At 44.5% G+C, this 53651-nt stretch overlaps 1 protein-coding gene and 1 long non-coding RNA gene across 2 annotated transcripts; one reads left to right on the top strand and one right to left on the bottom strand.

Moving 5' to 3' along the window:
• Positions 1-29075: 29075 nt before the first annotated feature.
• olfml1 (olfactomedin-like 1) lies at positions 29076-42955 on the bottom strand. Its single transcript, XM_073049883.1, has 3 exons — positions 42649-42955; positions 36877-37159; positions 29076-30850 (listed from the first exon to the last, which is right to left on the bottom strand). Exons 1-3 carry the CDS (start codon positions 42805-42807, stop codon positions 30045-30047), a joined length of 1248 nt encoding a protein of 415 aa, XP_072905984.1. The 5' UTR covers positions 42808-42955; the 3' UTR covers positions 29076-30044.
• A 7376-nt stretch (positions 42956-50331) lies between these two features.
• On the top strand, positions 50332-53447 carry LOC140728781 (uncharacterized). The gene is made up of 3 exons (XR_012099186.1): positions 50332-50383; positions 53037-53255; positions 53354-53447. It is a non-coding gene; the product is annotated as an uncharacterized lncRNA (long non-coding RNA).
• The last annotated feature ends 204 nt before the right edge of the window (positions 53448-53651 follow it).

Here is a 53651-nt window from a genome sequence, read left to right as displayed (position 1 = left end):
ATTCCAACCCGTACATCTGCAAATCCCCTCCATGCCAGATTGAGGCCCAATATGAAGATCTGATCTTCTGTTCAAACACTTTCATTTTTCTATCCTCCATGTGTTTATCCGAGAGTTTCTTAAATGTCTCTAATGTATCTGCCTCCACCACCAGCCCTGGCAGCGTGTTCCTTGCCTGATCGCTCTCTGTGGAAAGAATCTGCCTTTGCAATCCCTCCTATGCATTTCTGCAACAATCTTAAAATTATGCCCCCTGGTATTAGCCATTTCCACCCTGGGAAAAAGGCTCTGGCTGGCCACTCCATCCTATGCTCCTTATCATCTTGTACAGCTCTATGAAGTCACCGCTTATACATCTTCCCTTCAAAGAAAAAAGCCCTAGAAAACTCAGCCAATCTTCATAAGATATGCTCTCTAGTCCAGGCAGCATCCTTTGTGCCGTCTCTATAGATTTCACATCCTTCCTCAAATGAGATGACCAGAACCAAACAACACATGGTAATCTGGTCCCTATCACATTGTTGTTTGTGGGAGCTTGCTGTGCCCCAGTTGTCTATTGCGTTTCCTGCATCACAACTGAATCGCAATGAAAAGTAACTCCACCTGAACGTACTGGAATATTCTACAGGTCTGAAAGGAGCTTTCACAGCAACAACAACCTCATGCTCAGTGTCAGCAAGAACAAGGAATCAATTGTGGACTTCAGGAAGGGGAAGTCAGGACACACACCAGCATTATCAAGAGGTCAGTGGTGCAAAAGGTGAGCAGCTTCAGGTTCCTGGGTGTCAACATCTCAGAGGATCTGTCCTGGGCTCAGTGTAGTGATGCAACCATAGAGAAGGCATGGCAGTGGTTGTACTTCTATTGAAGTCTGCGGAGGCTTTGCATGTCACCAATGTGTTTTATAACTTTCTATAGCTGTCTGGTGGAGAACATTCTGACTGGTTGCATCACAGCCTGGTATGGAGGCTTCAATGCTCAGGATGGCGAGCGGCTGCAGAGAGTCGCAGGCTCAGCCAGCTCCATCGCTGACACAACCTTCCTCACCATCAAGGAACTTTTTGAAGAGGCTATGCCTCAAGAAGATGGCATGCATCATTAAGGACCCTCACCATCTGGAGCATGCCCTCTTCTCATTACTACAATCAAGGAAGAGGTACAGGAGTCTGAAGACCCACACAATGGTTCTGGAACAGCTTCTTCCCCTCAGCCAGCCGATTTCTGAATGGCTCATGCAACATTTAATTACAATAATGTTATACATTTGCACTGTATTGCTGCCATAGAATACAAATTTCACATTGAGATGGAGATCACTCAGTAAACACAGTCCTTACATACGTGTATTCGCTCACACACAAGTATTGCCTTGTCACTCTGCTCTCATTGGGCTGAGTGTGTGCACTGCACCATCTTCCCTGGTTCATAACGAGTCTGAAAATCACTCAGGCTGGTTTTATGGTGCCTGGACTGACACCTTGCCCTACTGTCCTGTTTATTATTTATTGTAATGCCTGCACTGATTTTGTGCACTTTATGCAGTCCAGTGTAGGTCTATAGTCTAGTGCAGCTTTCTCTCTGTTTTTTATTACGTAGTTCAGCCTAGTTTTTTGTACTGTGTCATGTAACACCATGGTCCTGAAAAACGTCTCATTTTTACCATGCACTGTACCAGCAGTTATGGTCGAAATGACAATAAAAGTTGACTTGACTTGACTTGACTTGACTCTCCCACCATACACAGCAGAATATTCTATTTCTTTAGAATTAGGGATTTGGAAATGTGTGTATGTTGTTTGTATTTTGTATTTAAGGAAGTTACTACTGTTTATTTTGTAATAGGATTGTAACTATGTGATATGATAGTAAATATGACTGTTGCCTGAGTGGACAATCAGAGGGGTGATCTTGAGGCTTTAGCTCTTCGAGGCTTCAGTCAAAATCAAAGAAAAGCTAAAGTTTTATCATTCTCTTCTTTATATCGGCTCAGCTAGGACAGTAGGGATGACAGACAGGATAGTGAAATCCTCCTCTTGCTGGATGTGGGAAGGCAGGGAGACCTCCAGTGTCCCTGACCACTACAACTTCAAGAAGTGCACCCAGCTCCAGCTTCTAACAAACTGCATTAAGGAGTTGGAGCTGGAACTGGATGAAATCTGGATCATTCAGGAAGCTGAGTGGGGTGATACTTAGGAGATATGGAAAGGTAGTTACACCCAAGGTAGAGGACGCAGGAAGCTGGGTGACAGTCAGGACGAGGAAAGGTTTTAAAGAGTCACTGCAGAGTACCACTGCGGCCATCCCCCTTAACAACAGGTACATCACTTTGGAAGCTGTGGGCCTAACAGAGGAGTGTCACAGAGAGAAGGGAGCAGAAGCAGCGTGCCTTGGTGATAGGGGATTTGTTAGTTAGGAAAATGAACAGGAGGTTCTGTGGGCAAGAAGGAGATTCCCGGATGGCATGTTGCCTTCTGGACATCAGTGACCAGGACATCTCAGATCGAGTCCTCAGCTTTCTTAAGTGGGGGTGGGGGGAATGAACAGCCAGAAGTTGTGGTCGATATAGGTATCAATGACGAGGATCTGCTGGGGAGTTCAGGGAGTTAGGTATTAAGTTAAAGGGCAGGACCTCTATGGTTGTGATCTCAGGATTGTTAATCATGCCATGTGCTAGCAAGGAAACTTATACAGTTTAATACGTAACTAAGGAGTTGGTGTAGGAGGGAGGGCATAAGATTTTTGGATCACTGGGCTCTGTTCGTGGGAAGGTGGGACCCATACAGAAGGGACACTTTGCACCTGAACTGGAGGGGGTCTAATATCCTAGCAGGAAAGTTTAAACTAGAGTAGGGGTTTAAACTAGAGTTGCAGAGGGTTGGGAACTGGAGTGCCAGAACAGATAATGGAGAGGTTGTTGAGGAAGATGTTGCTTAAGGGAGCTAGGGCTTTACTCTTTGGAGAGAAGGAGAGAGGAGACATGATAGAGGTGTACAAGATATTAAGAGGAATAGACAGAGTGGACAGCCAGCGCCTCTTCCCCAGGGCACCACTGCTCAGTACAAGAGGACATGGCTTTAAGGTAAGGAGAGGGAAGTTCAAGGGGGATATTAGAGGAAGGTTTTTCACTCAGAGAGTGGTTGGTGTGTGGAATGCACTGCCTGAGTCAGTGGTGGAGGCAGATACACTAGTGAAATTTAAGACACTACTAGTCAAGTATATGGAGGAATTTAAGGTGGGGGGTTAATATGGGAGGCAGGGTTTGAGGGTCAGTACAACACTGTGGGCCGAAGGGCTTGTAATGTGCTGTACTATTCTATGTTCTATGTTCTAAAACCTCAAAGTTAGGAATCAAAAGGTTGAGTATGGTGTGACTAGTGTCCTGAACTGCCAATATTTAGATGCAAGAAGTATTGTAGGAAAGGCGGATAATAATGTTGAAGACGAGGTAATTGGTTTACAAACAGAGGCAATGTGTAATGAGAGGAGGCTGTTGATAGGGCAAAATTGCAGCCAATAGGATGAGTTGCAACATAAAAGGTGGACAAAATCAAAAAGGGTGAGTACAGGACAGAAGGTGTTATATTTGAATGCGTGCAGTATACAAAATAAGGTAGATGAACTTGCAGGGTACTTGGAGGTACATTTGCAGATGGGCAGGTATGATGTAGGCATTATTGAATCATGGCTGAAAGAAGATTATAGCTGGGAGTGTAATGTCCAAGGATACACATTGTATCGAAAGGACAGGCAGGAAGGCAGATGGGGTGCCATTGCTCTGGTGGTAAAACATGAAATCAAATCATTGGAAAGAGGTGATATAGGGCCGGAAGGTGTTGAATTATTGTGGATAGAGCTAAGAAATGCAAGGGTAAAAAGACCTTAATGGGAGTTGCATACAGACCTCCAGACAGTGTTAAGGATGTGGCCTAAAAATAGAAAATGCATGCCAAAAGGGTAAAGTTACAATAATCGTGGGGGATTTTGATATGCAGGTAGATTGGGAAAATCAGATTAGTGCTGGATTCCAGGAAGGGAAACTTCTAGAGTGTCTACAAGATGGCTTTTTAGAGCAGCTTGTGGTTGAACCCACAAGAGGATCAGCTATTCTGGATTGGGTGTTGTGCAATGAGTCAGAGTTGATTAGAGAGCTTAAGCTAAAAGAACCCTAGAAACATAGAAACATAGAAAATAGGTGCAGCAGTAGGCCATTCAGCCCTTCGAGCCTGCACCGCCATTCAGTATGATCATGGCTGATCATCCAACTCAGAACCCTGTACCTGCTTTCTCTCCATACCCCCTGATCCCTTTAGCCACAAGGGCCATATCTAACTTCCTCTTAAATATAGCCAATGAATCGGCCTCAACTGTTTCCTGTGGCAGAGAATTCCACAGATTCACCACTCTCTGTGTGAAGAAGTTTTTCCTCATCTTGGTCCTAAAAGGCTTCCCCTTTATCCTTAAACTGTGACCCCTCGTTCTGGACTTTCCCCAACATCGGAAACAATCTTCCTGCATCTAGCCTGTCCAATCCCTTTAGAATTTTATAAGTTTCAATAAGATCCCCCCTCAATCTTCTAAATTCTAGTGAGTATACGCCTAGTCGATCCAGTCTTTCTTCATATGAAAGTCCTGCCATCTCAGGAATCAATCTGGTGAACCTTCTCTGTACTCCCTCTATGGCAAGAATGTCTTTCCTCAGATTAAGGGACCAAAACTGCACACAATATTCTAGGTGCGGTCTCACCAAGACCTTGTACAACTGGAGTAGAACCTCCCTGCTCCTGTACTCAAATCCTTTTGCTATGAATGCCAACATACCATTTGCCTTTTTCACCGCCTGCTGTACCTGCATGCCCACCTTCAATGACTGGTGTACAATGACACCCAGGTCTCGTTGCATCTCCCCTTTTCCTAATCGGCCACCGTTCAGATAATAATCTGTTTCCCTGTTCTTGCAACCAAAGTGGATAACCTCACATTTATCCACATTAAATTGCATCTGCCATGAATTTGCCATATCAATACCATCCCCCAATACCGTGTGCTTTAAGTTTGCACACTAATCTCCTGTGTGGGACTTTATCAAAAGCCTTTTGAAAATCTAAATATACCACATCCACTGGCTCTCCCCTATCCACTCTACTAGTTACATCTTCAAAAAATTCTATAAGATTCGTCAGACATGATTTTCCTTTCACAAATCCATGCTGACTTTGTCCGATGATTTCACCTCTTTCCAAATGTGCTGTTATCACATCTTTGATAACCGACTCTAGCATTTTCCCCACCACCGATGTCAGACTAACCGGTCTATAATTCCCCGGTTTCTCTCTCTCTCCTTTTTTAAAAAGTGGGGTTACATTAGCCACCCTCCAATCCTCAGGAACTAATCCAGAATCTAAGGAGTTTTAAAAAATTATTACTAATGCATCCACTATTTCTTGAGCTACTTCCTTAAGCACTCTGGGATGCAGACCATCTGGCCCTGGGGATTTATCTGCCTTTAATCCCTTCAATTTACCTAACACCACTTCCCTACTAACATGTATTTCCCTCAGTTCCTCCATCTCACTAGACCCTCGGTCCCTTACTATTTTCCAGAAGATTATTTATGTACTCCTTAGTGAAGACAGAACCAAAGTAGTTATTCAATTGGTCTGCCATGTCTTTGTTCCCTATGATCAATTCACCTGTTTCTGACTGTAAAGGACCTACATTTGTCTTGACCAATCTTTTTTTTCCCACATATCTGTAAAAGCTTTTACAGTCAGTTTTTATGTTCCCTGCCAGCTTTCTCTCATAATCTTTTTTCCCTTTCCTAATTAAGCCCTTTGTCCTTCTCTGCTGGTCTCTGAATTTCTCCCAGTCCTCAGGTGTGCCATTGTTTTTTGCTAATTTATATGTTTCTTCTTTGGACTTGACACTATCCCTGATTTCCCTTGTCAGCCACAGGTGCACTACCTTCCCTGGTTTATTCTTTTGCCAAACTGGGATCATCCATGCGATCTTTAAATGCTTGCCATTGCATATCCACCGTCAACCCTTTAAGTATCATTTGCCAGTCTATCTTAGCTAATTCATGTCTCATACCTTCAAAGTTACCCTTCTTTAAGTTCAGAACCTTTGTTTCTGAATTAACTATGTCACTCTCCATCTTAATGAAGAATTCCACCATATTATGGTCATTTTACCCAAGGGGCCTCGCACGACAAGATTGCTAACTAACCCTTCCTCATTGCTCAATACCCAATCTAGAATGGCCTGCTCTCTAGTTGGTTCCTCGACATGTTGGTTCAGAAAACTATCCCGCATACATTCCAAGAAATCCTCTTCCTCAGCACCCTTACCAATTTGGTTCACCCAATCGATATGTAGATTGAAGTCACCCATTATAACTACTGTTCCTTTATTGCATGCATTTCTAATTTCCTGTTTAATGCCATCCCCAACCTCACTACTACTGTTAGGTTGCCTGTACACAAGTGCCACCAGCGTTTTCTGCCCCTTAGTGTTATGCAGCTCTACCCATATCGATTCCACATCCTCCAGGCTAATGTCCTTCCTTTCTATTGCCCTTAGAGGCAAATGATCAAAAAATGATCGGATTCACCCTGACATTTGAGAAGGAGAAGCTGAAGTCAGATGTCTCAGTATTATAGGAAAGTAAAAGGAATGACAGAGGCATGAGAGAGGCTTTGGCCAGAATTAATTGGGAAAGAACACTGGCAGGGATGATGGCAGAGCAGCAGTGGCTGGAATTCCTGGAAGCAATTGGGAAGGTACAGGATATATACATCCCAAAGAGCAAGAAGTATTCTAAAGGAAAGATGACACAACCATGGCTAACAAGAGAAGTCAAAGCCAACATAAAAGCCAAAGAGAAGGCATGTAATAGAGCAAAAATTAAGGGGAAGATAGAGTATTGGGAACCTTTTAAAAATGAACAGAAGGCAACTAAAAAAGTCATTAAGAAGATAAAGATGGAATATGAAAGTAAACTAGCCAATAATATTAAAGAAGATAGATAAAATGTAAAAGAAAGGCAAGGGTGGATATCAGACCATTGAAGAACAATGCTGGAGAGATAGTAGTGGGGACAACAAAATGGTAGATGAACAGAATAAGTATTTTGCAACAGTCTTCACAGTGGAAGACATTAGCAGTATGGTGGAAGTTCCAGGTCGAAGTGTATGAAGTTACCATAACTAGAGAGAAAGTTCTTGGGATACTGAAGGTAGATAAGTTACCTGAACAACACCCTAGGGTTCTGAAAGAGGTGGCTGAAGAAATTGTGGAGGCATTAGTAATGATCTTTCAAGAATCACTAGATGCTGGAATGGGTCTAGAAGATTGGAAAATTGCAAATGTCACTCCACTCTTCAAAAAGAGAGAGGCAGAAAAAAGGAAATAATAGGCCCATCAGTCTGATCTCAGTGGATGGGAACATGTTGGAGTCCTCAAGGGAAACCTGTTGGAATTCTTTGAAGAATTAACAAGCAGGATAGACAGAGGAGAATTTTCAGATGGTCTTTGATATGGTGCCACATATGAGGCTGCTTTACAAGATACAAGCCCATGCTATTACAGGAAAGATTCTAGCATGGATAAAGTTGTGACTGATTGACAGGAGGCAAAGTGTGGGAATAAAGGGAACTTCTACTGGATGACTGCCAGTGACAAGTGGTGTTCCACAGAGGTCTGTGTCGGGACTGATACTTTTTACGTTATATGTCAATGATTTGGATGATGAAAGTGAAGGTTTTTTTGCAAAGTTTGCAGACAAAGATAGGTGGAGAGGCAGGTAGCTTTGAGGAAGTAGAGAAGCTACATAAAGACTTATTTAGTTTAGGAGAATGGGCAAAGAAATGACAGATGGAATACAATGTCGGGAAGTGTATGGTCATGCACTTTGGTAGAAGAAATGAAAGGGTTGACTATTTTCTAACTGGAGAGAAAATTCAAAAAAAAAACTGAGGTGTAAAGGGACTTGGGAGTCTTTGTGTAGGATTCCCGAAAGGTTAATTTGCAGGTTGAGTCTGTGGTGAAGAAAGCAAATGTGATGTTAGCATTCATTTCAAGAGGACTAGAATATAAGAGCAAGGATGTAATGTTGAGGCTTTATAAAGCGCTAGTGAGGCCTCACTTGTATTGAGCAGTTTTGGGCCCCTTTTCTTAGAAAGGATGTTCTGAAACTGGGAAGAGTTCAAAGGAAGTTCAGGAAAATGATTCCAGGATTGAATAGTTTGCAATATGAAGAGCAGTTGATGGCTCTGTGCCTGTGCCTGAATTCTTCTCTAGAATTCAGAAGAATGAGGAGGTGACCTCATTGAAACCTATCTAGTGGTGAAAGGCCATGATAGAGTGGGTGTGGAAAGGATGTTTCCTATGGGGGGAGAGTCTAAGACCAAAGGACACAGCCTCAGAATAGAGCGGTATTTATTTAGAATGGAGATGAGGAGGAATTTCTTTAGCCAGAGATTGGTGAATCTGTGGAATTCTTTGCCATGGGCAGCTGTGGGGGCCAAGTCTTTATGTATATTTAAGGCAGAGGTTGATGAATTTTTGATTGGTCAGGGCATGAAAGGACACGGGAAGAAAACAAGACATTGGGCTGAGAGGAAATTTGGAGAGGCCTTGATGAAGTGGCAGAATGGACTTAATGGGCCAAATGGTCTAATTCTACTCCTATATCTTAGAGTCTTATGGTAGCTGCATTGTGGGTTAATTATATTCTAACTAATCTGTAACCTTAAGTTAACGTTGTGGGCAATTAAAGATGGTATGCCCCGCTGCCTAAAAATAAGGAACTTAGAATGGGAGACAGATAGGGTCTGTCTGGAGTTCACACTGGACAAGAATAGTAGAAAGCTATTTATTATTTTTTCTGCTAGATGTCTTTTTGTAAATATTGGCAGTTTTCTTTTCATTAATCTTTGCTAATTTGTGTAAGTTTGGTTTTTGATGCACCTTATAAACACCCTGGCACTAGAGTGCTAGGCAACTTCAGACACTTTTTTTTGGGTCAGATTCCATGTGTCTAACACAAGTCATATAAGTCTGTGATAATAAGCTTGATGTTGATTTTTACTGACAATGCAGGTGCTATTGTTTCTTCCCACATCCCAGAGACGTGCAGCTTGGTAAGTTATATGGCTGCTCTAAATTGTCCCCCGTTTACAAATAATTGGGAGAATATTGGGGTGGGGGGAGCTGATGGAAAAGTGGGGAGAATAAAAAGGAGGCAGCTTGAAAATCGGCATGGAATTAATTAGTGGGCCAAATGGCTAGTTCCTGTCTTCCTCATCTCTGTCATCATCCCAGGGAACTCATTCCACGCATGTCCTGATGGAAAGAGATTTACTTCCAAGATTCAAAGTACATTTATTATCAACGTATATATTCAGAATACAACTCTGAGATTCATCCTCCTGCAGACAGCCATGAAATGAAGAAACACCATGGAACCCTTTCAAGAAAATATCAAACATCCACTGCGCAAAAAAGTGCAAGTTGCTCAAATAGCACAAAGCGGGTGAACAACACATAGTACAGCAGACCAGGAGTCCAGTTATACTCAGTTTAGCACTGCACTGCTGACTGAGCGGAGGTTGCAGAGCTAATCTTCGTCAAAGCGCCCTAGTCCTCACTGACCGCCCTGCTTAAAAACAGCAAAATAAATCATAACCAGAATCTAGGAAGACATGTGACATGAACCTCCAAGTTCCCCAAAATGAGTCCATGGGCTTGTAATGTGGATCTTAAGGGTCCTGCACTTTTCTCTGAAAGCAGCTAGTGAGAGGGAGAGAAAGACCGGTCAAGTACAGGCAGACATGTCCTCTGCTCTCGTCCTCGTCACCTTCAACTTTGCTTGGCGCCTCACTCAGCGAGAAGCAATTAGCTTGCACACTTCACGCCTCAACCGGGGAGAAGCTTTAGAGTCGACCAGGGGCTCGTGTCCCATCCCAGGACTCTCTGTCGCACACTCTGCATCAAACCTCACCGAATTCCCTCAGAGACAGCAAAGCACCAGGTCGCTCAGTTGGCCCGAAAACTCACCATCAAAGTGTAAGTCACAGCTTCACAGTAGAATCATGTTTGAAAGAAGAAGAAGTGTAAGTTGTAAAAGAAGTGGTTTTGTGAACTGGCTGCAGGATGTTGCTGTTGGTCGTATTGGTCACTGGCTCATCTTGAAACATAACTTGAGCTGATACTGTGCTTTATTTTTTGTATTGCCACACACGCAGTTGCCTGACCAGTGTAGGTGGTGACACTAAGTACCTGGTTGACATCATGTGCTCAGAGAAAATAGAACATAGAGCAGTACAGCACAGGAACAGGCCCCTTGGCCACCATATTGTGCTGGACCAATTAAATCAGTAACCAAATGGCTAACTAATACCTCCTGCCTACAGGATGTCCACATCCTTCTATTTTCCTCACATTCATGTGCCTATCTAAACATCTCTTAAAATTCCCTAATCTTTTTACATCTATTACCACTCCAGGCACCCACCACTCTGTGTAAAAAATTTATCTCTGACATCCCGCTTTATTCGTTGTATTTCATTTGCCACTTTCTTGCCCATTCTCCTAATCTGTCTACGTCCTCCTGCAGCCCTCCTGTTTCCTCAACACTAGCTGCCCCACCACCAATCTTGGTATCATCTGCAAACTTGGCAACAAAGCATCTATTCCATCTTCTAAACCATTTATATACAGCATAAAAAGAAGTGGTCCCAACACCGACCTCCGTGGAACAACTCTAGTCACTGCCAGCCAACCAGGAAAGGATCCTTTTATTCCCACTCGGGCCTCCTACCAATCAGCCAATGCACTAACCATGTTAGTAACTTTCCTGTAATACCTTGGGCTCTTAAATTGGCAAGCAGCCTCATGTGCAGCACTTCGTCAAAGGTCTTCTGAAAGACCAAATATACAATATATAAGCAATAACTATCAAGAACATGAGATGAAAAGTCCTTGAAAGTGAGTCTTTTGGTTGTGGGAACATTTCAATGATGGGGCAAGTGAAGCTGAGTAAAGTGATCCCTTTGGTTTAAGAGCCTGAAGGTTGAAGGGTAATAACTAGTCCTAAAGCTGGTGGGGTACGTCCTGAGGCTCCTGTACCTTCTTTCTGATGACAGCAGTGAGAAGAGAGCATGGCCTGGGTGGTGGGGGTCCCTGATGACAGCAGTGGGAAGAGAGCATGGCCTGGGTGGTGGGGGTCCTGATGACAGCAGTGAGGAGAGAGCATGACCTGGGTGGTGGGAGTCCCTGAAAAATGGATGCTGCTTTCCTGCAATAAGGCTTCCTGTAGAAGTGTTCAATGGTTGGGAGGGCTCTACCTGTGATGGATTGGGCCATATCCATTACTTTTTGTAAGATTTTCCATTCAAGGGTATGGGTGTTCCTATACCAGACCGTGATGCAGGCAGAATATACTCTCCACTGCACATCTATAGAAGTTTGTCAAAGTTTTAAATGTCATGCCAAATCTTCGCAAACTCCCAAGGAAGTAGAGGTGCTGCCAAACTTTCTTCTTAATTGCACTTAGGTGCTGGGCCCAGGACAGGTCCTCCGAAATGATAACAGTGAGGAATTTAATGTTGCTGACTGTCTCACTTCTGATTTTCCGATGAGGACTAGCTCACGGATCTCTGGTTTCCTCCTCCTGTAGGCTATGGGTCTGTATTCACCAGTGTTTAGAATATTGAAAGACCTAGACAGATTGGATGAGGAGAAGATGTTCCCTGTAACGTGTGAGTCTAGGACCAGAGGGCACAGCCGCAGAATAGAGGGGTACCCATTTAGAACAGAGAGGGAAAGGAATTTCTTTAGCCAGAGTATGATGAATCTGTGGAATTTATTGCCACAGATCGCTGTGGAGGCCAAATAATTGGGTATATTTAAAGTAGAGATTTATAGGTTCTTGGTTAGTCACTGCATCGAAGGTTATGGGGAGAAGGCAGGAGAATGGGGTTGAGAGGGTTAATAAATCAGCCATGATTGAATGGCGGACCAGACTCAATGGGCTGAGTGGCCTAATTTCGCTTTTATGTCTTACACTTTTTAACGCGGAGTTAATCAGCTTTTGGGCAGTTGCTCAGTCAAATATAGTGACCAGGTGCCCTCTACTGGAGATTACATCAACTTCTTATACTCTACATTTACCTCCGCTCGCCTATCTTTGTTTGTGACTTCCTGAAAGACTTAGGAAATCCTGTAATACACTCATCTTCCCCATTTCTCTCCAGTGTCTGGCACTTCCCCCTTCCCTTCCTGTCTTGGCACAAAAGATCTACTGCTAATTCATTTCCATAGATGCTGCATCACTTGCTGAGTTCCTCCAGCATTCTGTGTGTGTTGCTCTGGATTTCCAGTGACTGCAGAATCTCGTGTGTTTAGGGAATCCTATAAATATCAACATTTCTCAGGTTCCCCTCCTGCAGATACTTAAACACAGCTGGGACTCCCTGCAAATATCAAAATATTCCCAAGGACATTCAAATATTGACATGTGGAATTTCTGCAAACATTAACCTATTCCCATCGATACTGGCATACTCCTGGGAAATGTATACAATTTGGTACACTGTTTGTAGCTGCTAACAAAGTTGATATAAGTCTAGAAATCTTTCAACAAATTTTGGAGGTCTGTTGCAAGTTCTGATAGACATTATTATTTTGGAGACCTGTCTTGCACATAAGTGCAATTATGAAGAAAGCAAGGCAGTGCCTCTATTTCCTTAGGAGTTTGCAGAGATTTGGCATGTCATTTAAAACTTTGACAAACTTCTGCAAATATGTAGTGGAGAGTATATTGACTGGCTGCATCACAGCCTGGTATAGAAACACCAGTGCTCTTGAACGAGAAATCCTACAAAACGTGGTGGGGATATGGCCCTGTCTATCATGGGTAAAGCCCTCCCAACCACTGAGCACTTCTACAGGAAACATCGCAGCAAAGCATCATCCATTATCAGGGACCCCCATTACTCAGGACATGCTCTCTTCTCACTGCTGGCATCTGAAAGAAGGCACAGGAGCCTCAAGACTCACACCATCAGGTTCAGGAGCAGTTACTATCCTTCAGCCATCAGGCTCTTGAACCCAAGGGGATAACTTTACTCAACTTCACTCGCCACACCACTGAACTATTTCCCCAACCAGGGTGTCACTGGGTTCAGATACGTCCCAAGTGCAGAGTGAGAGACACTGAAGCGGGTCGATAGTTCACAAGACATTAATGTGAACAGAGTTAAAGCAAAAATAAAACAATAAACACAAGTCCAAACAGGGCCATTAACTAAAACTCTCAATGGAGAAACGAAGCCTACACTGCGGCTGAAAAGAACATCTAAATTTTAAACGAATACCGCGAGTTTTCAGAGTCAGGTGACTCGACAGTCCAATTTCTCGGGGAAGGCCGAAAGCACACAGGCAGCAGAGCGTTGCTGTGCTCTGTCCAAGTCTCGACAAGCACTACGATGACAAGTAAGGAGTTAAATACTATCACAATCAAATAATAATTAGCTGCCGCGTGCAAATTCACAAGTGCAATTGCTGTATCTATTGCACTGCCGAATCTGTGGTTGGTTGTGACAGGGCCTCCCATACAAGGCGCAGCCCCTGAGGCACCTCAGAGATGTGTCCGCTGGAAGTCCCAGATCAGCAACTTGTCCAAGATGTCCTTTGCTGAGACCCAGGTACATTCTTCTGGACCATATCCTTCCCAGTCCACAAGGTCCTGGACCTTACCACGTACCCGGTGAGATGCCAGGAGGTGCCACACAGTATAGACAAGGGAACCATCTACCAGGTGGGGAGGAGGGGGAAGATGAGGTGACTAGGGTCAAGGCAGAGGTAGCAACCGGTTTGAGCTGGGAAACATGGAATACTGGGTGGATCTTCAGTGACGCTGGCAGACGCAATCTATAGGACACCTTGTTGACAGCCTTTTCCACTAAACGGTCCCAAGTAGCGCGGTGCCAAGTTTTGGTTCTCGACTTTCGGGGAAGATCCCTTGATGCCAACCAGACCTCCTCTCCTGGTTTGAATGGCCTTACCTGTCGACGGAGCCGATCAGCCTGCCGGGAATGCTGTTTCTGGGCGCGTAGCAGAGAAGCCCTGGCTCGTCTCCAGGTGTGCTTGTAGCGCTGGATCAGCTGTTCAGCAGCAGAAGCTCCTACGTTGATCTCCTGATCAGGGAAGAGCGGGGGCTGGAATCCCTTCTGGCATTCAAAGGGAGACATACCAGTGGAGGACGACTGGAGGTTATTGTGGGCGATTTCTGCCCAAACCAATTGGGAGCTCCAGGACGTGGGTTTGGAAGAGGTAAGACAGCGCAGGGTTGTCTCCAACTCCTGGTTCACTCTCTCAGTCTGGCCATTGGATTGGGGGTGGAAGCCAGACAAGAAGCTGGCCATGGCTCCTACAAGAGAGCAGACAGCCTTCCAAAAGTGGGAAGTGAACTGTGGTCCACGATCAGACACTATGTCTTGAGGAAAGCCATGGAGACTGAACACATGTTGAACCATGAGTGTGGCAGTTTCATGAGCCAATGGGAGCTTGGGGAGGGCAATGAAGTGGGCAGCCCTGGAAAATCGATCCACAATGACCAAATTTACATTAGACAGGGCAGACCAGTGATGAAATCTACTGAGATGTGGGACAGGGGCAGGACACTGCCGTGATGTCTTGTTCCGAGTGCAGGTGGGACAACCAGATACAAAGTTGTGGACATCCTGTAACATAGATGCGCACCAAAATTGTCGACGTTTCGGGCCGAGACCCTTCGTCAGGACTAACTGAAAGGAGAGATACTAAGAGATTTGAAAGTAGTGGGGGGAGGGGGAAATGCGAAATGATAGGAGAAGACCGGAGGGGGTGGGATGAAGCTAAGAGCTGGAAAGGTGATTGGTGAAAGTGATACAGAGCTGGAGAAGGGAAAGGATCATGGGACGGGAGGCCTCGGGAGAAAGAAAGTGGGGGGGGGGGGAAGCACCAGAGGGAGATGGAGAACAGGCAGAGTGATGAGCAGAAAGAGAGAAAAAAAAACAACTAAATATGTCAGGGATGGGGTAAGAAGGGGAGGAGGGGCATTAACGGAAATGAGAGAAGTCAATGTTCATGCCATCAGAGGCATGGGAGGCTACCCAGCTGGTATATAAGGTGTTGTTCCTCCAACCTGAGTTTGTATACAGAAAGGTGCAGGGAAAGAGCCAGTAACATCATGAAGGAACCCATCCACCCTGCTTATGGACAATTTGTCCCACTCCCACCACAGAGGAGATTATGTGGCATCCACGCCAGGACCACCAGACTCAAAAACAGCTACTTCCCCCAAGGAGTAAGGCTGATCAACACCTCCACCACTAACCCATCCCTCCACACCTGAACCACCACTACTTTATCATTTCCTGTCAATCACCTTAGGTACAGCCACTCCTGTGCCCAGCATCACCTTATGGACATACAGTCAATTTATGCATATACACCATCCCATGTGTTTATATTTATTGTGGTTTTATGAGTATTATTGTGTTCTTTACCTTATTAAGCAATCTTGAAACTTGAATCTTGAACCAAATGATTCTGTTTTAGAAAAAACATAGAAACATAGAAAACCTACAGCACAATACAGGCCCTTCGGCTCACAAAATTATGTCGAACATGTCCCTACCTTAGAATTTACTAGGCTTACCCATAGCACTCTAATTTTCTAATCTCATGTACCTACCCAAAAGTCTCTTAAAAGACCCTATCATATCCTCCTCCACCACCGTTGACGGCAGTCCATTCCACGCACTCACCACTCTCTGAGCAAAAAAACTTATCCCTGACATCTCCTCTGTACATACTCCCCACCACCTTAAACCATTTCAACCCTGGGAAAAAGCCTCTGTCTATCCACATGATTAATGCCTCTCGTCATCTTATGCACCTCTATCAGGTCACCTCTCATCCTCCGTCGCTCCAAGGAGAAAAGGCCAAGTTCACTTGACCTATTCTCATAAGGCATGCTCCCCAATCCAGGCAACATCCTTGTAAATCTCCTCAGCACCCTTTCTATGGTTTCCACATCCTTCCTTTAGTGAGGCGACCAGAACTGAGCACAGTACTCCAAGTGGGGTCTGACCAGGGTCCTATATAGCATCTAAATACAATTCCACAGTTGATGAAGGCCAATACACCATACGCCTTCTTAACCACAGAGTCAACCCGTGCAGCTGCTTTGAGCATCCTATGGACTTGGACCTCAAGATCCTTCTGCCACACTGCCAAGAGTCTTACCATTAATGCTATATTCTTCCATCATATTTGACCTATCAAAATGAACCACCTCACACTTATCTGGGTTGAGCTCCATCTGCCACTTCTCAGCCCAGTTTTGCATCCTATCAATGTCCCACTGTAACCTCTGACAGCCATCCACACTATCCACAACACCCCCAACCTTTATGTCATCAGCAAACTTACTAACCTATCCCTCCACTTCCTCATCCAGGTCATTTATAAAAATCACGAAGAGTAGAAGTCCCAGAACAGATCCCCGAGGCATACCACTGGTCACCGACCTCCATGCAGAATATGACTTGTCTACAACCACTCTTTGCCTCTGTGGGCAAGCCAGTTCTGGATCCACAAAGCAATGTCCCCTTGGATCCCATGCCTCCTTACTTTCTCAATAAGCCTTGCATAGGGTACCTTATCAAATGCCTTGCTGAAATCCATATACACTATATCTACTGCTCTTCCTTCATCAATGTGTTTAGTCATATCCTCAAAAAATTCAATTCAATCAGGCTCGTAAGGCATGACCTGCCCTTGGCAAAGCCATGCTGACTATCCCTAATCATATTATACCTCTCCAGCCAAGCTGCTGACGAACCCAAAAGAAAGTCAGAGACCGTTTGGCACCAGCATGGCAGGAGTTGCCAGTCAGCATTGAACTCAACGTAGGACTGCCTTAGAGACACAAGCTCTGGACTTTTCCTCGGCGTTTACTCCCAAAGCCTTCCTCATGAGTGGGCATAGCTGCAAGGCAGCTGAGGTTTGAGATCAGAGTTTTCCTTCTCCAACCATAGCGGATGAACCCCATTTGCCTGAAGAACAAAAGCTAGCAGCTGTCTATTCTATCTATGCTTCTTGTGTCAGGTCTCCCTTCAACCTCCACTGCTCCATAGGAAGCAACCAAAGTTTGTCCAACCTCTCCTTACAGTTTTTAAAGTTGTTTTATAATGTGAGTCTGAGGTAATTACAAAGCTATTATTTTCATGACTTCTGAATTCTGGAGTCGATGCTTCTTCCCGTGATATTTCTAACTCTGCATCAAGTTCACAGTTCAAAAGTTCAAAGTTCTAATACATTTATTATCAAAGTACATTTATGTCACCATAGACTTCCCTGAAATTAATTTTCCCATGGGCATTCAGAGTAAATAGAAGGTAACACAAAGGAATCAATGAAAAAACACACACAAGAGGGACTGACAAACAACCAGTGTTCAAAAGACTGTGTCAATACAAAAATAAACAAACAAACAAACAAACAAACAAATAAATAAATACACATGAATATTGAGAGCATGAGATGAAGAGTCCTTAATAGTGAATCCATAGGTTGTAGGAACATTTCAATTATTGGATGAGTAAAGTTATCTCCTCTGGTTGAGGTTGAGGGGTAGTAACTGTTCCTGAACTTGGTGCTGTGGGTCCTGAGGCTCCTGTACCTCCTTCCTGATGTCAGATGTGAGAAGAGAGCGTGGCTGATGGCTGATGGTGGGGATCATTGATGCTTGATGCTGCTTTCCTGCGACAGCACTCCGTGTAGACGTGCTCAATGGCGGGACTCTGTGACCTGCTGTCATGTTGCCTCTTGGGGGCAGTCTTTGCCTTGCTAGAGATCACTGATAAGTTGCAAGCAACAAGCTCCAAACTGTGGATTGCTGTGTGCTGCTGTTACTTTACATAAAGTGCTGCGATGGATTTAATGATGGAGTTACGGGGGAGAGGGTGGTGTTGTGTGGGGAGGCGCCCAATTCACACTCCTCAAGATCAGACTGGCTTCTGTTTTATGTTAGCTCACCACCAACTGGTACAGAAGGACCACTGCACAGGATTGCAAAAAGGCTTCAGAAAGTTGTCAACTCAGCACTCATCTCCCCAGCACCCAGGATATCTTCAAAAGGTGATGCCTCAAAAAGGCAGCATCCATCTATAAGGACCCCCATCACCATGGGAATGCCCTTCAAAACAATTGCATCTTAGCTGTGGATGAGAAAGAGAAAATTTACAAGGACGCTACTGGGACTTGAGGATATGAGTTATCAAGAAAGATTGAATACGTTAGGACTTTATACCCTACAACATAGGAAAATGATGGGACATTTGATAGAGGTATACAAAATTATGAGCGGTATAGATGGGGTAAATGTAAGCAGGCTTTTCCCACTGAAGTTGGGTGTGACCAGAACTAGAGGTCATGGGTTAGGGGTGAAAGGTGAATTATTTAAGGGGAACACAAGGGGAACTTCTTCACTCAGAAGTGGGAGGGGTGGTGGAGAGAGTGTGGAAAGAGCTGCCTATATATTTGACGGATGTAGGTTTGACTTCAACATATAAGAGAAATTTAAATAGGTACGTGGATGGCAGAGGTGTGGAGGGCTGTGGCCCCAGTGCAGGTTGGTGGGATTTGGCAGATTAAGAGTTGGGTACAGACTAGATGGGTCAATAGGCTTGTTTCTGTGCCGTAGTGTCCTATGAATCTATAACTCTATGGTTACTTGTTTATTTTGTTATTTAGATTATGAATGATTTATGTTAATTTAAGTTTATGCTAATTAATATTGATCATCCTTTAACCACTCACTGGATCACTTGGTCTGGCCCGTAATGTCAGGATTGGTCTCCTTTCGGATTAACAGTGTCACAGGGTTAAAAACTCAAGAGTCTGCATTGCACCTGAGGAATCGAGAAGCAGCTCGGAAATTCAAGATCCTCTGGTGTGAGAAGGAGCTCGAACACCACCCAACTCCAATTTACCTGGGCGTGACACTGGACAGGACGCTCTTGTTTGCCACCCACATCCAAAAACTCCAAGGGAAAGTTGGCTCTCACAAATCTCTCTTGAAAAAATTAGCAGGCATGAAATGGGGAGCTAATGCTCACACAGTTAGATCAACTGCCCTAGCGCTCTGCTGTGCACCTGCAGAATACCGTGCACCTGTGTGGGGCAGATCAACCCATGCGAAGAAAATAGACCCGTTGCTTGAATAATCACAGGCACACTGCACCCCACACCCACCAACGTCATGTACAGACCTGCAGGCATCGCTCCCCCAGAGATCCGAAAACACACTACAACAAAAATGGAAAAAGGTAAACAGAACTCCGATCCACGGCACCCACTACATCATCGCGTGCCAGTTTCCAACCGCCTAAAATCAAGGAAAAGCTTTGCTACAGTGGAGGAACTACCGCACGGAATGTCCCTCCAAACATACAGGATTTACCTCTGGCAACAAACAGAAGCTAGAACCCCACCGAACAATACAGTGCAAGACCCACAGAAACATTGCCAGACGGGGCACTGCTTGACAGACAGAAGGGGTGCACTCTCAACAGAGCGAGAGTGGGAGTTTGCAGGACGGGAGACAATATGGTGAAGTGGGGTTTAAAGACCAGCGAATCCTGTGAGTGTGGCGAGAGGGTGCAGAACATTGAGCACGTTCTGCGCTACTGCCCACTCTCACCTGATTTAGCTGACACTGACCTGCTCAACATCAACCAAACAACACTAGAGTGGCTGGCTGTCTGCTGTGACAAGCTACGATGATGAATATTTATTAAATCTAATATACTGTTCAGCTGCTGCAAAGAGCTAATTTTCACAGAATATATACCGCTGTGCAATTTTTGTGCAATTTTGTAGGGTTTAACATTTATATAATGGAGTTGGTGTAGGAGGGAGGGCATAAGATTTTTGGATGTTTGGGCTCTCTTCCAGGGAAGGTGGGATCTGTACAGAAGAATTGAACAGGAAGGGGTCTAATATTCTAGTGGGAAGGTTGGCTAATGCTGCACGGAGGTGTTTAAACTAGAGTTGCAGAGGGATGGGAACCAGACTACCAGAACAGTTAGTGGAGAGGTTGTATGGACAGATGTTGGTAAGAACTCAAACAAAATCAGGAATCAAAAGATTGAGCATGGTGCAACTAGTGCTTGAGCTGTGTATATTTCAACGTAAGGAGTATCGTAGGAAAGGCAGATGAGCTCAGAGCATGGATCAACACCTGGAATTATGATACTGTAGCCATTAGTGAGACTTGGTTGCAGGAGGGGCAGGACTGGCAGATCAATATTCTGGGGTTCCATGGGTTTAGACAGGACAGAGCGGAAGGGATTAAAGTAGGAGGGGTGGCGTTACTAGTCAGGGAAAATGTCATGGCAGAGCTCCGTCAGGACAGACTGGAGAACTCATTTAGTGAGACATTATGGGTGGAATGGAGAATTAAGAAAGGTATGACCATGTTAATGGGATTATATTACAGACCACCCAACAGCCCTAGGGATTTAGTGGAACAAATTTGTAAAGAGATCACAGACTGTAGCAAAATCACAAGGTTGTTATAGTAGGTGATTTTAACAATTCACATATTGACTGGGAATCCCAGTTTGTCAAACGTGTTCAGGAAAGTTTCCTTCATTGGTATGAACTCACAACAAGAGAGTGTGAGATACTGGATCACCTATTAGGAAATGAGACAGTGCAGGTGACAAAAGTTTGAATCGGGGAACACTTGCATCTAGTGACAACAATCCCATTTGTTTTAAAGTAAATATGTGAAAAGATAGGTCTGGTATGCAGGTTGAGATTCTGAATTGGAGTAAGGCCAATTTTGATGGTATCAGAAATGATCTGGCAGTGTGGATTGGGGCAGGCTGTTTTCTGGCATTTGATAAGTGGGAGGACTTCAAAAGAGAATGTTTGAGAGTTACAAAGCTTACATGTGCCTGTCAGAATAAAAGGTAAAGATAACAAGTGTAGGGAACCTTAGCAGTCTGGAAGAACAGAGGGATCGCAGGGTCCACATTCACATTCAGGGTTCTCAAAGTTGCCATGCAAGTTGATAGGATTGTTAAGAAGGCAACATTCATGGACTCAGGATCTTGGGCTATATTTCCTGTGTGTCTATTTTACTGATATTTGAATTGTGCTTGCTGTCTTATATGTGTTATATGTGTTTTTGTGCGTGGGACTGTCAGTACTGTGGTTTGCACCTTGGCCCCAGAGGAACATGCTTTCGTCTGGCTGTATTCATAGGTATTCATGTTTGGTTGAATGACAACTGCACTTGACTTATAGACAATAGACAATAGACAATAGGTGCAGAAGTAGACCATTCAGCCCTTCGAGCCTGCACCGCCATTTTGAGATCATGGCTGATCATCTACTATCAATACCCGGTTCCTGCCTTGTCCCCATATCCCTTGATTCCCCTATCCATAAGATACCTATCTAGCTCCTTCTTGAAAGCATCCAGCGAATTGGCCTCCACTGCCTTCAGAGGCAGTGCATTCCAGACCCCCACAACTCTCTGGGAGATGAATTTTTTCCTTAACTCTGTCCTAAATGACCTACCCCTTATTCTCAAACCATGCCCTCTGGTACTGGACTCTCCCAGCATCTGGAACATATTTCCTGCCTCTATCTTGTCCAATCCCTTAATAATCTTATATGTTGCAATCAGATCCCCTCTCAATCTCCTTAATTCCAGCGTGTACAAGCCCAGTCTCTCTAACCTCTCTGCGTAAGACAGCCCTGACATCCCAGGAATTAACCTCGTGAATCTACGCTGCACTTCCTCTACAGCCAGGATGTCCTTCCTTAACCCTGGAGACCAAAACTGTACACAATACTCCAGGTGTGGTCTCACCAGGGCTCTGTACAAATGCAAGAGGATTTCCTTGCTCTTGTACTCAATTCCCTTTGTAATAAAGGCCAACATTCCATTAGCCTTCTTCACTGCCTGCTGCACTTGCTCATTCACCTTCAGTGACTGATGAACAAGGACTCCTAGATCTCTTTGTATTTCTCCCTTACCTAACTCTACACTGTTCAGATAATAATCTGCCTTCCTGTTCTGACTCCCAAAGTGGATAACCTCACACTTATTCACATTAAACGTCATCTGCCAAGTATCTGCCCACTCACCCAGCCTATCCAAGTCACCCTGAATTCTCCTAACATCCTCAGACTTGTTGGCCTTCATTAGTCAGGGGACTGAGTTCAAGAGCCACAAGATAATGTCGCAGCTCTATAAAACACTGGTTAGAGCACACTTGGAATAAAGTGTTCAGTTCTGGCCACCTCATTATAGGAAGGTGTAGAAGCTTTAGAGAAAGTGCAGAGGAGATTTACCAGGATACTGCCTGCGTTATGAGGGAGGATAGGATGAGTGAGCCAGGGCATTTCTCTTTCAAGTGAAGGAGGATGAGAGATGACTTGATAAAGGTGTACAGGATGATAAGAAGCATAGATAGAACGGGCAACCAAAGACTTGTTCCCAGGGCAGAAATGGGTAACACAATGGGCATAATTTTAAGGTGGTTGGATGAAAGCATGGGGGCGGGGGTATGTCAGTGGTAGATTTTTACACAGAGAATTATGAGTGGATAGAACACTCTGCCAGAGGTGGTAGTAGAGACAGGTGCATTAGGGGCATTTAAGAAACTCTTAGCCACATGGATGAAAGAAAAGTTGAGGACTATGTGAGAGTGATGGTTAGATTGATCTTAAAATAGGTTAAATGGCTTCTACCGTGCTGTAATGTTCTATGTTTTGCATTCTGTGTTTCGGAGGATAAGGGCCAAACACAGGCAAATAGGATTACATTAAGTGGGAATCTTGGTCAGTATGTGAAAGACAGGGTGCAGGATTCCAAGGTCCATGTCCTATCTCACCTCCTGGCATCCCCTCCATCCTGTGTGCCACCCTAGTGGGGACCAGACTTAGCTCACACTGTCCCAGAACCGGACAAGGTGAGTGTGAGTGTGGAGAGCCTGGCTTGTGGCTTAAATCATTGGTTATATTTAAAGTAGAGAGGGATAATAAATCAGTCATGATGGAATGGCAGAGCAGACATGACAGGCCAAATGACCTAAATCTGCTCCTGTATTTTTATGGTCTTATGGTTTCTGGTTCAGCAGACGTTCACACAAGTTCAGCAACAGTTACAAACAGCTGGTCTGCCACATGCGATAGATTATTTTAATAATTAATTAAACTTTACAAGGGTTTTGTAGTTTCCACACTTGTTTTAAATTGGCAGACTGATAGGGAGATGGAAAATTCCACAAAAGAATTCTCTAACAGTAATGCACAATAAAAAGCCGGCTGTCTTTCCTGGTGGCAGAGAGGTGAAATCCACATGTGGATCGATGGAACTGTCTTTCAATCTAAATGAAGAGGTTAACTGTGAAGCAGGATATGAGATGGTTGTCATCAGAATGGAGTTTAATTCAGACAAATGTGAGATTGCATTTTGGAAGATCAAATGTAAAGGGACAGTATGCTATTAACAGCAAGACCCTGAAGACACACACTCAACGATTTATGAACAGCTTTTTCCCTTCAGCCATCAGATTTCTAAATGGACAATTAACTCATGTACACTACCTCAATTTTTTTGCTCTCTTTTCAGAATCAGAATCAGGTTTAATATCACTAGTGTATGTCTTGAAATTTGTTATTATGCGGCAGCAGTCCTCTGCAATACAAAATAACAGAATCTGTTATATAGAGTAAGAAGTGTATATATATTTTAAAAAGTTAAATTAAATAAGTAGTGCAAAAGGAGAAAAAAAAAGTAGTAAGGTGGTGTTCATGGGTTCAATGTCCATTCCGAAATCTGTTCCTGAACCATTGAGTGTGTGTCTTCAGGCTCCTGTACCTCTGGCATGATTGTAGCAATGGGAAGAGGGAATGACCTGGGTGATGGGGGTCCTTAATGATGGATGCTGCCTTTTCAAGGCATTGCTCCTTAAAAATGTCCTGGAAGCTGGGCAGGCTGAATTTAAAACTTTCTGATCTGATGGATCTGCAGCTCCCTCCAATTCTGTACAGAGGCCCGTCCATACCAGCTGGTGATGCAACCAGTTAGAATGCACTCCATGGTATATCTTTAGAAATTTGCGAGTGTCTTTGGTGACATAGCAAATCTCATCAAACTCCCAATGAAATATAGCTCTGTCATGCTTTCTTTGTAATTGCATCGATATGTTGGGCCTAGTATAGATTTAATTATTACTTATTTAATTAATTAAAATATATTTATTGTTGTAATTTAGTTATTTTAATGTACTGCAATGCACTACTTCCACAAAACAGCAAGTTTCACAACATATGCCAGTGATATTAAACCTGATTCTCGTTCTGACGTACAGAGGGATCTCGGAGTCCAAGTCCACAGCTCCCTGAAAGTGGCAGCACAAGTTGCTGGGGTGACATAGAAGGCAGATGACATGCTTGCCTTTATGAGTTGCGGCATTGAGTTTGAGTCAGGAAGTTAGGTTTCAACATTATCAGAATCAGAATCAGACTTTAATCGCCAAGTACCTATGCACATACAAGGAATTTACTTCCGGCAGATGTTGTCTCTCTGCTCGTAACAATAATAATGATAAATATAAATGAAAATATAGATTATACATACAGGTAGTGCAATCCAAGTAATAACTCTAGTGATCTAGAGTGTTGCAAACAGGTCTGGTTTCCCCACTATAGGAAGGGTGTCGAGGCTTTGGAGAGGGCGTAGAAGAGGTTTACCGGGATGCTGCCTGGATGAGAGGAATTCAGGAAAGCTTGGGTAAACTCATGTTGCTTTCACTGGAGCAGTGGAAGCCTGATAAAAATTTATAAAATTATAATAAGTGTAAATAACATTGACAGCCATATCAAAATGTCAAAGTGTAGAGGGCATGCATTTAAGATGACGGGGTAAGTTTAAAGCAGCTGTGTGGTGTAAGCTTTTTACACAGAGTGTGCTGAGTGCCTGGAATGTTTGTCTGGAATGGTGACAGAGGCAAAAAGAAAAATAGAAGCATTTAAGAGGCTTTTAGATTGAAAGAGTGCAGGGAAAATTTACAAGGATGTTGTCAGGGCTTGAGAATCTAAGTTATTGGGAAAAGTTGAATAGGTTAAGACTTTAATCCTGGAGCAAAGGAGAATGAGGAGAGATTTGATAAAGGTATACAAAATTATGAGGGGTATAGATAGGGTAAATGCAGGTTGGATTTTCTCCTCAAGTTGGGTGAGATTAGAGTTAGAAGTCATAGGTTTAGGGTGAAAGATGAAATATTTAAGGGGATCATGAGGGGGAACCTCCTCATTCAGAGGGGTTGAGAGTGTGGAACAAGCTCTAATGGAAGTAGTGGATGCAGATTTGATTGAAAAATCTAAGACAAGTTTGGTTAGCTACATGGATTGGAGGGTTATGGAGGGCTATAATCGAAGTGCAGGTTGATTGAACCAGGCAAATTAACAGTTCAGCATGGACTAGATGGGCCAAAAGGGACTGTATGACTCTGACTCTATGAATAAGAGGAGACAGATATCTCCCATTGCTTATGAAGAGACAGGTCTGACATGACACGATCTCCTGTAATAACGTGGGCTACAATGATTGGATTTTCGCAGGAGGTCCACCGCTCTCCGGAAACAGCACGGCTGTTCACTCCTTCTCCTGGACAATCCCACTTGACATCACCTCCTCTGCTCGTGTTTTACAGATGACAATAGAATTTGTCATTGGAGAGGATCACAGCCATGTTGTTGTTTGGTGACCCAGAGTGTTACATTGGCCGAATTCAGGGCTTTGTGCTTTGGCTCTTGGTAGGGTCATCCATGCCAACAGGTGAAAGGGTAGAGGCCAGATTAAGAGTGGTCCACTAGCCGTCCAGATTTGGGGGTTCAGCTCAGGGCTAAAGACCCTGATTGGTTAAACAGAATTGTTACCGAGACTGCAATGAAGAATCCTTTCACTTCTGAGTGCAACAGTATCCACCCGGGTCTTGCATGGCAGTGAAAATCGAGCTACTGACACGATGAACTGCCAGAGATGGAGACTTTGCTGCCCTAAAGCCCAGCAGTGTTACGGGCAGTAGAGGGAGAGAATAGAATTTATGAGCATTTAATATCTTTTCCTTGCCTTTATTGTGCAATCAGAACCAAAGAACAATGTGGATATAGCCGGGATGGTCCACAGTTATTGCTCCATCTTCAGCTGTCCTTCAGAAATGAGGACAAGCTGTCTTCTGGGACGTCTGCAGTCTGAGTGACGACTGCATGCTGTGGTGGTAGGGAGGGAATTCTAGGATTTATATGCAGTGACGATGAAGAAATGGTGTGACATTTCCAGGTTATTGTCATCAGTAACTTGCAGGAACCAGAACTAGAATTAGGTTTATTGTCACTGACATCTGTCGTGAGATTTATTATTTTGTGCCAGAAGTACAGAGCAGGCTTTAACAAATTACTATAGAAATAGGGAAATAAATACTCAAAAAAGGAATAGTGAGGTAGTGTTCATGGGTTCTTGGGTCATTCAGGAATGATGATGGAGGGGAAAAAGCTGTTCCTAAAACTTTGAAGGTGTGGCTTCAGGCCCCAAATGGTAGTAATGAGAAAAGGGCATTATCTGGATGTTAAAGGTCTTTAATGATGGATACCGCCTCTTGAGGTTCTGCCTTTTGCAGATGTCCGCCATAGTGGGAAGAGTCCTGCATGTGATGGAAGTGGCTGTGTGCATAACCCTCTGCAACCTCTTACAGTCCTGCATATTGGAGGCGCCTATATGCAACCACTCAGAATGCTCTCCAAGGTACATCTGTGGAAATTTGCGAGAGTCTTTGTTGACACACCAAATCTCCTCAGGTTCTTTACTCTTAATATTATATGTGCCTTCATTGGGATCGCATTGATGCGTTAGACCCAGGATAGATCTTCAGAGATATTGACACCCAGGAACTTGAAGCTGCTCACCCCTTCCACCTCTGAGGTCTGGTATGTGTTCTTCCGACGTCCCCTTCTTGACGTTCACAACTGATTCCTTGGTCTTGCAGATGTTGAGTGCGAGGTTGTTGTTGTTACACTGCTCATCTGGCGGATCAATCTTGCTTCCTCATCACCGTCCGGAATTTTGCCAGTAGTGGTGCCACTGGCGAATTATAGATGCGTATGAGCTGTGCCCAGCCACACAGCCATGAGTGTCGAGAGAGTAGAGCAGTGGGCTAATCACACATCCTTGGATGTGCCTGTGTGGATTGTCAGTGAGATGGAGGTGTTACTGACTGTGGACTCCTGATGAGGAAGTTGAAGAGGGAGTTACAGGGGCCTTGCTTTTGAAGCTGGTGGATTAGAAATGGTCTAATGGTGTTGAATGATGAGCTGTAATCAATTGCAGCAGCCCAATCTATGGATTGCTGTTGTCTAGGTGCTCCAAGGCTGGGCCAGCGAGATTGCTTCTGCTGTAGACCTGTTGTGGTGGTAGGCAGATTACAGTGGGTCCAGCTCCTTGCCCGGGCATGAGTTAATTCTAACCATGACCAACCTCTCAAAGCATTTTATCACAGTAGATGTGAGTACTACTGGGTGATAGTTGGCGAAGCAGCTCACCCTGCCTTTCTTGGGCACTGGTGAGATTGAAGCCCTCCTGAAGCAGGACATCTTTGCTGGTTGCTTTTGAACTTGGCAGTGGGGATGACTGGTTTGTGAGGTGTAGACTTGGTGTGCAATTGCAGTGTACTCTCAGCCAGTGTTGGAGCGAGTGAGTGAGTGCATGGGGGTGGGGGGTCTGCAGAGGTGGCTGAGGGGACGACTGTCCAGGCCGCTCCAGCCTGGATAGCATCAAGCTTCTTTATGGCTGTTGGGTGTTTCTTCCCCTTCCTCTAGATGGCGCCAGAGAGTGGTGACTCTCAGCAAGCTGCTCCCAGTCCATTCATTCAAGACCTGCATTATAACCACTCTACACGATTATAATGCAAATTCTCTTTCTCTCTTGTTCCTGCTCAAAACACTGTATAATGATCTGATCTGTATGAACAGCGTGCAAGACAAGCTTCTCACTGTGTCTCTGTATATGTGACATTAATAAACCAATTCCAATTCTAGTTCTTTCATTCTCTTATATAATAATATCATTGAATTTGGCACAGACAAGATGGGCTGAAGGGCCTGTTTCTGTGCTTTAGTGTTCTATGACCCTGTAACTTCTATTATAATCGTTTTACACATTTAAATCTAAATTCACTATCTCTATTGTTCTACCTCAATGCACTGTGTAATGATCTAATCTGTATGAACAGTATACAAAACAAGCTTTTCACTGTATCTCAGTACGTGTGACAATAACAAGCCAATTCCAATTCCAAATTCAATTACAATTCCCTCCACCAGCAGGTTTCTGAATGGTCCAGGAGCCCATGAACACTATCTCGTTACTCTCTTTTGAGCTATTTATTCTTCGATATATTGTAACTTAGAGTGTCGGTCTGTACTGCTGCTGCAAAACTCCAAACTTCAGGACATGCTTCAGTGATAATAATCCTGATTCAGATTCCGTGTAAGATATTCTATCAGACTCCTGACCTGTGCCTTATAAACGAGGGATGAGTTTGGAAAGCAGCACAGGGATAAAGCTTAAACGGAACGGATTCTGCAGTTACTGGAAATCCAGAATCACACACACAAAACGCTTGAGGAACAACTCAGCAGATCAGACAGCGCCGAAGAAAATGAATAAACAGTCGATTTTGCAGGTTATGATCCTCAGTCGGATGGAGTATAAAGCTGACAACTAATGGAGAAGTTGCAGGAGTTGCTGGCTGAAGAAGTTATCGATGGGAGTCGATGCTTTTGCAGCTTGTGCAAGGGGGGGGCCTCATGGTTTTGATATTTCTATCTTTCTATGGGGTTTCTTTGTTTCGTGGATGTCTGTAAAGAGGAAAAATTTCAGGTTGTATACTGGATATATGCTCTGATATTAAATGTACTTTGAAACACATACAAAACTGATGTCAGATTTAATTCATTTTAATTCTGGTCACCACATTATAAAACGGATGTGGACACTTTAGAGATAGTGCAGAGGAGATTTACCAAGATGTTGCCTGGATTAGAGGGCGTGTCTTATGAGGATAGGTTGAGCGAGCTAGGACTTTTCTCTTTAGAGTGCAGGTGGATGAGTGGTGACATGGAGGAGGTATCCAAAATGACACGAGGCATAGGTTGAGTGGACAGCCAGAGTCTTTTTCCCAGGGCAGAAATGGCTAATACAAAGGGGCATAATTTTATGGTGACTGAAGGAAACTATAGTGGGGATGTCAGAAGTAAGTTCATGGGCGCATAGAATGCCCTACCAGGAATGGTTTTAGAGGCAGATACATGAGGGGCATTTAAGAAACTCCTAGGTAGGAACAGGGATGATAGAAAAAATGGAGACTTACGTGGGAGGAAAGGGTTTGATTGACCTTAGAGAAGGTTAAAATGTCAGCACCTTTTGATTGTATGGTCAACGACTTATTAGAGATGTACAAGATAGAGTGGATAGCCAAAGACTTTTCCCAGGGAAGAAATAGCTAATATGAGAGGCCAAAATTTTGTTGATAAGAGGGACATATAGAGTGGGATATCTGAGCTAAATCTTTTACACAGAAAGTGGTGGAGTGTGGAATGTGCTGCCAGGGGCGATGGTAGAGGAAAATTCATTAGCAACATTTAAGGAACTCTTAGATAGGCACATAGATGTTAGAAAAGATGTAGGGCTAGGTGGGAGGGAGAAATTAGGTTGATCTGAGAATAGGTTAAAAGGTCAGCACAACATCATGGGCCAAAGGGCTTGTATTGTTCTATATTGTATGTTCTAGCTTGCCCCAATGTTGTGGGCCGATAGGCCTGTACTGTTCTATATTCTAGAAGCTGGATAGATATTGCTCAGTGACTTAGGCCACTTCACGTAAAGCGCATATTAAAGATTAAGATGGAAGCTACTGGGAGTTGGGCGAGCTCTCGAGTTTTCTCATCGTGAAGAGCCTGTAGATCGTCTGGTAGCCATTGTCCCAAGCATAAAGCTGCTTGTCCCGGGGGTTGTAGTGGATCATGGAGTGCCGGCCATATCGCTTGGGGAAGTAGAGGACGGGCAGGTCGGCTTTGGTCACCACATCAGTCACATCGTAGAGACACTGGATGTGAGAGCGGCTGCCGTATTTTGTGTTGTAGACCACATAGAGGGTGCCGCAGAGCATGAAGGCCGCCTCGGCCCCCTGGCTAGAGCATGGCGTGTCCCAGGAGTGCTCCACCGCTAGGCTGACATGGTCGATTTTGGTGAGCACGATGGTGCCGTGGCCGTCTCTCTCAGGCTCTGCATGAACAGCCCAGATGCCTTCTTCATCCATTGCCAGGTCAATGAAAGTGTAGGGAGACAGCTGGTAGGCTGGGACCTGCCCGGCCCCCTGCAGCAGCATCCGATCGCTGATTGTCCCGTTGCGCAAATTGTACTTGACAATCTGGTTGAGCGTTCCGTTGGCATGGAAGTAGAGGTAGCCATCATAGGCGATGTGCCCCGTCCCCTGCCAGGCCACCGGCAGGGTCACTGTCTTGGGCGGCTGCATCTGCGAGCGGATGGTGAAGGACTTGATCCCGGAAAACTCTCTGAGTGAGCTGCCGCTGGTTCCACTGAAGAGATAAATCTTGTGGAAGTCCCGGATTGGGTCCTTTATCCAGGAACCTTGAACCTCTCCCGTTCTCTTCACAATCTTCAGAGACTTGATACCTGTCAGTAAGGTATCACAATCTGCAAACAAAACCAAAGGGAAATAAATCCTCTTAAAGAAGCAAGATTGAAGCTCTGCCATGGTTGGTCCCAAGCCAGCTCTGAAGGGGGGGGGGGTTGCGTTAAGAACCCCCTCCCGTAAAAACTCACAGTTACAGAAAGGCTAACAGAAGCTCCAAAGACCTTATCCTTGGAAGAGGAAGGGTCTTCACCTCAAAGACCTGAAGACCATAAGACATAGGAGCAGAATTAGGCCATTGGACCCATTGAGTCAGCTCCACCATTCAATCATGAGATCCCCTTCATCCCCTTCTAAATGTCAGCCACTACAGACACAGAGCTCTCAAGTGTTCCTCATATGATAACCCTTTCATTCCTGGAATCATCCTTGTGAACCTCCTCTGAAATCTCTCCAATGCCAGCACATCTTCCTTTACATAAGGAGCCAAAAACTGTTCATGATACTCAAGGTGAAACCTCACCAGTGCCTTATAAAGCCTCAGCATCACATCCCTGCACTTGTACTCTAGACCTCTTGAAATGAATGCTAACATTGCATTTGCCTTCCTCACCACTGTCTCAACCTGAAAGTTAACCTGTAGGGTGTTCTGCACAAAGACTCCCAAGCCCCTTTGCATCTCAGAGTTTTGGATTTTCTTCCCATTTAGAAAATAGTCTGCACATTTATTTCTACTACCAAAGTGCATGACCATGTGTTTTCAACATTTTATTTCATTTGCCAATTCCTTGCCCATTCTCCTAATCTGCCTGAGTTCTGCAGCCAAGTGTTTCCTCAACACTTCCAGCCCCTCTTTGTATCAGTTGCAAACTTGGCAACAAAGCCATCTATTCCCTCATCTAAACCATCAATATACAGCAGAAAAAGAAATGGTCCCAACACTGACCCCTGTGGAACACCACTAGTCACTGGCAGCCAACCAGAAAAGGATCCTTTCATTCCCACTCACTGCCTCCTTCCAATCAGCCAATGTTCTAACCATGTTAGTAACTTTCCTGTAGTACCATGGGCTCACAGCTTGTTAAGCAGCCTCATGTGTGGCACCTTGTCAAAGGCCTTCTGAAAATCCAGATACACAACATTCACTGCATCTATCCTCAAAGAAGCACAAGGTGATAGGTGAAACCAGGAGGTGCAGGGGTGAAGTAAAGAGCTGGGAAATTGATTGGTGAAAGAGATACAGAGCTGGAGAAGGGGGAGTCCAAAAGGAGAAGACAGAAGGCCAGCAAAGAATGAAAAGGGGGGGGGGGAGGTGATGGGCAGGTAAGGAGATAAGGTGAGGGATGGATAAGGTGAGGGATGGAAATGGGTATTGCATTACTGGTGTTCGAGAAATTGATGTTCATGTCATCAGATGGGAGCACATAATTCTCCGCATCTACCATTTCCAACGGGATCCCAGCACCAAACACATCCTTCCTTCCCCCACCCCCCCCCCCCCACATTCTGCTTTCCACAGGGATCGCCTCCTATGCGACTCCCTTGTCCATTTGTCCTTCCCCACTTATCCTTGCAAGCAGAATAAGTGCTACATCTGCCTCTACAACTTGGAGTACTGTGCTCAATTCTGGTCGCCTCACTACAGGAAGGATGTGAAACCATAGAAAGGGTGCAGAGGAGATTTACAAGGATGTTGCCTGGATTGGGGAGCATGCCTTATGGGAATAGGTTGAGTGAACTCGGCCTTTTCTCCTTGGAGCGAAGGAGGATGAGAGGTGACCTGATAGAGGTGTACAAGATAATGAGAGGCATGTGGATAGTCAGAGGCTTTTTCCCGGGGCTGAAATGGCTAGCATGAGAGGGCATAGTTTTAAGGTGCTTGGAAGTAGGTACAGAGGAGATGTCAGGGGTAAGTTTTTTTATGCAGAGAGTGGTGAGTGCATGGAATGGGCTGCTGGCAGCGATGGTGGAGGTGGAAACGATAGGGTCTTTTAAGAGACTCCTGGATGGATACATGGAGCTTAGAAAAATAGAGGGCTACGGGTAAGCCAAGGTAGTTGTAAGGTAGGGACGTGTTCGGCACAGCTCTGTATTGTGCTGTAGGTTTTCCATGTTCCTGTGTTTCTACTTCCTCCCTCACCACCACCCAGGGCCCCAGACAGTCCTTCCGGGCGAGGCAACACTTCACCTGTGAGTCTGTTGGGGTTATGTACTGCGTCCGGTGCTCCTGGTGTGGCCTCCTGTATATCGGTGAGGCCTGACTTAGATTGGGAGACTGCTTTGCCGAGCATCTATGCTCTGTCTGCCAGAAAAAATGGGATCTCCCAGTGGCCACCCATTTTAATTCCACTTCCACTTCCTGTTCCCATTCCAGTATGTCTATCCATGGCTTCCTCATCCTGATGAGGCCACATTCTGGTTGAAGGAATAACACCTTATGTTCCATCTTGGTAGCCTCCAACATAATGGCATGAACATTTATTTCTCAAACTTCTAGTAATGGCACCCCCCTCCTTCTCCATCCCCTTTTTCCTCTCTCACCTTATCTCCTTTCCTGCCCATCGCCTCGCTCTGGTGTTCCTCCCCACTTCTCTTTCGTCGCTGGCCTTCTGTCCTCTCCTGTCAGACTCCACCTTCTCCGGCCCTGTATCTCTTTCACCAATCAAGTTCCCAGCGCTTTACTTCACCCCTCCCCCTTCCAGCGTCACCAACCATCTTGTGCTTCTTCCTCCCCTCCCCCCCACTTTTTAACTCTACTCCTCATCTTTTTTTCCCATCCTGCTGAAGGGTCTCGGCCCAAAATGTCGACTGTACTCTTTTCCATAGATGCTGCCTGGCCTGCTGAGCTCCTCCAGCATTTCATGTGTGTTATTTGTGGTGATATTTTGCTTTATGTACTTTGTATGATACATGTTTTGTGGATGCACCTTAGTCTGGAGGAATATTGTTTCAATTGCTTGTACATATATACTGTATGTAGTCAGGTGACAATAAGCTTGAAATTGAACAACAATCTCACAAATTTTCCATCTCAGTCTTTACTCTACCTCTATTACTTAAGACCATAAGAAATAGGAGCAGAAGTTGGCTATTAGGCCCGTTGAGCCTATTACACTTTTGAATACTATCTTGGCTGATCAGGCCATAGGCTCAGCTCCACCAACTTGCCTTTCCCCCTTAATTCTTAATTCCTTGATCTAACTGTTCAGGTGGACAGGACTCGGGAAGGGAAAGGTGTGAGCTGAGGAGATGGTACACTAGTGGAGACATTTTTATTCCGGTGTTGTGACATCGGAGGGTATAAAGCCAAATTTGGCTGTTGGTTTCAAGCCAAGGGGACCATGTATTATAAACACAAGAGATTCTGCAGACGCTGGAAATCCAGAGCAATGCACATACAAAGCATTCGAGGAACTCAGCAGGTTAAGCAGCATCTATGGAGAAGAATAAACTGTCGACATTTTGATCTGAGACGCTTCATCAGGGCTGGAAAAGAAGATGGGAAGATGGCAGAATAATAAAGTGGGAGGAGGGAAAGGAGGCAAGTTGTAAGGTGCTAGATGAGGTCTGGAGGGTGGGGGAGGGCAATGGAATGAGCAGCTGGTAGGTGATAGATGGAAATGGTACACAGTTGGAGAGGAAGGAATCTGATAGGAGAGAATAGGAGAGAGGGAATGAGGAGGGGACACAGGGAGAGGTGATAGGCAGGTGAGGAGAAGAGAAGTGATACTGGACAGGGTACAAAGCCAAGACTGGCTGTAGGTTTCATGCTAACTGGACCACATGTTGCTGTTGCCCTGCTGATGTCGGTCCAGTTCAAGTGAAAAGATTAAAACCTTGGAGAAAAAAATACGTAAGGAATTTCAAAATGATTCTGAGTTGAGGTTACATCTTAAAGTGTCATTGTTCAGTCAATGGATCTTTTGCGAAGTTCTCAGTTCAGCCCAAATGGCCCTCTGCATCTGTATCCAGTGTACTTTCTGAAGAGGTGGGACATTGACACAGAGCCTTGGCCTTATGGCTTCAGTGACCCCGAGTTTGATCACAACCCTGGGTACTGTTCATATGGAGTTTGCAGGCTCACTCTGTGACCTCTGTGGATTTCCCTTCGGTGCTCTGGTTTCCTCCCACATCCCATAGATGTGCAGGCAAGTACGGTAAGCAGGCCTCCTCGACATTGGTTAGACCCAACGAAAATCAGGGCATCGCTTTGTCAAGCACTTTCGCTCCACCCGCAACAACCAGGGTTTGAATTCCTTTCCCCACGTCCATTCTGAAGCGCTGGTCTGCGGCCTCCTCTTCTGCCACAATGAGGTAACTCAGGCTGGAGGAGCAGCATCTCGTATTCCGTCAGGTAGCCTCCAAACTGATGGCATGAACATCAATTTCTCTAACATCTGGCAATTTATCCCCTCCCCCTTCCCTCTTCTATTCCTCACTCTGTCTCCCCACTTACCTCTTCTCCTCACCTGCTTATCACCTCCTCCTTTCCTTTTCCCCATGGTCCACTCTTCTCCTCTTTCAGATTCCCTCTTCTTCATCCCTTTACGTTTTGTACCTTTCACCGTGCAGCTTCTCACTTCATCCCCCACCCCACATCCACCCATCATCTTCCACTGCGTACTTCTTCCCCTCCCCCACCTTCTCATTCTGGCTTTCCTCCTTCCTTTCCAGTCCTGATGAAGGGTTTGTCCTGAAATGTTGACTGTTTATTCACTTCCGTAGATGATGTATGGCTTGAGTTCCTCCAACACTTTGTGTATGTTACTTTGGATTTCTAGGGATCTAAAACTCTTGTGTTTACCCTTTTTTTTACTCAACTAAGTCAATGCTGTTTGACTGCATTAGGACTGTTTACTGAAACATCGGAATTTGTACAGATCCCATTCCGGTTTATTTTTAATTATAATGGTGCCATTTCTTAATTAACACTTCTACAAAGTGCTTAATTGGCTGTGAAGAGTTTTGGGACATCCGTGGGTATAAAAGCCATTGAACAAAGGCAGCCTTCCCTAGTGATTAGGCTGCCAGTTCTCCTCTTAACCGTGAGAGCTTTATTTTATAACAAATACTGCACGGTAACAGGCCCTTCTGTCCTGACAAGCACGCGTCACCCAATTACACCCATGTTGACCTGTAAGGGAACACGAGCGAATCTGCAGATTCTGGAAATAAATAAAAACACAAAATGCTGGCAGAACTCAGCAGGCCAGACAGCGTCTATGGGAGGAGGTAGTGACGACGTTTCGGGCTGAAACCCTTCGTCACTACCTCCTCCCATAGATGCTGTCTGGCCTGCTGAGTTCTGCCAGCATTTTGTGTTTTTATTGACCTGTAAGGGCCTGTTCTGCACTGTATCTCTAAATAAATAAAGAAAGAAAGGAATCTGATGGAGGAGAGTGGACTTAGGGAGAAAGGGAAGGAGGAGGAGTATGAGGGGGGCAGGAATGATTCAGAATCGGAATCAGGTTTAATATCACTGGCAAATGTCGTGACATTTGTTGCTTTGTGGTGGCAGAACATTGCGATACATAATAATAAAAAGGTATAGACTACAATAACGTCAGAATGGGGAATGGAGATATAGAGAAGCGGAGGGGAGAAGTTACTGGAAGTTTGAGAAATCTATGCTCATGCTGTCCGGTTGGTTTCCCACATGGAATATGAGGTGTTGCTCCTCCAACATGAGTGTGGCCTCATCGTGGCAGTAGGAGAGGCTGTGGACTGATATGTTGGAATGAGAGTGGGAAGTTGGTTTTATTTATTGAGAGGCAGTGTGGAATAGATGTGGCCTTTCAAGCTGTGCCACTCAGTAATGCCCGGATTTAATCCTAGCCTAATAATGGGAATATTTACAATGACCAAATAACCGACCAGCTGGTATGTCTTTGGAGTTTGGGAGGAAACCAGAGCACCCAGAGGAAACCCACTCGGTCATGGGGAGAACGTACAAGCTCCTTCTAGGCAGTGGTGGGAATTAAACTTGGGTCCCCTGTACTGTAAATCATCGTGGTAACCACCACACTACTGTGCCACTCAGTTTCTTGAAGGGAAAATAATTGCAGCAAAGTAGGTGCCCAACTCTCACCTGCGGACATATGGAACTTGGTCTTTCTCTTCTGCTCTTTTTGGATTTCCTCTTCGGCCAGCTTCTCATCAACCTCTAAGCAAGGTTGTGTAGGCTGCTGGGACTCCAGGTAGTCAATATCCTTCTCAATCCTCTCTATTCTGGATCCCAAATTCTCTACCTCATTCTTAAACTCAGATTTGTAGATATTCAGCCTGTCCAAGCGCAACGTTATTTCTTTCCGGAACTCTCTGAACTCACTGACGTACTTGTTCATGTCTTGGTTGCGTTTTTCCAGCCTGTCCTGTGGATTCAGAATCAGAATGAGAATCATGTTATATCAATGGCGTATATTGTGAAATTTGTTGTTACGTGGCAGCAGTACATTGTGGTACATAATAAAAACTATAAATTATAACGATATATATAATTGAACAGTGCAAAATGAACAAAAAAGGAAAGAAAAAGAAACAGAAAAAGAAATAAACTGATCATACTAAAAATGTGATCATATTACTGGAAGGTAATCACAAACAAGAGAAAATCTGCAGATGCTGGAAATCCCAGTAACACACACACAATGCTGGAGGAACTCAGCAGGACAGGCAGCGTCTGTGGAAAAGAGTACAGTCGATGTTTCCACAGATGCTGCCTGGCCTACTGACTTCCTCCAGCTTTTCGTGTGTATTACTGGAAGGGTTATTGGCACTCTCAGCTGTTTATGTTAACGTGAGTTCAGATCCCACAGCAACAGCCTGGGAGTTCAGTGCTGAACAGTTAAAAACACAAGAGATTATATGCAGATGCTGGAAATCCAGAGCAAGACGCACAAAATACTGGTCAGGCAGTAACAGTGGAGAGGATTAAACAGTTGATGTTTCAGGCCGAGACCCTTTATCAGGATTGGGAATGAAAGAGGGCAGAAGGCAGAATAAGGTGGTGGAGGGGGCGAGGGGAAGGAGTATAAGATGGCAGGTGACAGGTGAGACCAGGTGAAGGGGGAAGATGGATGGATGGGTGGGGGTGGGAGGAATGGAGTCGGAGCAGGGGATGATAAATGGTAAAGGTAAAGAACTGAAGAAGAAGGAGTCTGATAGGAAAAAAGAGTGGATCATGGGAGAAAGGAATGGAGGAGGAGCATAAGAGAGAGTTTGGTGCTTTAAGGTAATCTGGAATTGAAATGAATTTAAATCTGGAATGTTCCATTCTCAGTAATGGTAAGCTTAAAAGTGCTGTATATTAATAAAGCCCCATCTGGTTCATTTATGCCCTTCAGGGATAGGAATTACGGAGAGACAGTAAACATTCTCGCAAATTCCCACAGATGTACTGTGAAGAGCATTCTAACTGGTTGCATCACCGTCTGGTATGTGAAGTTGCAAACTCAGCCAGCTCCATCACAGGCACTAACCTCCCCAGTATTGAAAAGGCAATGCATCAGAAAGGTGACAAACATCATTATGGACCCCCACCTCTCAGGACATGCCCTCATCTCATTGCTACCATTAGCAGGAGGTACAGGAGCCTGCAGACACATACTCAACGATTCAGGAACAGCTTCTTCCTCTATGCCATCAGATTTTTGAATGGAGAGTGACCCCGTGAACACTAGCTCAGCAAATTATCCATTTCTATTTGCACTACTTATTTAATCTAATATGTATATATATTTCCTATTGTAACTTGTAGTTTTTTCATTATTATGTATGACAATGCTGCATAACAACAAATTTCATGACATATGCCGGTGATACTAAGCATGATTCTGATTCTGCCAGGATTATTCCTCTCCACAGATGCTGCCTGATCTGCTGAGTACATCTGCATTTTCTGTTTGTTACTCTTTCTTAGTTCGATGCCTGCACAGGGCTACTACTGAATATTAAGAAATGTATTGTTCGTTTGTTCATTTGTTCATTATGTGCCATGTCACATGACATGGACAATCATGGTCCTCCCATGGCCATGACTGTTTTTGGCAAATTTCTCTACAGAAGTGGTTTGCCATTGCCTTCTGGTCAGTGTCTTTGGAAGACAGGTGACCCCAGCCATTATCGATATGCTTCAGAGATTGTCTGCCAGGTGTCGGTAGTCGCATAACCAGGACTTGTGATTTGCACCGGCTGCTCATACGACCGTCCACCACCTGCCCCCATGGCTTCATGTGACCCCGATCGTGGGGCGAAGCAGGTGCTACACCTTGCCCAAGGGTGACCAGCATGCTAGCAGATGGAAGGGGTGCCTTACACCTCTTTTGGTAGAGAGATATCTCCACCTTAAAATTATGTCTATGCCTCTTGTCATCTTATACAGCTCTGGCAGGTTGCTTCTCATCCTTGTTTACTCTGAAGAGAAGAGCAATAGCTCACACGACCTCTCCTCATAAGACATGCCCTTCAGTCCAGAGAGTGTGTATAGAAACATCTGTCTGGATGGCATGCAAACAAACGCTTTGCACTGTATCTCATTTACGTGATAATAATGAGCCAATTACCAAATATACTTTCTTAGAAGAATCAGTACAAACTTTCTAAGCTGAATCATCTTAATACCGTTCAGTCATTCATTTCTTGGGGTGGCGTGGCGGAGATACATCTCTACCAACCTCTGAAGATACCATAAGATCATAAGATATAGGAGCAGAATTACACCATTTGGCCCATTGAATCTGCTCTGCTATTTCATCATGGCTGATCCATGTTCCCTCACAGCCCCAATTTCCTGCCTCCTTCCTGTATCCTTTCATGACATGACTAATTAAAAATCTATCAGCCTAAAATATATGTAAACATTTAACCACCACAGCTGCCGAAGAACTTCCTCCTCATCTCTATTCTAAAAGGATGCCCCTCTATTCTCAGGCTGTGTCCTCTGATTTTAGGCTCTCCCACCAGAGGAAACATCCTCTCCACATCCACAGTATTGAGGCCTTTCAACATTTGATAGGTTTCAATTAGGTCACACCTCGTTCTTCTGAATCTCAGTGAATACAGGACTACAGCCATGAAACACTCTTCATATGACAAGCAGTTCAATCGTGGAGTCATTTTTGAAACCTCCTTTGAACCCTCTCCAGTGTCAGCACAACCTTTCTAAGATAAGGAGCCCAGAACTACTCGTGATACTCTAAATGAGGCCTCACCAGTGCATTATACACCCTCAACACAGCATCCTCACTTTTATATTCTAGTCCACTTGAAACGAATGCCAACATTGCATCTGCTTTCCTCACCACAGACTCAACCTGCAAATTAACCTTCAGGGAATGCAGCACAGGGAATCAATCCCAAGTCCCTTTGTGCCTCAGGTGTTTGAATTTTCTCTCCATTAAAAAGTAGTCTACCTTTTTATTTTTTCTACCTAAGTAGAAGAAATACAGTAAGCATTGATCAAAGAATGTATGAATTCAGTATTAACAAAGAGTACTGTATTGATAATGGCTGAGGTCACCTGACTTGTTAAGATCAGGAGGCAATGGCAAACCACTTCCATAAAAAAATTGCCAAGAACAATCAAGACCATGATCACCCACCTCACACAACACGGCACATAATGATGTCACACAGCACGGCACATGATGATGTCATACAACATGGCACATAATGATGTCACACAATGCACATAATGATGTCACACAATAGACAATAGACGCAGAAGTCGACCATTCGGCCCTTCGAGCCTGCACCGCCATTTTGAGATCATGGCTGATCATCTACTATCAATACCCGGTTCCTGCCTTGTCCCCATATCCCTTGATTCCCATATCCATAAGATACCCATCTAGCTCCTTCTTGAAAGCATCCAGAGAATTGGCCTCCACTGCCTTCCGAGGCAGTGCATTCCAGACCCCCACAACTCTCTGGGAGAAGAAGTTTTTCCTTAACTCTGTCCTAAATGACCTACCCCTTATTCTCAAACCATGCCCTCTGGTACTGGACTCTCCCAGCATCTGGAACATATTTCCTGCCTCTATCTTGTCCAATCCCTCAATAATCTTATATGTTTCAATCAGATCCCCTCTCAATCTCCTTAATTCCAGCGTGTACAAGCCCAGTCTCTCTAACCTCTCTGCGTAAGACAGTCCTGACATCCCAGGAATTAACCTCGTGAATCTACGCTGCACTTCCTCTACAGCCAGGATGTCCATCCTTAGCCCTGGAGACCAAAACTGTACACAATACTCCAGGTGTGGTCTCACCAGGGCTCTGTACAAATGCAAGAGGATTTCCTTGCTCTTGTACTCAATTCCCTTTGTAATAAAGGCCAACATTCCATTAGCCTTCTTCACTGCCTGCTGCACTTGCTCATTCACCTTCAGTGACTGATGAACAAGGACTCCTAGATCTCTTTGTATTTCTCCCTTACCTAACTCTACACCGTTCAGATAATAATCTGCCTTCCTGTTCTTACTCCCAAAGTGGATAACCTCACACTTATTCACATTAAACGTCATCTGCCAAGTATCTGCCCACTCACCCAGCCTATCCAAGTCACCCTGAATTCTCCTAACATCCTCATCACATGTCACACTGCCACCCAGCTTAGTATCATCAGCAAATCAGCAACACGGCACATAATGATGTCACACAACATGGAACATAATGATGTCACACAACACAGCACATAATGATGTCATACAACACGGCACATAATGATGTTACACAACATGGAACATAATGATGTCACACAACACAGCACATAATGATATCATATGACACGGCACAAAATGATGATGGTAATAATTTTAAGATGATTGAAGGAAAGAAAAGGGAGTGATGTCAGAGGTAGGTTTTTTTTTACACAGAGAGTGGTAGATGCCTGCAATGCATTGTCAAGGGTGGTTAGTGAAGGCAAGTACATTAAAGAGACTCTTAAATGGGTGCATAGATGAATGAAAAAATAGGTGGCTATGTGGGAGGGAAGGGTTAGATTGATCTTAGAATAGGTTATAAGTTTGGCACAACATCGTGGGCAAAAGGCCTATATTGTGTTGTACTGTTCTACGTTCAATGTTTTGTAAATCTGTTTAAGTAGCATTGGGGGCACCACAGTAGCGAAGCATAGCATAGTGATTCATATGAAATTATTACAGCAACTGGTGTCAGAGTTCAGAGTTCGGAGTTCATTTCCGGCATCCTCTGTAAGCAAGTTTTGATGTCATTTCCCAGTGCTCCAGTTTCCACCCACAGTCCAAAGCTGTACTGGTTAGTAGGTTAATTGGTCATTGTAAATTGTCCTGTGATTAGGCTAGGATTAAGTAGATGGGTTGTAGGGCTGGAAGGGTCTGTTCTGCACTGTAACTCTAAATAAATAGGACCATAAGTTCTAGATTGCAATGACTGTGTGTAAAACACTTCACATCTCCCTCTTGTTTATCAGCCAATCCTTATAGTCCTACTCCCTCTGCTTAGTAATCTTTCTTTTCTTGCTTGTTGAAGACCCCTTTAATAAACCCTTGAGCAACACATACAGCAGGTCGTCCATGGAGAGGAATAACCAGTCGATGCTATGAACCGAAACCGCTCATCAGCTCTCAGCCCAAAGCATCGACTGTTTGATCCTTTCAATAGACGCTGCCTGACCAGCCGAGTTCCTCCAGCATTTTGTGTGTGCTGCTCTAGATTTCCAGCGTCACAGTCACGAAATGTCATAGCTAACCAGAGGAGTGTCACAAAGACCGGTTAAAGGAGCAGTGTGCAATATTGGCAAACAGGGTTTTAAAGGAATGAATTTCTTTTCTTGAGGTCTGTTCCAAGACACGGGAGAGAACCGGACTTTGACCATTTCACTTACCTCAAGCACCATGATGCGTCTCTCAAAGTATCGCATCAGCATGGTGTCATGTGTCATTTGCTGGGCTCGTCCAAGCACTTGAGTTAGAAGTAGAAACGTCAATAGCCTTGGAGAGGCCATTCCCGGGAGCCTTCTTCCACAGACGTTAGAGAACATCATGAAACCCTAATTCCCGCTGTTTGTTTGGATTGAAGGGTCTGAGATTTTGCTTTTGACTTAAGCAGGCACCAAGTTGCAGTCCTTTGAATTTTATGCAGAGAATTTTGAAAAAAAGTAGATGGATTTGCAGTGTTCAATTCCCAGACGCTGGAAGGGCAGGGCTTGGTGACATAAGCAGATGGACCTCCCCATCTCCGAGTGAAGGGTGCATTTTTCAACAAGTCTGGATTCTTTCCCCTTCATGTCTTTATTATTTCCATGTGCTTGTGACTGACTCATATAGACTCCAAACTTGCCAAATAAAACAGCAAAAGCCACAAGAAAGGAACAAGAGGAATTTTAATTGCACCCCAGGAACCAGACAAAACCAACAACTTGGCTGTACAGCCAGGAAACTAATAAAGTGGCCCAAACAAAACAACAGTATGTGTTAAGCTCTAGATGTCTAGTAATTGCATTGAAAATCTCTCCTCTTTAAGTCTGTGTCAAATTTTCTGCAGGTATAATAGTGGTGGTCCACTTTTCATGGTGGTGGTGGTGTGGGAGTGTGTGTGTGTGAGAAAGTAAGTGTGAGTGAGTGTGTGTGAGAGAGTGTGTGACTGTGTGTGTGTGTGAGAGAGTGAGTGAGTGTGTGTGAGAGAGTGAGTGTGAGTGAGTGTGTGTGTGTGTGAGAGAGTGAGTGTGTGTGAGTGTGTGTGTGTGTGAGAGAGTGTGTGTGTGAGTGAGTGTGAGTGTGTGTGTGAGAGAGAGTGTGAGTGTGTGTGTGAGAGAGAGTGTGAGTGAGTGTGTGTGTGTATGTATGTGTGAGATAGTGAGTGTGAGTGTGTGTGAGAGAGTGAGTGAGTGTGTGTGAGAGAGTGAGTGTGAATGAGTGTGTGTGTGTGTGAGAGTGAGTGTGAATAAGTGTGTGAATGAGTGTGTGTGTGAGTGAGAGTGTGAGTGAGTGTGTGTGTGAGAGAGAGTGAGTGTGACTGTGTGTGAGTGAGTGTGTGAGAAAGAGTGTGAGTGAGTGAGAGTGAGTGAGAGTGTGTGTATTGTGAGGTGAGCAGATCACAATGTTTAAGGTCTATAAAGGAGATGAGGAGAGGTTATGAGAAGCTTCTCCCTCTCCTGAGAGAATCACAGTTGGGTTTATTGTCACTGACATATGTTGTAAAATCTGTTGCCTTGTGGCTTGTGGCAGTGGGTTAGTGCAAGCATAACAAATCACTGTTGTTTGTTTGTTATGTGCCGTATCACATGACGCTGGCATCATGGACTATTGACCACGACTGTTCTTGGCAATTTTTTCTACAGAAATAGTTTGCCATTACCTCCTTCTGGGCAGTGTCTTTACAAAACGGGTGACCTCAGCCATTATCAATACTCTTCAGAGATTGTCTGCCTGGTGTCAGTGGTCGCATAATCAGGGCTTGTGATGTGCACCGGCTGCCCCCATGGCTTCACGTGACCCTGATCGGGTATTGGGTGGGGGGGGGGGGGGATAAGCAGGTTCTACACCTTGTCCAAGGGTGACCTGCAGGCTAGAGGAGGGAAGGAGTGCCTTACACCTCCTCTGCTAGAGTCGTATCTCCTCTGTGCCACCCCAAGTTGCTATAAGCTACAATGAAAAACAAGTAATGCTGGTGGTGTAGTGGTATCAGCACTGGACTTTGAGGCAGGAGGTCCTGAGTTCAAACCCAGCCTGGCCAGCAGCAGTATCTGTGCAGAAGAAAGGCCTGGCGATCTACTTCCACAAAATCTCTGTGGTCCATGAGGTCATGAGTTGGACTTGGCTTAACAAACGACTGAACAAGTGCGAAAGAGGAACAGTGAGATAATGTTGATGGGTTCATTGTCCATTCAGAGGGGAAGAAACTGTTCCTGAAACAAAGTGTGTTTCATAGCTTCAGGCTCCTCTTCCTTCTCCCCTTTCTCCCCTCCAACAGCTTCAGAGGAGGCTGTTCTGGACAGCACAGATGCATGGTCAGTAGGGCTGTGGCTGCACCGTGCCAGACACTTGCATTCAGTTCCACCCCTGGCCACTCTCTGTGCGGAGTCTGCATGATTTTTACTCCAGTTTCCACCTGCATCGCAAAGATCGGATCGGTAAGTTAACTGGCTGCTGTAAATTGCCCCATGTGTGTTGAGTGATAGAATCTGCGTGGACTTGATGGGAGTGTGGAAAGAATTGAAATATGATTAAAGACAAAATGATTATTTTTAAGTGATTAGCTTCATTTGTCGAAAGTACATTGAAACCCTAATCTGTACGTCTTTGGAATGTGGGAGGAACCTGGAGCACCTGAAGGAAACCCACATGGCCACAAGGAGAAGATACGAACTCCTTACAGACAGTGGGTGGGAATTGAACCCTGGTTGCTGTAAAGCATTAGGCTCGATGTTACATTATCCTGCTGTCTCTCTGCTGCTGTGCTGGCCCTACTAAGGTGCCATCCACTACTGTATTATGGACATGACAATGACCATAATGTAGGATTGGTGCAAATGGGTTGTTGATGGTCAGTGTGCCTTGGGAGCTGCTCCTCAAGGCTGTTGGATCCTGATGTTTTTAATCCAAGGTTCTTTCAGAAGTCAGGAAAGAGGCACAAATTGTTGCTTTGTAATAATATTTTTAAGTGTTAATAGAACAAAGAGAGTTGAAACGGACAGTAACAGGAGCAGGGCTAGTGAGTGAAGGGAGAGAGAAGCAAAAAACTTGGTGGAGTCTTATAATGTTTCAGGCAATTTTGCAGATAAGAGTCAGCCAATGAGAAAGCTCCTATTTAAATAATGCAACAGCAGAGAAGCTTCCAGAGCTTTCCAGAATGATACAAGGAAATGTAACCACTAGGGGACACAGTAAACAATTACATATGCATACTGTGACCACTAGGGGGCACACTGAACAATTGCATATACACACTGTGACCACTAGGGGACACACTGCCCAATTGCATATACACACTGTGACCACTAGGAGACACACTGAACAATTGCATATACACACTGTGACCACTAGGGGACACATGGACAAATGCATATACACACTGTGACCACTAGGGGACACACTGAACAATTGCAAATACACACTGTGACCACTAGGGGACACACTGACCAATTACATATACACACTGTGACCACTAGGGGACACACTGACCAATTACATATACACACTGTGACCACTAGGGGGACACACTGACCAATTGCATATACACACTGTGACCACTAGGGGACACACTGAACAATTGCAAATACACACTGTGACCATTAGGAAGCATATTAAACAGTTATATTATTTATATACATATATAACTGTTTAGCATACTTCCTAGTGGTCAGTATTTTTTATACATAAAGTTGTTATTTTCTATTCAGCTTAACAACCAATTATCTGCTAGTATTTTAATGACTACTTATATACAAAGTATAGCTGAAAAGAAAATAACATTAAAGTCTAATTCAAAATAGGTCAACGCCCAAAGGAATCAGAAACTGAAACAGGAAATGGTGGAAACACTCAGCTGATTGGACAGCCTCTGTGGAGAGTGAGAGAGAAAGAGAGAGAGAGAGAGAGAGAGAGAGAGAGAGAGAGAGAGAGAGAGAGAGAGAGAGAGAGAGAGAGAGAGAGAGAGAGAGAGAGAGAGAGAGAGAGAGAGAGAGAGAGAGAGAGAGAGAGAGAGAGACAGGGTTAATATTTCAAGTGGGACACCCAAGTGTCTGTACCTTACCCTTACTCCAGGCATCCTCGTGGGCAAACAACATCTTCTCAGACTCCTAAGAAGGATATAGACTGACAGATTTCTTAATCAGCACATCTGTGTGGAGGAACCAGAGCAGGTTGGTGATATAGTAACCATGGGGCATTGTGTTGGAGATATGGATGGCTGTTATCATGTATTTATCCAGTTTTCACTGAAATTCACCCTCGCTGCTTCTCCTGTTTCCCTCCCAGTGTGAATGAATCCACAATACAGCCAAAATGTACAGCAGCAAGACACAGCCAGAATTTCAGTTGATGACGAGGAGACGTACAGGAGCAAGATCGATCAGCTGGTTGAGTGGTGTCGCAGCAACAACCTTGCACTCAATGTCAGTAAGACCAAAGAATTGATAGTGGACTTCAGGAAGGGGAAATCAAGGGAACACACACCAGTCCTCAGAGGGACCAGATTGGAAAGGGTGAGCAGTTTCAAGTTCCTGGGTGTCAACATCTCTGAAGATCTATCCTGGGCCCAGTGTATTGATGCAGTTACAAAGAAGGCACAACAGTGACTATATTTCATTAGGAGTTTGAGGAAGCATTGGTATGTCACCAGAGGCATTCGCAGGTTTCTACAGATACACCGTGGAGAGCATTCAAATTGGTTGCAATTCCATCTGATGTGGAGGGGCCACTGCACAGGATCAGAAGAAGGTGCGGAAATCTAAAATCAGTCAGCTCCATCGTGGATCAGCCAGGACATCTTCTAAAAGCGATGACTCAGAAAGGCATCATTAAGGACCCCCGTCACCCAGGATACACTCTCTTCTCATTGCTGCAGTCAAGGAGGAGGTACAGGGGAATGAAGGCACACACTCAGCAATTCAGGAACAGCTTCTTCTCCTCCGCCATCAGATTTCTGTATGGACAATGAACCTATGAACACTACCTCACCACTTTTCCCCTTGTTCAAATATCTATTTCTTATTGTAATTTAGTTTTTATTCTTATGTATTGCACTGTTCTGCTGCTGCAAACTAACAAATATCATGACATGCCAGTGATATTAAATCTGATTCTGATTGACTCTGTTTCTGAATAATAAACATCTCTCCTCATTGAAATGTTATGTGAAAAGCAAAGTCAAAGGGAATTTATTATCAAAGTACAGATATTTAATTATTTTTCAGAGATACAGCATAAAACTGGTCCGCCCAACTCAACTTGCCATACTGCCCAGTAACCTATAATTAACCCTAGCCTAATTAAAGGACATCTTACAATAATCAATTAACCTACCAACTGGAGTAACCCTCTCACCGTAGGCTCATAATGGATTAGCTATTACTGTGAAAACAAACTAACAGCAAGATAATGTGACAATGCATGAGGAATAATGATGAAAAGGCCATTTCCAATAAATGTCTAGGGTAAATATGATCTGGGTAGGCACAAGCATAAAAGTTTGATTGTCCCTTTAAGGGAAAATGAGGCCCTCCCTTATCTGAACACCTACACACCCATGCAAAATTACCACTCACCAAGAAGTAATAATTTAGCTCACACCAGCATAATCTTAGATTAAAATTGTGTATGACAAAGCATTTTAAACTATAACAAACACAATAAAGAAAAGGGCCCATTACACTTATATTAATTAGCCTATAGTGTGTACATTATAATTGGAGCTCTTCGTCTGTACGTCCTTTGTCAAACCAACATCTGCATGAGGACATTCCAACAGTCTACCTCTCCTTCCAAATGAGTTCATGTTCTTCTATGTTTGTTGTCCTTTTCGATTTTCCTTCATTCGCACTCCTGTACTCTCTCCAGAAAATGGCTACCTCCAAACCCTAGGGACTGTTCCAGGGAATCTTATAAGACAAAATGTTAACAAGACATATCCTATTGGCTAATTTAACAAACCTAACTTATCAATAAACTGAATTACTTGATTGTATAATGCAATTAAAGGAACACCAATTTTGGGAAAATCTGCAGAAAATAAAATTCCCAACACCATAACTGTATTAATGAAATAAAGCATAGTCTTAAACCAAGGCTATTTCTTTATTTTGCGGGAGGAAACTGGATCACCCGAAGGAAACCCACACAATCACTGTGAGAACGTACAAACTCCTTACAGATGGCACTGAAATTAAACTCTGTACTCTGATGTCCTGAGTTGTACTAGTGTCACACTAACTATTACACTATATGTCACCATATACAACCTTGAGCTTCATTTTCTTGCAGGCACTTACAGGAAAATAAAGGAGTAACAGTAGAGTCTATAAAAAATTATGCATAATAAAGACTGATGAACGACAGTGTTCAGAACTTCCTTCATTGTGTCAGTAGCTTCTTCTCAGTTTTCACTACTGTCAGTCTTGCCAGTCCCAGGTGGAGACCCAGGAATACTGTCAAACTCAAATGTAGAAGGGTTCTTCATTGCTGTTTCTGTAACAGTTTTGTTTTATCGGTCAGGGTTGTTGGCCCTGAGCTGAACCCCTGAACCTGGAGGACCGGTGGACCACTCTTAGTCTGGCCTCTACCCTTTGACCTGTTTGGCATGGGTGACCCTGCCAAGAGCCAAAGTACAAAGCCCTGACTCCAGCCAACACAGCTCTCTGGGTGTTTGAAACACGCAAGCTTCGAAGTCACAACAAGGTTGTGGTCCTCTTGGAGGTCTACTGTGAATGCCTGCAAGAAAATGCGTCTCAGGTTTGTATATGGTGACATATACGTGCTTTGATAATACAGTTACTTTGAACTTTGCATGCAGCCGTGTTCATAAGAAGCTTTCCACACAACCTCAGAAGCAATAAATATGAGGGGTGATTGATAAGGTCGTGGCCTAAGGTAGGAGATGAGTTATTAACTTCAAACTTTCTGCATTTTCACTCAAAGAATGAACTGCACGTGCATGTAACGAGAGCTGTATAACTCATTTCCTTCTATCTTAGGCCACGAACTTATCAATCACCCCTGCTGTGGACCACCTGGAGGGCCAAGACGCTCTTGTTACATACACGTGCAGTTCAACTCTTTGAGTGATAATGCACAAAGTTTGAAATTAATAATTCATATCCTTCTACTTTAGGCCACAAACGTATCAATCACCCCTACTGTGGACTACTTCTACAAAGAAGGGATCTGTATGCTCCACGACTGCTGGAGTAAAGTGTGTAAATGTGGGGGGGGGACGGACTATGTTGAAAAATAAATGTGCTAGGTTTTCTAAAATTGACTCCTTCTACCTTAGGCCACGAACTTATCAATCACCCCTCATACTTTGGATGTTTCTTTCAGTGAAAACAAATCTGATTCTGAACATACAGAACATACATTATGCATGAATTATATTTAAATTATGCAAGGCAGGGAAGAAAATGACAGCAAAACAAGACATTAGTGCAAAACTTTATGAATGTTTAATCAATTTATGGATTGAATTCTGTGGAACAATCTTTTGCAGAATGCAGGATATTTTGCTCTCAGTAGAAGGGTCAGATACATTGCTTTCAAAACAGACTCTTTTGGTTTGAGCCACACAGGGAGACAAGACATTTGCCAAGTTCACTGAACAAGCTGAGCAGTTTAACTGTCCTAACCCCAGACCCTTATCTAATGATACATGTTTAACTGCTGGAATCGCAGATGCCTGAAACTGTAGAGTTTGTGGCAGGCTTTAGGAGCCTTACTGCCATTTGTAGGCGCAGCGGGGGTTAAGTTGAGTTCTGAGGGATTGCAGAGCACGAGAAAGATGACACACCATTGCTGAGTTCCTCCAGCAGAATGTTTGCTGCTCCAGATTCTTGGCTCTGAAGTCTCTGACATCACCGTGTGAGATCTATGCTGCACATAGTCAGGGAGTCCGGAGGCCCCATTTCTGTGAGTCTGCAGCCAAGTTCTGGAGGCCCAGAGAAGGCCTTTCCTGGGGTTAGAAATGTGTGTGTGTGTGTGTGTGTGTGTGTGTGTGTGTGTGTGTGTGTGTGTGTGTGTGTGTGTGTGTGTGTGTGTGTGTGTGTGTGTGTGTGTGAGTGCGTGTGTGTGTGTGTGTGTGTGTGTGTGTGTGTGTGTGTGTGTGTGTGTGTGTGTGTAAGAGGCTTCTTTTGTTCTGTAGTGTTTATCATTCTGCCAAGCATTGTGGGAATGCTACACTGGTGACGGAATGTGTGCCAGACCAGCAGACTCTTGTGTGTGTAGTTAATGGGAATGACATACTTCAAGAGGTAATTGAGGGGTAATAACTGTTCCTAAACCTGTAGAACCTGTACCTCCTTCCTGAGGGCATGTCCTTGATGATGGATGTTACTTTCTTGTGGCAGTGCTCCTTGTAAATGTGTTCAATGGTGTGGAGAGCACTTTCTGTGATGGACTAAAGTTTCATACCCTGCAACATGGCTACCCTACTCTTACATTCAACACCCTTACCAATGAAGCAAGCGCCCCATTGTTTTCTTTACCACCTTGTGTAGCCTCTTTCCAAGGTACGTTCATCTATCAAAAGTGAACCATGTTCATAACAAGAAATCTAAACACAGTGCAAAATATTCTTAGTGTCATACACAGTATGTGCTGGAGACCTTTCCCCATTTCCTTTCCAGTCCCGATGAAGGGTCTTGGCCGAAAATGCCAGCTGCTTATTCCCGTCTATGGATGCTGCCTGACCTGCCGAGCTCCTCCAGCACATTGTGTGTATTGCTCTAGACTTCCAGCATCTGCAGTACCTGTTGTGTCCATTCTTTGTGTCATGTGGCCAATAGCACCTTCACACCATTCGTCACAACAGGCAGAATATACCAGTGGCAACCCGGTTCAATTAAACTTCCCATTCCCATTCTGAGATGTCTGTCCATGACCTCCTCTACTGCCACGATGGGACCACTCTCAGAGTGGGGTGGTCAACACGTCATATTCCATCTGGGTAGCCTTTAACCTGACGGCATGGATGTTGATTTCTCCAACTTCTCTTCATCTCCTTATGGTTCCCCTCCTCCTTCCTTTTCTCCCATGGTCCATTCTCCTCTCCTATCACATTCCTTCTTCTTCAGCTCTTTACCTCTTCCATCTATCCCTTCCCAGCTTCTCACTTCATCCCCTTCCTCCCTCTTCCCACCTTGTTATTCTGACTTCTTCCCCCTTCTTCCTCAGCCCAAAACATTGACTTTTATTCCCCTCCGTAGATGCTGGCTAGTTTGTTAAGTTTTTTCAGCACTTTTGTGTGCGCTATTCAATATTTCCAGTTTTCTGCACAATCTCTTGTGTTTATAAGTATTAACGCTTTTTAAAACTATAGCACTGTTGCCATTCCTGTGGCCCCCTAGGGTATTCTACCTTTTCAATGTCTGAGGGTCTTCCCCACTCAACTCAACCCCATCCATATGCCGTGACAGAAGAAGCCCAGACTGTGATCTTTCCATTCAGAGCCTTTGCTTTGGCTACACCAAGCTTCAGTGCGTCCCTCAGCACGTACTCCAGCAGCCTGGACTGTGCCGTCCAGCAGCATTCCCTCACAGACATCGCAATGTGCTGGCGGACCTTTGGGTTCAGCAGACCAAAGGGGCTTATTCACCAAGTTGATGATTCCTAGGTGTCTGTCTCAGTCTGTGCTCTGGGGAGGCCCTTTGTTGGTCAGGATCAACCATGGATCCTATCTGTCAGTCAATACACAAGCCAGGGCTGTATAATATGGAGAGCAAGCAGGCTCTCCCTCTCCACACAGCTACAAATCCAAAGGAACTGCAGAGACCGATGCAGTTTGGCACCACAGTGTTGCAGGAGTTGCCAGTCAGCATTGAACTCAATGTAGGACTGCCTGAGCGATTTCAGCTCTGGATTTTATGAATATTGCAGTAGTGTGCAGTCGAAGACAATAAACCTGTCTTCCGCCGAGCGAATACAGGAGGGCAGCACCGACAGCAGCGTGGATTCTGTGCCACACTGCCCCAACTCCAACGCCCCTCTCCTGGGTGGCTGCAAGCAGGCGACTCCTCGACTCGAGGTCTAATCCACGCCATGACTGAGGCCACGTGGCTCCCCTGCCGTTGCTTCCGCTCATGAACCGATGAATTGGACTTGCAGCATTCCACATTGCCAATGTCCAAGAGCATCTTGCACTCACAAGAAAAGCTCTTGCTTTTGACGGCACACCTCCTTCACACACCTTTTCCAACGCGTCTCTCTGGCAGGTGGCAACGCGATCCGCACAGTCCAGCTCTTCAGCTCCTACACCAACTCGCTGGCGGGGTAGGCCTGCTGTACTTTAAGATCTTAGTGATGGATGCTACTTCCTTACGTTAGCGCTCCATGTAGATGTGCTCAGTGGTGGGGTGGGCTTTACCACAAAAGTCAGTCACATCTTGAGAACCCTCTGAATCTAATGATTGCTAAATTAGGCTCCTTGAGTGTTTCAACTGTGATGAAGTGTGTTTAGGAGGAAATTCCTTTGCTGATCAATTTATCAATAAGACATCTTGTGTTACAAAGTGCTTCAGACATGGGTAATGAGATTGTGAAGAATTGAGCGATATCTCATTTACAGATGGATGTCGCCTTCTTAGGGCACCCCGGGGTGCCTTGATGGCGGAGCGAATTACGCCCGTGAGGCAGCTGGCTGTCTACAATCCTCTGCATCTTCTTTTGATCCGGTGCATTGCAGTCTCCATACCAGACGGTGACGTAACCAGTCAGAACGCTCTCCATCGTAGAGATCTCCAAGAGTCTTCGGTGACATACCAAATCTCCTCAAACTCCAAATGAGGTAGAGTACAATTGTCAGACAACTGTTTTGTCAGTATTTGATGCAAAAAGTATATTTCACTGTGTGTTTTGATTTTTCAATGTACATGTGACAAACAGGGCTGAATTTTCTCAGACAACACACACGAAATGCTGGTGGAATGCAGCAGGCCATTAGGGAGAAGTACAGTCGGCATTTCAGGCTGAGACCCTTCGTCAGGACTAACTGAAAGAAAAGGTAAACATCTTTAGAGCCGCTAGCATGCCTACTTCATGATTATATCAAAATGTTGGACCCAGGATAGATCATCAGAGATATTGATGACCAGGAACTTGAAGCTGCTCACCCTATCCACCACTGACACCCTAAGTCCAGCTGCTGACATGTCTCTCACTATTGGGGACATCCCTCTTTGTG

Source organism: Hemitrygon akajei, chromosome 6 (genome assembly GCF_048418815.1).
Source record: "Hemitrygon akajei chromosome 6, sHemAka1.3, whole genome shotgun sequence".
Lineage (NCBI taxonomy): Eukaryota > Metazoa > Chordata > Chondrichthyes > Myliobatiformes > Dasyatidae > Hemitrygon > Hemitrygon akajei.
This window is presented reverse-complemented; position numbering and strand designations above follow the sequence as displayed.

Bases quoted from the DNA above. Each gene is read 5' to 3' on its own strand.
- olfml1 (XM_073049883.1), bottom strand. From the start codon at position 42,807: ATGATGTTCTCTAACGTCTGTGGAAGAAGGCTCCCGGGAATGGCCTCT. The intron at 37,160-42,648 runs GTAAGTGAAATG...CTGAATCCACAG, and splicing joins GACGCATCATGGTGCTTGAG to GACAGGCTGGAAAAACGCAA. The intron at 30,851-36,876 runs GTGAGAGTTGGG...TTTTGTTTGCAG, and splicing joins CAAGTTCCATATGTCCGCAG to ATTGTGATACCTTACTGACA.